This window comes from Halichoerus grypus, chromosome 5 (genome assembly GCF_964656455.1).
Source record: "Halichoerus grypus chromosome 5, mHalGry1.hap1.1, whole genome shotgun sequence".
Classification (NCBI taxonomy): Eukaryota; Metazoa; Chordata; class Mammalia; order Carnivora; family Phocidae; genus Halichoerus; species Halichoerus grypus.
Window position 1 is genome coordinate 59737596 of NC_135716.1, and position 72089 is coordinate 59809684.

The window sequence follows — 72089 nt, forward strand, 5'->3', positions numbered from 1 at the left end:
GCGACGGTTTTTTCTTTTCTAACCTGTATCCACTATATTTCTTTTTCTTGTGTTATTGTACTTGGTTAGGTCTTCCAAATAATATTGAGTAAGAGTGATGAGACATACTTGCCTTTCTTGATCTTAGGGGAAAAATTTGATTTCTCATCATTCAATATGATATAAACAGGTAGATTTGGTTTTTTCGTTTGGGTTTTTTTGTGGTTTTGGTTTTCTTTTGTAGATGCGCTTTATTAGGTCAAGGAAATTCCTTTCTATTCCCAGTTTGCTAAATGTTGTTATCATGAAAGAATGTAGAAATTTATTAGATGCTTTTGTTGCATCTATTGAGATGATCATATGGTATTTCCTATATAGTCTGTGAATGCATTAAATTATATTAACTGGTTATCACATGTTAAACTAGCCTTGCATTCTTGGGATGAACCTCATTTGATCATGATACATTATATTTTTTATATATTGCTGGATGCAATTTTAAAATATCTTATTGAGAAATTCTGGTCTATATTAATGAGATACTGTTCTGTAATTTCTTTCTTTAGCTTTGGTATTAGAGTAATGCTGGCCTTGTAGAATGAATTAGTAGGTGTCCTTCTATTTCCTGGAAGAAATTTTGAGGACTTGGTATTATTTCTTCCTTGAATATTTGGTAGAATTTGCCAGGGAAACTATCTGGGCCTGGAGTTTTCTTTTTTGGAAGGATTTTAACTACAAATTCAATTTCTTTCATAGATATGAGATTATTCAGGTTATCTCTGCTTCTTGAGTGAGTTTTAATAGTTGGTGTCTTCAAGGAATTGGTCAATTACATCTAAATTGTTAAATTTATAAACTTAAAGTTGTTCACATATGATTTATTATATTTTAACGTCTGTGGGACCATTAGTGATCTCTCTCATTTTCTTCCTGATATTGGTAATTTCTGTCTTCTTTTTTTCTTGATCAGCCTGTCTAGAAGGATATCAATTTTAGGATCTCTTCAGTGGATCAGCATTAAGCTCCATTGATTTTCTTTATCTTTTTCTGTTTCCAACTTAATTGATTTCTCCTCTTATTTTTAATATTTCCTTAGCTTGTGGGCTTAATTTGTCTTTCTCTAGTTTCCTAAGCCAGAAACTCAGGTTGTTAATTAGTGATATTTCTTCCATTCCAAACTAAGTATTTAATGCTATAAAATTCCCTCTAAGCACTGCTTTAGGGGGCATCCCACAACTTTTGTTATGTTACATTTTCATTATCATTCAGTTCCAAATACATTTTTAAAATAAAGTATTTTAGACTTGTTTTAAGTTTCTAGAAAATGATAAAAATAATGCAAACAGTTTTCATATACCCCACACCCAGTTTCCCATATTATTAATATCTTATGTTAGTGTGGTACATTTGTTATAATTAATGAACCAATATTGATACATAATTATTAACTAGAGTCCATACTTCATTCAGATTTTCTTAGTTCCTACCCAATGTTCTTTTTTTGTTCTAGAATCCCAGTAATATACCATATTACACTTAGTAGCAAGAGCACCTTAGATTCTTTTTGGCTGTGACAGTTCCTTAGAGTCTGTGTTTTTGATGACCTTGACAGTTTTAAGGATTGCTAATCAGGTATTTTATAGAATGCCCCTTAGTTGGTATTTGTCTGATGTTTTTCTCTGCCATTATATGTTTTGGGGAGGAAGACCACAGGCTAAAGTAAAATTTTCATCCTATCTTATAAAGGGTTTATAGTATCAACATGACTTATCCCTGTTGATATTAATCTTGATCACCTGGTTGAGGTAGTGTTTGTCATGTGTCTCCACAGGAAAATTACACCTTTCTCTCCTCTCCATACTGTACATTTTGGAAGAAAGTCACTATGTTTATAAAGCCCTCGCTTAGGGAGTGGAAAGTTATGCATCATCTCCTTGAGAGTGGAATACCTACATAAATTATTTGGAATTCTTCTGAATGAGGCTTTGTCTATTCTTCTCTATTTATTTATTCATTTATTCACTCATTCATTTATTTATCAGTGTGACTCATGAATATTTATTTTATGTTTTGAGTTATAATCCAATATAATTTATTCTGTTGGCTAAATTGCTTTGGCCATTTGGAGCTCTTTCGTTTGACTTTTGGGTCTCTTTCACATATACCATCATTACTGGCTTTATATTTTTTATTTTATGCCACTATAAGATGCTCCAGACTCATCTTCTATATTTCCTGCCCAATCCTAGAATCAGCCATTTCTCTAAGGAGCCCTGTTCCTTTTAATGGAGAATGATTTTACAGACCCAGATCTGGAGAGTAGGTGTATTTATTGCTACCTGGGTTTTCATTGCATTAGGCCCTCAGCTAACAGAGAAAGAAAATATATGTGTGTATCCTAACCTGTGTGTGTATTTCTATATGTAATCATCTGTATGTATACTAAGCTAACATAAGATCATGCTGATGTCTCCAACTCTAATCTATACCCCATGGATCACTTCAGCCTATTTCTCTAAACTTCCTTGTCAGCAGTGAAAAACCTATCTCCCACCACTACCATCCATTTACTTAGTTGTTCAATTCCAGTATACATTATGATGGTATCAGAATTATTAAACCATATCCCCATGGTCAACAACTTTATCAACTAGAGTACAATCTGACAGATACCACTCATTTCCAAAATTATGTAGTTCAGTATCTTTTCCCCCTACACACTTTTCCCCCTTCATACATTTGTCATACAGTTGGATTGTCTTGTCACATTCTGCATCCCATCCTGGGTTCCCACAACCTCCTATAAGATTTTTTTTTATAACTTTGCATACATTCAACTTCACTTTTTGTGCTGTAAAGTTCTATGCACTTGATGGATACATAATGTCTTGTATCTACCACAAGATCCACAGTGGAATGAAGAATAATTTTGCTGCCCTAAAAATGCTTCACCCATTCATCCCTGAACTCCTGGCAAACACTATTTTATTGTTCCTATAGTTTTGACTTTTCCAGAATGTCGTATAACTGCAATCATATAATATATAGCCTTTTCAAGCTGACTTCTTTCACTTACCAATATCCATTTAAGCTTTTTTTTTTTTTGTGGCTTGATAGTTCACTTATTTTTATTGCTGAATAATATTCAATTTCATGGATGTACCAAAACTTGTTTATCTACTTACCTAATATAGGACATTTTGGTTGATTCCAGTTTGGGGCAATTATAAGTAAAGCTGTTACAAACATTCATGTGAAAGCTTTTATGTGGACATGTTTTAAAATCAGCTGGATAAATACCTAGGAGTATGATTTGGGAATTCTATGATAAGGCTTGTTTAGCTTTGTAAGAAATCTCCAAACTGTCTTCTAAAGTAGCTGTATCATTTTTCATTTCTACAAGCAATGAGAGTTCCTGTTGTTATACGTTCTTGCCAGAAATTAGCATTGTCAGGTTTTATTTTATTATTATTTTTATTTTAGCCACTCAAATAGGTGTGTAGTGGCATCTCAATGTTGCTTTAATGTGAAATTTTCCAGTGACAAATGATGTTGAGCATCTTTTTGTATGCTTATTTGCATCTGGATATTTCTTTGGTGAGGTTTCTGTTAAGATCATTTGTCCTGTTTTAATTGGGTTGCTTACTTTCCTATTGTTGGTAGTTCAAAATATTTTAAAATTCCCCTGAGACTTCCTTTCAGCTTCATGGGTTATTTAGAAATACATTGTTTAATTTCCAAATATCTGGAGATCTTCCAGCTATCTTTCTTTTATTGATTTCTGATTAATTCTGTAAGGATCTGAGAACATATTTGGGATCATGTCTGTTCTTTTAAATTTGATCAAGTTTGTTTTATGGCCCAGAATATTGTCTATGTTGGTGAATGTTCCATGTGCACATAACAAAAACGTGTATTCTGAAGTTCTTTGGTGAAGTGATAAATGTCAATTAGGTCAACTTGATGATAGTGTTGTTCAGATTATTTATATTTACTGTTTTTTTTTTTGACGATTTGTTCTAACCATAAGTATAAAAGAGTGTTGGACTCACCAATGATGATTGTGGATTTGTCTATTTGTCCTCTCAGATTCATCAGATTTTGCCTCAGGTACTGGGAAGCACTGCTTAGGTAGGTACACCTTTAGGACTGTTAGGTCCTTGGAGAACTTACCCCTTTATCATTATGTAATGTTCTACTTTATGTCTGATAATATTTCTTGTTCTGAAGTCTGCTTTGACTGAATTTAATATAGCTACTCCAGCTTTGTTTTTTTTGTCAGAGAGACGGGTGACACTGTGCATGGTATATGCTTTTCTTTTTAACCTATCTATGTCTGTATTTAAAGTGAGTCTCCTATAGGCAGCATATAACTGAGTCTTGTTTCTGAATCCAATTTAACAATCCTTGCCTTTTAACTGGTATATTAAAGTGATTATTATGATGATTGGATTAAAATCTATTATCTTGCTAGCTGTTTCCTATTTGCTCTATTTTTTCTTGTTTTTTTTTTTTTTTGGTTCACTTTCTGCCTTAAATTATTAGGCATTTTTATTATTCCGTTTTATCTCTTACTTATTTATACCTCTTTTTAAACAATGGATAATTAATTTATGAAAATAGTTAATTTAGGCATCTGCAACAATGACTTCCATCTCTACTCCTGGCTCAATGCTGACAGAAGTAATGCGATTAACAATTCCCGAAGGGCTGTACAAGTCAATGATTTTCATCTAGAAATGCTGCTGTGTCTTAGATCCCTCGCCACAGGTTTTTCTCACAGTGATTCTCAGTCTTAGTAGGCAGCCGAACCAGTCCTTTCACTTTAAGGTTCTTTTCCTTTGCACCTCTGGTCAAGTCAGCACACATCTTCTCCAGGGATTTTATATCGCGGATGGTTAGGGTGATTCTAACTCAGTGAACCACCACCTCTGGTTCCACAGGTCTTTCCAGTATCCTTAAAACCATGACTGCTGGGCGATAAGCTCTGGTCGTCATCCTAGCGTGCTGTGATCGAGCCCTGCATCGGGCCCCCTGCTCGGAGAGCCCGCTTCTCCCTCTGTCTCCCCCAACACCTTTGCTCATGCTCTCTCTCTCTCTCTCACTCGCTCTCTTGCTGTTGCTCTATCTCAAATAAATAAAAAAACAAGAAAAACCAAAACCATGACTGCCCTGTGGCTGCAGCACGATTTCTTGACCACCCTGTTCCTCTGCAAGAAGGAATAATGGTGAGCAAGGAGCTGGCCTCAGTGTTTTCTGCACAGAGGACAGATACCTCCTCTTTAACATTTAACTTTTTTTCTTTTATCCCTTTTTTTAGAGGAGTGGGAGAGGCAGAAGGGAAGGGGGGAGAGAGAGGATCTTCAACAAGCTCCATGCCCAGCGCAGAGCCCAATGTGGGGCTCAATCTCACGATCCTGAGATCATGACCTGAGCCAAAATCAAGAGTCAGATGCTTAACCGACTGAGCCACCCAAGTGCCCCTTTAACATTTGTTTTAATGGTTAATGAGTCTATCTTTGAATAATATACCACTTCATACACCACAATGTAACTGTATATTCCCAAATCCTCCCATTCCTTGTACCACTTTTATCACGCATTTCACTTTTATTAATAGCATAAACACAGAATTATAATTTTTGCTTTAAATAGTTAGCTTTTAGAGCAATTAAAAATAAGAAAAATATATTCCACTTTGCCTTCATTCTTCATTCTTTACATAAATCCAAGTTTTTGATCATGTCTCTTCTACCCAAGAACTTCCTTTACCATTTCTTATAGAGCACATCTGTGGCAATGAGTTACCTTAATTTTTGTTTGTCTGAGACTTTTTTTCATTTGAAAGGTTTATTTGAAATTTTGTCCCAGAAATGTATCTACACTTCACCTTTGAAATATATTTTTAAGTCAGTTTTTTTTCCTTTTCAGCACTTTACAGATACCTTTCCACTGTCTTTTTGTTTGCCTGATTTCTACTGAGAAGTCCACTGTAAATATTATCCTTGTTACACTTATGCAATACCATTTTTTTTCCTCCAGCTGCCTTTCAGTTTTGCTGTCTGTCTTTGGCTTTCTTCATGAAGTTTGAATATGATGTTCACAGGTGCTGGGTTTTTGGAAAAGTCTTCATTTCTTCAAATATTTTTTCTGCCCTCTTCTTTCTTTGTTCTCTTGAATTCCATTTGTGCATATGCTATATCATTTGATATTGTCCAACAGCTTTTGGATTCTCTGTTCTGTTTTTCGGCATTCTGTTTTTTTCTCTTTGTGTTTCACTTTGGGCAGTCTCTATTCATCTACATTTTCAAGCTCACTGGCTCTTTCCTCAGCCATGTCTAATCTACTTTGTTGATCTGTTGAAGGTATTCTTCATCTCTATTACTGAATTGTTCTTTTTAGTTTCCATGTCTCTGCTCAAAATATCTACCTGACTACTCATGTTGTCTACCTTTTCCACTAGAGCCTTTAACATACTAACCATAGCTATTCTAAATTCCACATCTGATGGTTCTCAACATGTAGGTCATATCTCAGTCTGGTTCTGTTAACTCCTTTGTCATTTTAAACTGTGTTTTGTCCTCCTTTTTTGTATGCCTTGTAAGTCTTTTGTTACAAGTTGGACATATCATACAAGACAATAGATATTGAGATAAACAGTTATTATGCTTGGAGATGAGCACACCTTTCCTTCCACTGAGCTGTTAGTGCAGGAGTTCATTTTAATCTAGTCGGGAGTTGGCCTGGGTTTGAAGCTTGCTTCCTAATTGGCTTTGGGTCTGCGCACTGGCTTAGGCATTTTCCTTTGTGCAACAGACAGAGAATTTGTCTCTTGCAGCTCTCCTAGCTGTATTCACTCTTACTTGTGTTTGACACTTGATAGGGTGATTAGAGGTAGAGGATTGGGGGAAGGAGGTGTTGTCCGATATTCTTAGTAAGCCTCAGATTTAGGCAGACATTGTGAAGCTGGGTCTTGCAGCTGTGACATTCTCAAGCTGTGACATTCTTGCTCCTTCTCCAGAGGTTCTGCTGGGCCTACATAGAGTCCCATCCCTCTCCCAAGAACCTCTGTCTCCACTTTTGTTCCCTTTTCCCTACGTATGAAGGCTCTCGCTCCTCTGAGATGATACTGATAATGAGTCCGGCAGTATGTCGGCAGCGGCTTCTATGCTTTCCCTGCTTCAGCCAGTATCACGGGGGAACTTCTCGTGGGCTCTTCCCCAACTTTCCCTGTGAATTCCTAGAGGACAATCCTTTGAGAGAGTGGGACTTCCTACACACACATGTCTTCAGCCCCCAGGAACTTCACATGCCCACTCAGCCTTGAGCAATTCATTAAAAATATCTGTCTGGGGTCTTCTGTTTAACTTAAAAGGAGTTTGACAATATCTTTCTTTGAAAGCACTTGTCTCTCCCTATGTTTCAGGATAGTTGTGTTTGCCCTGCAATCTCAATTCTCTCATGGGTTCAAGAAGAGTCATTAATTCCCAGCTTCTCAGCTTTTTTTTTTCTTTCTCCTTTGGTTGGGTAGAAGTGATAGTCTGTTCAACACTTTTCATCTTCCAGCTGAATTAAGAAGTCTTTTTCTACACAGACGAAACTTGACCCATCTCACATATTTCACATAAAAGAGTTAGTAAGTATATGGTAAAGAGACTACAAGTTAAAAAAAAAACAAAAAAACTAGTTTCCCGTTCCTGCCATGGAATTGATTAACCAGGAGTACGACTTCAAATAAGAAAAATAGACTGATAAGACTTCTTAGGTCCACCACCCCAAAAGGATCAAATGATATAACTATGTGAAAGTGATCTGAAAAGCAAAAAAAAAAAGTGATCTGAAAAGCAAAAAAAAAAAAAAAAAGAGATATGGGATAAATGCAAAGTTTGAGCTTATGTTTTATTCTTTAGTTGTAGATTATATATTTAAAAATAAAATAGGTGTTTTACATCTGGCCACATAAAGATTCATTCAGATCAGTTCAGCAACATTATTGAGCACCTTCTATCTGCCAAACACTGTCCTAGTCCTTAGTTCATCTGAGGAATGAACAGGACACAGTCTGTGCCTTCGAGGAGTTTTTAGTCCAGCAGAGAAGACAAATACGTGTTTAACTTGACTTGATTCAGTAATTTAAATATAAATATCTGAAACAAGTATCTGTCTACTTCATTTTTAGAAGAAAACTGAGTAACACAATATATGCATATAAAAATAATTTTTTACAATTAGATTATTCCACATTGGGATACTGTTTTAAATTAGAGGAAAATGACAACTAATTTTCAAAATATCACCTTGATTACAACTTCATTAAATGGACAAAAACTCTTCTTACAATGACAGGAATATTTTACTCTTTAAACAATTAATTTGTATCTCAGACATTGTAGTAAAATGCTTTACAGAGTTAAAACTTGTCATTACCAGAAAATAATTTTAATAATACTTTAAACAGAAACATTTTAATGTATTACTTAGGAAGCTCCTTAAATGACTTACTCTCTTTTTCAGTAGGTCATTTATAATGAGGGGTTCCCAAAGCTGAACAGTTAGATGCAAAAACATGTGTTCAGAGTTGAGACAGAAATGGCAAATGGCCACATTCTTAAGATCATGTAATTGAGTCAAATAGGGAATTCAATACCTCAGCAGATGACAAGTTCAAGGATGACCCTGTTTTAGCAAAAGCTAAGTTGGAACACATGAAACCATCTGATTTTGAGTTTTCATGTGAATCGTTTTGGAGCACAAGGATTAATGAATGTATGAGAATGTGTCCTTGGATTAGAATGCATTCCTTCAGAATGAGAATAAGAAATATGAGAAATATTAAAAAGAAAACAAATACAGCATTGTTAATTTCTTACTATGTGACCAAAAGACTTGAAGCAAAGGATTTGTGTGACTTCAGTGGTGGGTTACATTCCCACAATGCACCTGCATGCAAAAGACAACTGTAAATAGTATATGTTACTGTTCAGAGTCAGAAATATTCACAAGCTACCACCAAACTTAGTTCAGTCTTCTTCATACACTGCTAGATTTGTCCTCTAGAACTAACAAGATTAAAAAATTCAAATCTGCTTATGCTTTGGACTAAAAGTAGAATTATCTAAAAACAGATATCTATGCATATAGATATATTAAAAATATGAACTGCACATTTTGGGAGCATTTTGGGTTCTTAACAAATGTCTGAGATTAACTTAACTGTGTAATTTAAAACTCAGTTGGTACATGGAAAACTCTACCTTCAGTTCATATGGATTATGTCATCAAATGTAATAATAGATTATGAGCTAAATAAATAATACAAGTAATTCAGACCCTTCTCTGTTTATAACAAAGGCAAGTAAAAATCTGCAAAAATTGTGAACTTTTCTATGGTTCTGGGTCAATCTGAACAAGAGTACCAGCTGTTCTATTAGATAATGTCTTGGATCAAGTCACTCTTGAATGAAATTTTTCACACTTTGTAGTAATAATGCATCACTATTGAAATGAAAAAAAAAATGATGGCAAATATCTGAGATAGTCCGGAAATGAATTCTTTTCCATGACTGAATTTATCTTCTCAGCCAGAAAAGATTTAATTAGCATTTTGCCAAACTCCATGATTTTGCAACAGTTTACAAATTAACAATACGGTATTGGTACAATGAGAACACGTATCCAAAGCGTGAGACGAATTTATCTCCTGTGATCTTACCTCCCACTTTAAGGAGAAATAAAAATAAATGAACAGCTACTTTTAAGTTTCAGAATTATTTGACAATAAATTAGAAAAATTAGGGAGGTCACGCAAAACACAGACTGATACGGGAATTGTTTCTTGTCCCTTCTTCTAAAAGTGTCATTCTTTCATCTTCCAAACACTTACCAATTGGTAGTGAGAAGAAAAGAAGACTACTCTTCACCATGATGAAAACACAGGTGAGAATGTTAATAAATTTATTCTGATGGCAGATGCTCTTACGGTGGTAATGAGATTTTTAAATATATATTTTACTTGTGCAGCCAAAACATGCTTACCAGTTGAAATGGTGAGATACATAAATGAGAGGTTATTTTTAGATTTTCTTTTTATATTGCAGATTTTCTCTTTAGATGGCGCAAAATCACAAAATAGTTTGCTAAATATCCTTCAGCCAAGTCATAATGATTGCTGGGATCTAAGTAGCAGCGTTGAAGTTTTGCTAATAGTAAATCATGTTCTTTATTCGAACTATGGCTTTACAATGATTTGAATTATGCCAGAATTCTGTTCTAGGCCATTTGAAATCAAACACGAAAATATTAATTTCTTGCAACCAAGACATCTCATACCACAATATGATACGCATGGCTGCTCTACAGTAATAGCCGAGCAATATTTTTTAAGCAGAGAGCAGTTAGTGTTCTTGTCCAAGGCAGATGTTTTCCAGATTTGCTATTGTCACTCATTAAGAAAGTAAGAAGTCTGTGAGTTATGATAATGTGAGGTACGATATTGTATATGCCATCTCATCCATAAAACACCACAGATTTTCTCGGCTAATTCTTTCCTTTGCTTGCTTTAATTGGTTCAGTATGACTGTTTTTCCATGAATGTAGAAACACTTATTTTGTCTGTGTGATAAAATGTACTCAAACAGAGAAAATAGGTAGGCAGTGGGAATGGTGATAAAATGGAAGGGAAGTAGATATTTTAGTTAACATGACTCATTATATACTTAAAAATTGTGTTGTTTTAAAGTAATTATAAAGGGAAATAATTCTGTGTATTTTATGAGACATTTAGCACATTTGATTTGGGGAACAATGTGCATATTTTGAGGAATTCAAAGCACTGTACAAATATTATCCAATGAACACTTCCATTTAAGAGGCTAAAGGAGGTCTTACTGTGTCCATAATTTACTGGAGTAAACACAGTTCACATGGCTTGATAGTGACAATGAAGTACTAAAAATGAGGTAGAACAAAACTTAGATTTTTTTCCCTCCTCGAAATTGAGTTTAATGCCTGAATTATCAGAAAAATAATGTGGTAATATATACCATTGGCTGACTGTAATTTTCAACCCAATATATACCCTCTTAAAGTGATATCCTTACCTAAATTGATCTTAAAATTTAAAGTAGGTTAAATAAGAGTATAATACCTTGTTTAATAATCTACTGTTGACCTGATTGACATACCATCAATTTTAAAAATTATAATAATTTATCATCTTTCTTTCTTTCATTCCTTCCAAATATTTGAGTTGAAATATCCTTACTAAAAAATAAATAACTACTATTAAAAATATACCTTTTAAAAAATTTATTGAATCTATAGGGGTCATTAAGTGGTGGGAGAGGTTTCTGTTTTCCCACAGCAGTGGAGCATGATATCTGTGTAGGGCTCCCAGCTGGCTGGCTGCTCAGAACAGAAATTGCAAACCCACATTCCAGATCGCCTCAAGATTGCAACATGAGATGACTGAAAGGAGTAAAAACACAAATATCTTAAGAGACAATCAATGAAAATAAAACAATGACTATTTCACAAAACTTTAAATGGGAAGCCTTTAAAAGGCACTCTCTTTCTCAACCAGCTGAAAAATGATGTCAAGACCCATGTACTACTCATAGCACTTCAGTAATTGTATGCAAAACACTGAACACAGTATTAAGCTTTATCATACAGAAGACTCATAATTCATTAACAACACCCCCTACACATAACTTTCAGCAGCAGCAGCACTTAGAAATTTATATACCAAATGCAAACCCACAGACTTGGCTGAAGGTATAAATAAAAATGGCTCACAGAGTTTAGTAATTCCAAGTATGAGTATTATGCACGTCTCTCCTTTTTTCCCATTATACTAGAACCATAAAATTTATTTCCATCCCAGACAGCCAGCGTGTACAGCCAATTTGTTATGATTATAACGACATAAAGAGAGGAGGGGGGCTGTGGCTCAAGAAGAAGGGACTTCGCAAATGTAGAACAACCCCTTTGCACTGACGTCAATACCAGGGGAATTCTGAGGCTGACTGGAGATCCCAGATGTCACGGACGAGATTTCTATGCAGATGAATGGTTGAGCTCTCAACTGGCTTTTCTAATGCCCTTTAAGACAACCTATGCTGAACTGTACTCAGCCATGCTCTGAGTCTAGTTTGTGGCAAGGGCTATGGTGAACTGAGAAAGCCCGTGCTGAAAAAGAACGGTAGCCCTGCACAAAGATGCTGAATTTGTTACCTTTTGGTGAAACTGTTCCTCTACAACATAAATGATTCTGGCCCCAGGCAGATTGATATTTTCTGTAACAATCTACAATAATGTTAGCTCTGGAACCAAGAAGAGGCAGTTAGGGTTCATGAATTAACTTGTGACCACCCAAAATGCCTCCACACAGTGAGAGTTAACAGATGGAGACAAAATCTCAGCACACTTAATTGTCTGTCACAATTGAGAGAGATTCCACTCCTGGCAGAAAGAAAATATATAATCAAAAGATAAATCCAACCACAACTTATTGAATGACTACTAAGTACCAGGCATTGTCCTAGGGCACTTCACACAAATTATTTCACTTGATTCCCAACGTCTTTGAGAAATGTTTTTTTATTCCTTATTTTACAAGTAATCTAAGTAATCACATCTAGGAAACAATGAAGCTCCTCTTAGACAGGTTTGTCCAACCCCAAAACTCGACTCGAGCTCTTCCCACTGCTGTCCCACCTTGTGGTAGACGAAAGATGGCCACAAATACCTTCTTACTCTTGTCATTGAAAAATGGAGTCTAATTGTCTAATTCCTTTTCCTCTGGAAGCTGGGTTGACCTCAGTAACTTAATAGAATGAGGTGAAAATGATATCCTTTGACTTCTGAGTCTAAGTTATAAGAAGTCTTGCAGCTTACGTCCAAGACCTCTTGGGGCAATCCCTCATGAAGTCCCTAGCCACCGTGAAAGAATATGTAAAGAAACCCTGAGACTAAATGGGAAGGGGTCACAGTTGAACCCAGGCTTCCAGCCATCCCCACCAAGGTGTCAGGCATAAGCCATCTTGACCTGCCCCAACCAGGACAGCCATCAGTTGGACATCTCCAAGTGACCCCCATTGATGCCCTGTGGAGAAGAAAAATCATCCAGCTGATCCCCAAATTCCTGACAGACAACATCATCCAATATGATAAAATGATTGTTGCTATATAAGCACAGAGTTTTGAGGTCATTAGTTATGCAGCAACAGATAACTGCAAAAAGCTTTCTTCTCTGATATTACCATGCTGTGAACCTAATGACAGTCTTGGGTAAAAAACATAACCAGAATATGATTCTTTGTTTTCTTATTCAGGTTGGGATATACCTGGGTGGATAAAGAGGAAAAAGGAAAAAGAGGAGAAAAGAAACATGTTACCCATATGTTTCAGAGGTACCAAAGAGAAAGTATATTAAGATTCTTTTGACTTAAAAGTGATGGAAATCTTAATTAAACTGCTTTAAACAAAAACAAAGGAAAGTACAGAATGTATTCGCCCATGTAACTGAAAATTGTAGTAGAATGTTGACCTTGGCTATGTCTGATTAAAATGCTCAAAAATATAATAAAAAATAGGTTTCTCCCTCTTTCAGCCTCTGGGCTGCCTTTATTCTCAAGCCAACTCCTTCCTCATGGTGACAAGATGGTCAACAGTAGCTCTAGGTTTATATTATACCATCTCAGCTGCGAACTCTCCAGCAAAGAGAATTTTCATTTGTAAGAGGTCCAGGAAAGGGTTGCCATTTGCCTAGAGTGGATCACATGCCCTTCCCTGAACCAGTTCCTGTGGTGAGGGAAATGAAATGTTCTGTCTGGTCAGGTCTTAGGAGACTATCCATTAGCATTGGGGGTAGGTCAACTCCATCTTTACCAGGTGGACTCAGAGTTTTGCTTCCCAAAGGATCCCTGTGTTTTATTTCTATCATAAGGACTGGAGAGTAAATACTACAGAGAAGAAAATGCACCTTCCAAAGGGCAGTGAGAAGGAAAAACCTATTCCATTTTCACATAATTAAAATCATGTTAATGACTTGATTTTATCTTGATTATCTAAATCATAACTATAATTTAATATTTGAATAAAATAGCTTTAAACAAAATTATGATCTTCATCTCTGCCACATACATTTTGCTCTTCCCTCTCTTGCATATGAACACATTCTCCTGTTCCCCAGAGTACTCAGTGGTCTTATGCTGCTCTCTGGCAGCCCATGGCCCCTCACCCTGCCTGGTGAGTGCCCTGTTTTCTGAACCTAATCTTTCTGAGAACTAGGCAACTGCCATCAACTAGCTGAGCCAGTCACCAACCTGTTCTTGGCTCCTTCATACTGTAAAATGAAGGGACTGGGTAAGTAGCCTTTAATGTATCTTAGATAAACACTTTTCTCAGACTTTTCAATGAGACAAACCCTATAAAAGCAATCCCTAATCCATTTGCATATCTCATTGCCCTCATTGGATGAGAGGAGGGGACTCTTGTTCTCTCTCATAAACCTATAGAGTGGCTAACTTCCAGTCTCTTCCTCACTCTGGAGAGAAATGATGTCAACACTCCCAATCTCTTTCTCTCTTTTCTCGTCCCTCCCCGTCAGGTGGGAGAGGTGCTAATCTGTTTTGTGGGAGCCTGTTTCCATGCTTGATGAGATCACAGATCACCGCTCACCTGTGACATGGCATCTAGTTCTCCTTGACGGATCTGTACTCATGCAGTGAGATCCCTCTCCTACTCTGGTGCAAGCCATAGCACTTCTTGGCTCTGAGTACTAACCCACTTTGGGAGAGCTTGCTCCACTCAGAAGGGATACTAGCCATTCTCTCTGCATTCCAGTCCCTCCTGCTCTCCAGAAGCAGTCTTTGAACTTTCAGTAAGTTGACTGGAAGACAGTGCAGCAGATTCAGCTCTCTTTGCAAATACAGAGGTTTTTATTTGGGTTGGGTGGGAGGGGACCCGATCTTGGCCTCAGGTCTAGCCGCATTCTCCAATCTAGATTTCCCAGAGCTGTGAATTTTATTCACTTCTTCTCTGCCTAAAATGATGATACTTTGGACTGCCATTTTGCTAGTGATTCTTCTTTCCATAGGTGAGAACCTGACAGGGAGGAGAGGTAATTTTTAGCTCTTATCTACCTCTAATAGCCATTTCCAAATTACTTTCACATGCATTCTTATCATTTCATTCTCAAACTGCCTTGTGGTGCTGCCAGGCAGGGGTTGTTAATTTCAGTTTACAGCCAAAAAAAAAAAAATAGAGATTTAGAAAGTTAAGTGACTCATCCATTGTCTAGTGAGTTAGTGGCCGAGTGGGACTAAGTTGAGGTGATGAGACACTGAGAAAAGAATCTCAGAGTCAGAGGCACACTAACATTCTACCAGAAGAATAACTCAATCAGCAGTTACTACCTATCCCTTGTACTACTCTGGCAAGAAACTGTTATGAAAGCTTAAGAATTCCAATCCTTATGTACTATACAGCATATAGGCAAAAAGAAAATCATGCAGATAACAAAGTATCGTAATGTCAGGTGCATGATTTAATTTCTAAGCTACTGTGACACTGTGACCATGCAGATCACAAAAATAACACATTGCAGATGGTTTATCCGTGTAGATCTGAGCGAACCTTATGGAACTCTATGCCCTGGTGAATATGTGTAAGTGTGTTGCTTCTGTAGTTTTTAAGGACCTTATTGGGTAGGATATTGGATCTCACTAGAGATTATGCAAGCCTGAAAGCCTGTCAAATTGAGGCAGTATATGCACCTGCATCCAGCCGTCCACCACCACAGCCGTTCTGGCAGCTGTGTTCCCACCCTCCCCCACATAACTGGGGATATCAAGCCACATACAACTATGTCTGCTTATGCACAAAGAGGAAACAAGGTGACAGAGTGTAAATAGCAAAACCTTAGCGATCTCACTACTTCTAATACTAAACCAGGATATTCTGAACTCTACAAAGCAAAGTAATGAAATATTTTTGGAAATGATACCCTGAACATATTTGGTATAGGGGTGGAATCTTTCAAGGGAAAAATTTTCTCACAATCTCATTGTCTCAAATTAATATCTAAGTATATCTCTGAATGTTAAGCAAAACCAGTGGAGAAAGAACTGATGACCATTCTCTAGCATTCCTTATCTCATACTAGGAAGTGGTATGAGGTTAAAAATACCTATTTCCACTTAACATTCCTTGGTTTTATAGGTAGTTTTTCTATTTCACTTTGTGTGTGTGTGCATGCATGTGTGTGTGTGTGAGAGAGAGAGAAAGAGAGAGAGAACAATCTTGAATATTTTGTGTGACATCTGGATCACTTTGTTCTGGGTTTATAATAAAGCAAGGGGCAATAAAAATAAAGTCAATTCCATAGTCCATGGTTTGCAATCAGGTTATAGAAGGAATAGGAGAATTCTGGAATTCTGGGAGAATGATGACCAAATTAATCACATGCCTAGTCCACAGTAGGTGCTCACCATGCTTTTGCTCAAAAAATGAACTTAAATTCACTGGGTTCATCACAGAATTTATTGATTGAATATATGCTAAATGACTAATGTTACTTGACAGCAGTGGTAGTCTTGTGCTTGTATGTGAAAGTATTTGGGAGATAAAAATAAAAGAAGCTAAATACTTTGTTTGCTTTTATACACCTATGAATTGTTTTATAAAAGTGTTAGAGAATATCAAGTTGTCATCATCGTAGATGCAAATAGTTAAGCCCACCTTTTCCTCTAAGTAGCTTTCCCTCTTGGATAGGGAGGGAAAGCCTTTCAATCACAGCTGTTCCTACACCAGATTCTCTCAAGAGAATGATTCAGTCCTTGCCATGGAAAGTCTCACCACAGAGAAGCTACTGAGGAAGATGCAGAGGCAAAAACGCAAATTCACAGGAGTGTATTTACATATGAGGCTGTGTTAAACAAGCAATGTGAAGAAAATATTTTGAATCCCAATAGCTAGCTGTTCCTTGGTTCCACTGCTCTGCCTGATTCTTGCACCAAGGGGAGTTGAAAACTTCAGAAAAGACTGAATGTGAATTCCTCAACGTATGTGGGACCTCTTAACATTCTCCTTCTTACATGTGAACAGAAGAATTGGCAGTTAATTTATTGCACTTATAATTGGATCTAATGATATACATAATATATATCAAGATTCAGTGGGAAAGGGATGATGTCAGCAAAAATGGCAGATTAAGGACCTCCAAAAATTCTCTCCTCCAAAAAAGCAATGAGAAAACTCACCAAAATTGTCAGAATCAATATTTTCAGAATACTAGAAATTAACCAAAGGCTCCCAGCAACCTTGGTAGTAGTTTTTAAAGAAAAACAGCTGAATCTTGGTAAGAATAGTGTGATTTGTGGCATTTTAACTTGTCCTATTCCCATACCTCCTCTCTAGCTCCACAGTAGCCTTGAAAATGGAGAGCTCACTACCACAGTGAAAACCAGTAGCCTTGTAGCCACTGGAAGGAGAAAAATGGGGTGGGGCTCCTTTAAAGCTTCATTCCAAGAGAACTGCCATTATTTGACCTTTTAGTTCCTGGAAGACCCCATTTGTAAAGAAATCTTTATTTAACCTGACTCAGAGGTCACTCGGTGCAAAAAGTCTCTTCTCCAGGCACATTGTCAAAAACACTTATAGGCAATTGTTTAACTCTGAACCTAAAGTGGTAAATAACAGTTGGGGGAAATAATAGGCTAACCAAAAATTTAAAAGGGAAAATCTGGGAATGAGAATCCCATAGGGGCTTTGAAAAGCTCTGAGCTGCTCCTGGGAATTAAGAAAGTCACAAACACAGGTAGGTGTGTGCACGTTCCCAAAATTGTGCACATGATTAGGAAAGATCTGAAAAGGCCCTAAACTCTCACCTCTAGCTGATCTAGAGGTTCTATGCAAGCAGGAAGTGAAGGCTAAGGCAAAATTGTAAATTATCTGGCTAAGCATTGAAATAGTGCCCCAACACACAGAGAAAGCCCCTCAGCAAAGACCGGGAGATTTAATAGTTGAGGCATTTAAGGAAATCTCTGTCCAACTATTAGTGGATCACTCTGCTAACCAAGTAGAAACTTAGGTGGTCACACATGACTTCACAGAATTGACGCAGAAAAGTCACTAAATAAACAAAAATAACAACACATGACAACACTGAACCCTGGGAAGGAGGAAGAATTTGATTTCCAGAATTGCCACATTATATTATTTTAAACATTCAGTTATCTACAAAAAATTATGAGGCAGCACCAGTTTGCATTCCCACCAACAGTGTAAGAGGGTTCCCTTTTCTCCACATCCTTGCCAACATCTGTTGTTTCCTGAGTTGTCAATTTTAGCCATTCTAACTGGTGTGAGGTGGTATCTCATTGTGGTTTTGATTTGTATTTCCCTGATGATAATGAGTAATGAGCATTTTTTCATGTGTCTGTTAGCCAATTGTATGTCTTCTTTGGAGAAATATCTGTTCATGTCTTCTGCCCATTTCTTGACTAGACTTTTTGTTTTTTGGGTGTTGAGTTTGATAAGTTCTTTATCAAGATTTTGGATACTAGCCCTTTAACTGATATTTGCAATTATCTTCTCCCATTCTGTAGGTTGCCTTTTAGTTTTGTTGATCGTTTCCTTTGATGTGCAGAAGCTTTTTATCTTGATGAAGTTCCAATAGTTCATTTTTGCTTTTATTTCCCTTGCCTCTGGCAATTTGTCTAGTAAGAAGTTGCTCTGGCCGAGGTCAAAGAGGTTGCTGCCTGTGTTCTCTTCTAGGATTTTGATGGATTCCTGTCTCACATTTAGGTCTTGCATCCATTTTGAATTTATTTTTGTGAATGGTGTTAGAAAGTGGTCCAGCTTCATTCTTTGCATGTTGCTGTCCAGTTTTCCCAACACCATTTGTTGAAGAGACTGTCTTTTTTCCATTGGGTATTCCTGCTTTGTCAAAGATTAGTTGACCATAGAGTTGAGGGCCCATTTCTGGGTTCTCTATTCTGTTCCATTGATCTATGTGTCTGTTTTTGTGCCAGTACCATACTACGTTGATGACTACGGCTTTGTAATAACAGCTTGAAGTCTGGAATTGTGATGACTCCAGCTTTGGTTTTCTTTTTCAAGACTGCTTTGGCTATTTGGGGTCTTTTCTGTTTTCATACAAATAAGATTAAAAATAGAACTACCCTATGACCGAGCAATTGCATTAGTAGGTATTTATCCAAAAGATACAAAAATAGTGATTTGAGGGGCACATGAACTCCAATGTTTATAGCAGCAATGTCCACAATAACCAAAACATGGAAAGAGCCCAAATGTTCATCAACTGATGAATGGATAAAGAATACGTGGCATATATATATAATGGAATATTACTCAGCCACCAAAAAGAATGAAATCTTGCCATTTGCAATAACATGGACAGAGCTAGAGTGTATTATGCCAAGTGAAATAAGTCAGAGAAAGACAAATACCATATGATTTCACTCATATGTGGAATTTAAGAAATGAAACTGATGAACATAGAGGAAGGGAAGAAAAAATAAGATAAAAACACAGAGTGAGACAAACCATAACAGACTCTTAACTATAGGGAACAAACTGAGGATTGCTGGAGGGGAGGTCGGTGGGAGGATGGGGTAATTGGGTGATAGACATTAAGGAGGGCACTTGATGTAATGAGCACTGAATGTTATATGCAACTGATGATCACTAAATACCACCCCTGAAACTAATCATCATCATCATCATCATCATAATTATGAGGCATGCAGAGAAACAATGAAGTATGGCCCATACAAGGGGAGGAAAAAAGCTACCAATAGGAAGCTATCCCTAAGGAAGCCCAGACATTGGATTTACTAGACATATTCTTTACATTAACTATTTTAAATATGTGCAAAGAACTTTAGTCTAAAGACTAAAGAAAATATGAGAATGATGTCTCATCAAATAAAGAATGTCAATAGAGACAGAAATTATAAAAAGAAAGCAAAAGAAATTCTGGAATTGAAAAATACATAAATTAAAATGAAAAATTCACTACAGGAATTTCAACAGGAGATTTGAGCATCCAGAAGAAAGAATCTAATAACAGGGTCCCAAAATACATGAAGCAGAAACTCTAAGAATTAAAGAAATAATTAGCAAATTCAACAATAATAGTTGGAACTTCAATATCTCATTTCCAATAATGGATAGGACTAGAAAGAAAATCAAGAACAAAAAATAGAATACTTGAACAATACTATAAACCATGTAGATCTCACAGACATCTATAGAACTCTGCACACAACAATAGTAGAATACACAGTCTTCTCAAGTGCACATGGAACATTCTCCAGGATAGAACATAGGTTACATCATAAAAGAAGTTTCAATAAATTTAAAAGGATTGAAATAATAGAAATTATTTCTCCAGTAATAAAAGGACATTTGAGAATTCAAAAATATTTAGAAATTAAGCAACACACACCTTTAAAAAGAGTAAAAGAAGAAATCACAAAGGAAATTAGAAAATGTTATACTTAGGTACAGTGTGATACACATAACACATAATAAATATTTATGAAAAAACTGAAGACACAACAAACCCAAACTTAAGGAATACAACTAAAACAGTGCTTGAGGGAAATTTATATCCATTGTATTAACCAGGTTCTCCAGAGAAACAAAACCAATAGGATATATATAAGAGGAGATTTATTACAGGAATTGGCTCACAGGATTAGGGAGGCTGAAAAGTCCCCAAATCTGCCATTTGAAAGATGGAGAATTAGAAAAGCTGGTGTTATAATTCAGCCTGAGTCTGAAGGCCTAAGATAGAGGCCAGCTAATGTACTAAGGCAGGAGAGGATGGATACCTCAACTCAAGCAGAGAAAGTGAATTTGCCCTTACTCTGCCTTTTTGTTCTATTCGCTCAAAGGATTGGGTGATACCTGTCCATGTTGGTGAAGGCAATATTTTTTATGCAGTTTACTGATTCAAATACTAATCTGGAGATACCTTCCCAGACATGTCCAGAAAAAATGTTTTCCCAGCTATCTGTGAATCCTCTAGTTCAAACTGATACATAAAATTATCCACCATGCCTACAAATGCCTATATTACAAAGGAAAAAAACAAACAAACTTCAAACCGATAACCTAACCTTTACCTTAAGGAACTATGAAAGAATAAACTATACTAAATACAAGCAGAAGGAAGAAAACAATGATTATTGTGGAAATAAATAAAACAGAGAATAAAAAAAATAGTCAACAAAATCAAAAGTTGGTGCTTTGAAAAGATCTACAAAATTAAAAATTTACCTGGAATAACTGAAAAGAAGAGACAGCATTCAAGTTACTCAATCAGGAATTAAAGAGGGAATATTACTACTTACTTTACAACAATGACAACAAAGGAATTAAAAGGGAATGCTATGGACAACTACGTGCCAACAAATTAGGTAATCTAGATAAAATAAACAAATTCAGATAAAGACAGAAACTATCAAAACTGACTCAAGAAGAAATAAAATTTTTGAATAGACCTTTAACAAGAGATTGAATTAGTAATCAAAATATTTTCCACAGAGAAAAGCCAATGAATTCACTGGTGAATTCTACTAAACATTTAAAGAATAATTAACAATAATCCTTCACAAACTCTTTCAAAACACAGAAGAGAAGGGAATACTTCCTAACTCATTCTATGATGCCAGTATTATCCTGATACCAAAAACAGAGAAAGATATAACAAGGAAAAAAATCTCTTACGAATACACAAATATCCTCAGTAAAATACAGCAAACCAAATCCAGCAACATATAAAAAGGATAATGCATCACGACCAATTGGGATTTATTCCAAGAATGCAAGGTTGGCTTAATATCCCAAGGTCAGTTAATGTAATATATCAATTGTCAATAGAATAAAGTATAAAAACCACCTGATCATCTCAATAGATGCAGAAAAAGCATTTTGCAAAATCCAACACCACTTAAACAAAAGCATTAAACAAACTAGGAGTAGAAAGATACTTCCTTTTTTCCCCGTTTTTATTTAAATTTCTTTTACTTAACATACAGTGTAATATTAGTTTCAGGTGTAGAATCCAGTGATTCATCACTTACACACACCATCCAGTGCTCATCACAAGTGCCTCCTTAATACCCATCACCCATTTAACCCATCCCTTTGCATACCTCCCCTCCAGCAACCCTAAGTTTGTTCTGTATATTTAAGAGTCTGTTTTCTGGTTTGCCTCTCTCTCTCTCTTTTTTTCCCCTATGCTCATTTGTTTTGTTTCTTAAATTCTGCATATGAATTCAATGGGGGAAAGAACTGCTTTTTCAACAAATGGTGCTGGGATAAGTGGATATCCACATGCCAAAAAAAAAAAAAAACGTTACCTTACCTCACACCATACACAAAAAATAACTGAAAATCAACCACATAAAAGCTAAAACTATTTACCCCTGGGTTTTCTTCTAAGAAGAAATCTTTGTGACCACAGATTAGACAAACATTTCTTAGACATGATACCCAAAGCCCAAACAACCAAAGAAAAAACAGATAATTAGACGTTGTCAAAATTAAAAACTCTTGTGCTTTAAAGGACACTATCACATGAAAAGACAACCCACAGAATGGGAGAAAATATTTGCAAATCATATATTTATCCAGAATAAATAAAGTACACTTATAACTCAATAAGAAGACCAACAATCCAATTTAAAAATGGACAAAGAACTTTAATAGATATTTCTCCAAAGAAGATACACAGATGGCCAACAAGTACATAAGAAGATGCTGAACATCACTAGTCATTAGGGAAATGCAAATCAAAACCACAATGAGACATCACTTCACACCCACTAGGATGAATATAATCAAAACAAAAACCAGTAAAATGTATTGGTGAGGTTGTAGAGAAATTGGAAACTTTCTATATTGCTTCTGTAAATATAAAATGGTAGAGCTGCTTTGGAATACAAGGTGATAGATTCTCAAATAGTTAAATATAGACTTACTATATGACTCAGCATTTCCACTTCTCAATATATACCCAAGAAACTTGAAAACATACGTTCATACAAAGCCTTCTTCAAAAATATTCGTAGCATCATTATTCCATTATTCCTAGCCAAAAAATGGAAACAAACAAAATGTCCATCAATTGATGAATGTACAAACAAAATTTGGTATGTAAAAACAGTGGAACATTGTCTATCCATATAAAAATAAAGTACTATTATATGCTAAAACATGGATAAACCTTGAAAAACATCGTACTTAGTGAAATAAACCAGGCACAAATACGTGTGGCTTATAATATAGATGACTTATAAATGCAATTACATCCAGAATAGGCAAATACACAGAGACAGAAAGATTAGTGATTTCCAGGATGTAGGGAGTGACTGATAGTTGTTATGGGATTTCATTTTGGGATGATAAAAATGTTTGGGAAATACATAATGGTAATGTTTGCAAAACCTTGTGAATTTACTAAAAATCACTGAATTGCATATTTGTAAAGAGTGAATTTTGTGGTATGAGAATTATAATTCTATTAAAAGAAAAGATTCAGTGGTTATATCCATCCAAGCAATGTGAAGAAAAATTTCTAATTAAAATTTATATTTTTCAACCAAGTTGCATAATAATATTAAAAGAAAATATGAAGTCAATGTGTTGATATTTTACAGTTACTTTGAACATTTTCCTCCCCGGCTAGACTAATTTTTCCATGACATCTAAAATAAGGACTAAATTTCAGGAACTATGAGATTCACTATCCCTTCATAATTTATTCCAAATTTAAGCACAGAATGCCTAGCATATTATCCAGCTTACTAAATTTTCTAGGATTAGCATTCTTTGTCCAAGAGCAGTATATGCAAAGTAGGCCAGTAGGCTAGAGATGGAGGGAAGAAGTGGAGTTCAAGTCTGAAGGCAGTCTCCTGGCAAAACTCACTCTTCTTCTGGGGAGGTCAGTCTTTTTCTATTAATACAGTCAACTGATTGGATAAGGCCCACTCACATTACAGAGAATAATCTGTTTTAGTCAAAATCTACTGATTTAAATGCTAAGCTCATCTAAAAAAAAAAAAACCTTCATAAAAACATCTAGAATAATGTTTGACCAAATATCTGCATATTGTGGCATAGCCAAACTGACACATAAAATTTAACCATCATGGGCATGATATGATAACAAGAGTGCTAGACTCTTATTCTGGAATTCTGAGTTCCCCTTCAACTATCTCTGTTATTCTCAGCAAGGGACTTTGCCTCTCTAAACCTCAATACCTTTATTGTAAAATGTGAGGAGATACTGAAATTTAGTATGCAGAATAAGAAAATAAGGGTTGTGGGGGGCCAATCTGACCTACCTCAGCTTTTCCCCCCTTAAACTGTACATCACATGCCAGTGAGTGCCCTAAGGCTAATATAGAGAAATCAGAGACGGTATTGATTTAAAATACCCAATATTTGCTGTGATCTACATGGCTGTGGGATATATTGAAAGAAATCTACTAATACTTTCAGGTAACCTAAATTCTGAATAATAGTTTGTGTTTGTATATGTATGTATGTGGGCATTTATATATTTTTGCCTTTTACATAGACAACGCACAATGGAAAAATATAAGAAATATATAGATTATTTCACATTGTACTCTGTCAATGACACCCTCAAAACTTGTGCAACAGAGTGTTACTGCATCTTTGAAAATCCTTCCCTCTTCACTTAACCCCAAAGAAAAAGAAATTATAAGTATGTCTTCATTTTGTCTCTCTCTTGCATATCATGCATCCCCAACTATAGACGCTTCATCTAAATGTCTGTGAGTGTCTCCCCTAAAAACCATGTTCCTAAATTGCCTCTCTACCTCATCAAAACCTAATGAACCTATTAATGGTTCATTCTTGCAAGTTCTTGCTACCAAGGATGTGAACAGGCAATCTTGTTATCAAGATTCAATTATTTCTAAGTGAAAACCACCATGTACCAACCACTATGCTGGATTACTTCAGTTGTTAATGGGTATAAATGCTCATCAGTCAACCTCATCAGGGCTCTTAACACTCCCTTGAAATAATTTTCCTTACACCTAGTCAGACCCTTCTTGTAGTCTCTAAAATGGTTACTTCTCACATTACTCACTTTTGTTCATCTGGATACCTCATGCCTACTCACCTATTTGAAGTTAATAACCTGAATTTATACTCTACTGAGAAGACAGAGACCATCAGGAACTAACCTCTTAAACTTCCCATTACAAACTTCTACTGATCTACAGTAGCATCCCACATTATTTTTTTAAAGATTTGTTTATTTATTTGAGAGAGAGAGAGAGCGTGTGCATGGGGTGGTAAGACAGAGGGAGAGGGGGAGCGAGTCCCAAGTAGACTCTGCACTGAGCATGGAGCCACAGGTGGGGCTGGATCCCACGACCCCAAGATCATGACCTGAGACGAAACCAAGAGTCTGAAGCCAACTGACTGCACCGCCCAGGCGTCCCAATCCCACATTATTTTCATCTCATTTTAGGCAGAGAGGCGTATTTCTTGTTTTTCAAAGCCAACCCCTGCCCCCATTCTTTCTACCTCCTCTGGGAACTTGGCCCATCACCATTCCCTTCTGTTTCTCATATTTTTTTTTAGTATCTTTAATCTCTTCCTCAAAATACAACCATACTTAAGCAACTCTTATCCTTAAAAACAAAAGGTGGGGGGTGAGAGGGATGGGGTGGCTGGGTGATAGACACTGGGGAGGGTATGTGCTATGGTGAGCGCTGTGAATTGTGTAAGACTATTGAATCATAGACCTGTACCTCTGAAACAAATAATACATTATATGTTAAAAAAAAAAAAAAGGAAAAGATAGCAGGAGGGGAAGAATGAAGGGAGGGAAATTGGAGGGGGAGATGAACCATGAGAGACTATGGACTCTGAAAAACAAACAGGGTTCTAGAGGGGAGGGGGGTGGGGGGATGGGTTAGCCTGGTGATGGGTATTAAAGAGGGCACGTACTGCATGGAGCACTGCGTGTTATATGCAAACAATGAATCATGGAATGCTACATCAAAAACTAATGATGTAATGTATGGTGATTAACATAACATAATAATAAAATAAATAAATATGTAATGTAAGTAAAAAAAAAAAACAAAAGGAAAATAGTTTCACCTAAGATGTAACTCCAAAAGCTTCCACTTGCAGCCAAAACAGTTAAGACTTACCCTTCCACCTGAAACAACCACAAAACAAACAAAAAATAAGAAACAGACATTCTCGGGCGCCTGGGTGGCTCAGTCGTTCAGCGTCTGCCTTCGGCTCAGGTCATGATCTCAGGGTCCTGGGATCGAGTCCCACGTGGGGCTCTCTGCTCAGCGGGGAGCCTGCTCTCCCTCACCCTCTCCCTCTGTCTGCCGCTCTGTCTACTTGTGCCCTCTCTCTCTCTGTCAAAGAAATAAATAAAATCTTAAAAAAAAAAAAAGAAACAGACATTCTCAAAACATTGGTATGAGGTAGTGAAGGTCAGTGGACCCTAAGAGATGGGAAACAAATAAAGCAAGCCCTAAAATTGTGATGGTTGCCCTAGCTACCGCCATGACAGAGGACTGGAGGCTGAGGAGCAGAAAGGGAGAACCCACGCAGAGTCCCTGAATGAAGACAGCTGGGACTGCAGAGAACAAGGCAGCTAGAATTCACAGAACAGAGTACGAGGAAGAAGGGTGCCTGGGTGGCTCAGTCAGTTAAGCGTCTGCCTTCGGCTCAGGTCATGATCCCAGGGTCCTGGGATCGGGTCCCACATCAATCTCCCTGCTCAGAGGGGAGTCTACTTCTCCCTCTACCTTTCCCCCCTGCTCGTGATCGCTCTCTCTCTCTCTCAAGTAAATAAGTAAAATCTTAAAAAAAAAAGAGAGAGAAAGAAGGGGCCACCCAGGGAGAGAACGTAGAGACCTGCAGAGGGTCCCCCTGGAAGAGTCAGCTGATCGGCAAGAGCGTATGAGGAAACAACCAGAGGCTGAAGGAAGAACCACCAAAAAAGATTAAAGGGAGCAGTGCCAGGTCCTCACCCAGGGCCAGGAACAAGACCTGCTCCAGCCAGACAGGAAAATCTCAGAGTTCACAGGGCATTGGGTTGAGTGCTCATAAGACTCCTGCCCCAGTAAGGGGAATGATTAGCCCTAGAATGAACACTGCTCTGATTCCTCTACCAATCTCAAAAGGAAGACCAAAAAGGAGTACACCATTTCCAAGTAACTTAACTGAATCCCAGAACAAAGACGGACAGTATTTAATAGGAATACAAAGATATCCAGCACCCAACAGGCAAAATTTACCATGTCTGGCATCCAAACCAAAGTTACCAGGCATGTGAAGAAGCAGAAAAATGTGACCCATAATTAAGAAACAAAAACAGGTGAAAACGAGCCAGTCACAGAGCCAACATGCTGGCTGCGCCTGCTTCCCCTTGCCTCCTTAGAGGCTGCATCCACCAAGATGGAGACCTGCTCCAGCATCCAAATTTCAGTAGAGACCCAGGATAGTCATCCTCCTCACATGGGACGGTTATGTTCTTCTTAATCTGCAGAGGTACTCAACTCTGGGATACTCCTGCCTGGAGGAGACTCTGAAGAACTGCCGGGAGCTTCAACCCTACTCAATATTCAGTCTCTTTTCCAGTCCTGGCCCACACAGGTATTTGTCTTGCTTGTGAACACGGCTACGTTTTTCTAGTCTTCTATTTTTGCATCTTACCTCTTATGACCACATGTTTGGAGCACAAAGGAAACTTCAAAATGGGATCTTACCAAACCATCTCAACTGGAAGTCCTCACCCATTCTGTCCTGAAACGCCTCCCCTGCTTTCAGTGATGCTACTCTCTTTTGGTTTTCCTCTCACCCCTCCGATTACTGTCTTTCGTTCTCGGAATCCTCCTTCTCTGCTCACCCATTAAACTTTAAAGGGCTCCATTCTCTCCTTAGTCTACGATAAAAAGTTTAATCTGAGGTTTTGAAGGTCTGTGATCCCCTGAAAGTTTATAAAAATTCTCATTTTTTTTTCAATCAGGAATAAAAGTTACAAATGGTATTTAAAGCTAGATGTCATTTTTATAAGAAGAAATCCTGTTGCTGGGATGTTTATAACAAATGTAATTCTTCAGTTATTTAGAATTAGCCCTGGGGTTGTGGCAAGTATAGTATATGAAAAGTAGACAGATACATAAGCTACATTTGAAAACAGGAAATATTCCTTAGAAGTTCACTCAGTTAATGAGAAATGTAATTGTGTCTCTGTAAGTGTTGATAGCAGGGTAGAGTACATAGGAATAAACTGAGCTGGTTAAATGAAGGGCAAATTATGGGTTGAGTGTGCACCTCCCATTAATTATGGGTGAAAGTTGAACTGTGTTCATGTGTTTGTGAAGGTTTTCAACCATCACATATTTAAGTAGTGCCCTTCAGAAGCTGCTCAACACTGGGGATGCCCAGATGAACAAGACAGTCTCTGCCTCCACTGAGTTTACAGTTTGGTCTTTCATTCTCTTTTTAATTCTGTCTTCCCTAAAGGAAGTTGCCTGAATGTGGCAGTCTAAGAAGGAATGGGGGCAGGGTGATGAAACAAGGCAGGAGGGTACCTTACATTGTTCTGTTTCCAACATCTTCAGGGAGTTCTGCTTGAGAATCAAACCTAAAGAAGAATGTAGCAGGGTGGGTTTTTCCCCAGCAAGCTAATTGGCTCATTATCCTTGCTAATTGGGCAGAGCAGCACAAATAAGCCAAGGGGGGTAAAAATCAAGAAAAAGTGGTCCCATTTCCTAAAACCTTCCTGTTTTCTGATCATTTATGAGAGCTCATTTTAGAATTGGAAGTCAGAGGGGCTTGGGGCTTAGGGAAACAAAGTTTGTATGTAAATAAGCCAGGTCCCTCTTTTACAGAAGAATTGATTAAGGGACTGGTTGACAAAATGTACAGAATCCCCACTCTCTGACACCACAAAGTATCTATTACATGAGAACTTCCTTCTGGCGCCAGGAGGCATTTAGTTTTCACTTGGGTGTTCTATAGGGGATGAGGCACTAGGGGTGGGGGCGGGAGTGGAAGGTGGGAGGGTTACGAAAATGAAAGCAACTCTGAGTAGGGGGATAAGTCTATTGGGAGAGGGGCTGTGAAAAAAAGAAAATGGGACGCTAGGAGAGAGGATGGGGACGATATATGTGCTGCCAAAGAGAGAACGAAGATGGGGAAAATAACATTATAACTAACCTTGAACAATGGTCTACAGTTTCCAGGGGTGCCTGAACACTGGGCAGTCTCTGGGAAGTGGGCTATACATAGAGAAACAACTCCGAGAAGGTGAGCAAGCAAGCAGCCCAAGGCCACTCAGCTGATGGATGCAGAAATCTAATGTCCACGGCAAAGGGGGGCTCTTTCTAGTACAAGCCACATGGCAGGATGTTATTCTCCCCTCGGCTAACTCCACAATTAACAAGGCTTGGGACCACATACTGGAGACCAGAGCTGTGTGCTACATTTCAAGTGATGTTTTGGTAATGGAATATTTTCACACTTCCAAAGTACTGCCGATAAACACAAAAAGAAAAATCTGGCACACAAGTTTCTTAGCTTCTGCCCAAAAGTGAAAGGCCGTCTCAAGGTTTTTTTTTTTTTTTTTTAAATAAGATTGCTCTCAGACTAGTTCATCCCTCAGCATGCTCCAAATCAGTGAGGCCCAGGGACTCTGCAAACAGAACTCATTCTTTGGAGGACTTCACCACAGGGCTTTTTCTCCGAGGCTGGTGTGGCTTTACTCTGCTAATGGGGCAAAGTCATTAGCAGGAGATACACAGCGTTCCGTTGGCGGAGGAGTTTACCCTTTGATGTTGGCTACCTAGCATCCACAGATACTGCTTTCAAAAAAAAAATCTTTTCCCAAAGCCACGTGCATTTTTATCTGTCAAAACAATCAATGAGGATTTTTTTTCTTCCCTCCTGAATGGCAGAGAAAATCGGCTCTCTGAATCTTATCACCTTCCTCCTCCCCTTTTTCATTCTTAACCCCGACTTTTCTACCATGAGCGTCCGCAAACCTGAGGTGTCCAGGCAGTGGCCTCTCTACACGCTAAGGCCTCTTGGGGTTCCAAGGAGGCAAAACTCTTGCCGCAACTTTTGGATAAATAAACCAGCAGCGGAGGACTGATCGTGACGAGGCTAACAGAGAACTTCTGCCGCCCATTCCGAGTGTTCCCACAGGCGCCTGACCACGTGGCTGGCGGCGTCCAAGTGCGAGGCGCTCCTTTCCTTCCGGGGTTGGGAGTGTGGGGACATCCCGGACGACCCGGGACAGAGGCTGCAGAGGACCTGCAGCTGGGCCCACGGCTTCGTGTAGTCGAAGAAAGAAAAGCCAGGGCCTGCCGTGAGTGAGGGTGACCTGACCTGCCTCCAATTGACCGGCCTCCCCCACGTGACCCGCCCCATGTGACCTGCATGCCACGTGACCTGCACACCACGTGACTCGCGCGCCATATTCCGAGCTCTTTCAGCTCCCTGGTCTAGGTGTTCTGTTCTTTAAGTACTGCTGCTCAGAAAGGCTAATGAACTAGGCCATGGTGCTCGGGGTGATGTCTCCAGGGTGTCCATTCCGCCTGAGGAATCAAGCCCAACCCTTCTCCAGGGCTAAGGCTTCCGTTACAAAGTGGGGCAGAAATCCCAACCAGAAGTTTCTCAGCGTGTTCTAGGGCTGGCTGGATGAGATGAGGTTGAGTACACGCGGTGAGGCGCCGGGAAGATGAGAGGGATGGGGGGGGGGGGGGCATACCTAACGTCACGTGTGCTCCCCGCATTACCATGTTTTTTTCCCATGTGTTTTCTGAGTGGGCAGGAGTTGGTCTCACCAACACCTGCCACGGTGAACAGTAGACACTCAATGTATAGTTACATAGTTAATCCCTGACATTTTCCAAAAGAAAATAATGTGAGCTACATATGTAATCCTAAATTTTTAGTAGCTGCATTATAAAAATAAAAAGAAGTGGCTGAAACTAATTTTAATAACATTTCTTTTAACCCAGTATATCCAAAATGTTATCATCGTTTGACATAATTTTTAAAACATACTAATGAGATATTTTACATTCTCTTATTCATGTTGTCTCCAGTATCTGGTGCATAGTAAACACTACTGTAGATGACTAGCCACACTTCAAGTTATTGATAGCCTTATGTGGCTAGTGGCTTCCAGAGTGGCCAGTTGGAGACTCTTTGTTTTTCTAGATCAAATGTATGGGCAATTTCTTCAGCCAACCAGATAGCTCAGAATATCAGGAGATTTTAGGAAGATACCACCCAGAAAGTCACATGGGGAGGGCTCTATCCATTCAAATGCATTCCCACAACAATCATTTCTTAAGCATTTACTTAGTAATGTTTTGGCTTGGTGTTCACAGAAGGTGGTTGCAACCCCTGCTCTCCCTAAACCCTAAACCCACCTGACCTGCCCAGCTTCAGACTTCCTCACCTAGTATTTACCGAAGAGTCCGAAGGGGCAGTAGCCATAAATGGCCTATTTTCTATGGTCTGTAATTATTAACCCACCTCATCCTACCTTTTTAGAAAACCTGTTTTAGATATTTTTAATATTATAAAATATTTCAAATATTTAAATATTGCATTTTAAAATATTTTAATATATTAAGTGCCTTTTCTGTGTTACATCTGAGTGTGCTTTCACATACACTGCAATCTCATTTAATCCTTTCAATAACTCTGATTTTGGAATTTTATACCAGTTTTCAAATAGGGAAAGTGAGGATTGGAGAAGTGCTGTGACTTTATGGTAAGAGAACTTGGAGAAAGAAAAGGTTTCTAATGCAGGCTGATCCATTTTCCCTCAGTGAGGTCTCTTACAAGATCTATGGGAAATGTCAGGTGATGGGATTATGTACTTCAAACCGTAGAATTTTTCAGTTAAAGCAAAATGAAACATCCTGGTGCCATCTAAAACCCAGAACAAGTCCTGGGGTACAACTCCTGACCTGATACTTATTAGATGTGTGATTTTGGGCAAAAAAAATTCATAGTAATAAAAATAACTAGCATTTATTGATCTTCTTCCATGTATGGGGCTGTGGCCCAGGTAATTACTCATATACATCCTCTTCCTTATGAGACAGATAGCTCATTTTATAGATCAGGAATCTGGGCCTCAGAAAAAGTAAATTGCCAAAGGTCATACAGCCAATAAGCAGGAAGACCAGGATTATAAGACATTATTAAATGTACTAATGTTTATTTTATAATATAACTTTAAGCCAACCCACTCCCTATTGCATACTTAAAAAGCACATCTAAAAGAGCTTCAAGACCATTAATGGATACCATAAACAACTACAAATCTAAAAGCATGGACAGATAGGAACTGTTTTCAATATGCTTTTTAAAAAAAATACAAAAATAAAGCCTTTATCATTCATTTGCAATGTATGCTAACTTGCCAAAACAATTAAAACAGCCGAGCTCTCAGAAGAGATAATTATACTTGCACAGTTCAGCTCATGGGGCTGTTGTATTGAGAGAGAAGGAAAAGTAAAAGCATGTTCAAAGTGTAAAGAGGTGACAAATGTCAGATACTGCAAACATGTTTAAAGCAAACTGCAGTTATATATCTAATATAAAATGTATTTGATGATACACTCTAATCTTTATTGGGAGTCTGCAACTTGAAAAAGAATAGTAAAAGAATAAAAATATAACTAGAAAGAAATGGAGGGAAAGGAAAGATGAAAGAAAGATAAAAGAAAATAGTGAAGAGAGCTGTCTTTCTTGAAAGAGAACAGAGGGAGGGAAGAAGGAAGAGAGATACTGAGGAAGGAAAAAATGGAAAGAAGGAAAAATAGAGCATTAAAAGAAAGAACATAAAAGAAAAAGGGAAGGAAAAAGCTATGAAAAAAAATAAGCATGAGCTGTTGCGGTCAGTCAGTTCCTTCAAGAAAAAGAAACTGGCCATGACCTGCTTAGTGTTGAGGCTGGGTACGGTTTTTTTGTGACTGTTTAGAGAAAATCTAGCACTTTCCCCACCATTAATCTTTTCTAAAGAACGACTTTGTTCTGCACCTGTATAAACAATCCGGATTTTTAAAACCTGTATGCCTGCCTCTAATGTGTGAGACTATGTATTTATACTGATAGATTCAAGTCATCAATAGGTGATGCAGAAAGCTAGCCTGAAATCTCCTTTTTACATCTTTCTGCTCCCCCTTCTCACTTTTTTCTCCTCCTTCGCCAGCCTGGTACACCTAAAGTCAAGTTCGAGTTCAAGCACTCCTATAAAGAACTCTACATTCTGCCCAATACTCCCTGCATTTTCCCAACCCAGAGAGAACTGAAAGTGAGCAATATTTTTACTCAACTGATCCCAAAAGGAGCCCCTCCCCCATCCCTCAACAAAAGGACAAAATATACAGGGAGAAAACCTCTGCAAATGAGGGTGACCAGGAAGGGTTGTGTGAAACATCCCCCATGAGGGTGGCCTGGCCTGGGAGATGAAGGTGGAACCGCTGCCTGAGTGATGAAGTCAGCCCGGGCCAGCCACCTGTTGCGGCACTTCAGGCACGAAGCCGGGAGTATCTGTTCTGCTGAGGAGCTGGTGGAAGGGAGCCGGCCCAGTGGCTTCTGCCCACTCTGTCCTGGGCTGACTGCAGATTTGTTTCCTTGCACTTTTGCTCGGTTTGGGAACCTACGCACTTTTAGGGAAAGGACGAGTAAACACTTAAGCCGGGTGTGAAGATTCAGTTTCCTCATTGTAAAACGGAAGGATCACACCCCAACCTCATGGTGATTATTTTGTTGTTTTCTTTTAATTCCTCGGTGGGCAGTCATATGGTGCCTAGCCCAGTGACTGGCCCATAACAGCCGCTCAGTAGCTGGCCATTGGTGTCTGCCTCCAAAGTGAAGTACCCATCCCCAGACCACATAATTGCAAAGATCCTTTGAGTTAGAAAATGAGACTGCAGTTTGGTTTTGTTTCCTTTGCGGGGGGGGGGGGGGGGTCACAGAGGGTTTGTATTTGGTTGGCATAGGACACCGTAATTCTGGATGCTGTTTTGTCGTTTTTATTTTGGAAGACTGTGCTGAGTTAGCATTCTGCATTCAGGAGTGTGCTCTTCAATACACAATCTAAAATAGTAATCCATTCCCTAGACTATAACTCAAAGAATTGGGGCAAGATCCTCTATCTAATGCATTGTGGTATTAAGAACAAAATCGAGCACGAAATTCTCAAGACAGTGGTAAATAGCAAATATAACAGCTTGTGGTGTGTGGCGCGGGAGGCGTGTAGCGACTGGAATATCGAGGGGCCAGGGATGCTAAACACGGATTTCCACTCCATATTCTACTTACCAGCCTGGTGATTTGGGATCCTTAAGTATCTATCCCTGCGGCTTAGCTTGAAGTTCTGCAAAGTGGAGATAACATTTAAGTCACAGATGTTGTTTGAAAATGGAACGAACCAAGGTAGTAAAAGTGTTTTGTAAATCATAAAGCCATGTTATAGGAAAAGGAAGAAGAGGAAAATAGGAGGTTAGTTAACTGTTGCGGATTGCTCGGAGTTGTTTGCTTGTTTTGCTTTTACGCTTTTGTCAGGCAAGCCTGGGGTAGGCAGTCATACATTATGCGTTATGAACTTGGGAAATAGAGTTCCGCTGAAAAGACTGAGAGAGAAGCAGAGGTCGCGATCCTGGGGTTTCTAAGTGTCTGGCAATCTTCGCCCTCGCTAAGACTAGTTGGGGGTGGAAGTAGGGTGGGTACAAGGTCCCCTCCTTCACTCTCTCGACGCACACTTCTCTCTCACTGACGATCTGAGGGTCCGACGGACCTGCGGCCCCAAATCTCAGCGGACAGAGACTTCCCTTTCCCCGCCCCCACCAACAGATCCTGAGTGCAGAAAAACGGTTCCCACCCCTTCCACGCCCCCGCCCCACCTCTTGCCCCCCTTTCCAACCCCCTCTTCTTTGCCCGGGTGGTTTGTTCCGAGGAGTACAAATAAATAGTGCTGTCAAAAGGCGCAGCTCGCGGTAGTGCGCGCGGAGCCTGGGCGGGGGAGCCCACTTCTCGGCCGCGCTCTCCCGGGTCAGCGGCAGGGCTCGCTCCCGCGGCCCCGCGCTTCCTGCCCAGGTCTCGAGTCTTCCTCGGAGTTCTGCCCGGCCCCCGCCTCCGCCAGAGGGAGCGGAAGGCCGAGACCGCTAGGCTGGCCTGCGGGAGGAAGGCGGGCGCGCGTGGGCGTGGGGGACGTAGTGATGTCCACCGGCTCGGTGAGCGACCCCGAGGAGATGGAGCTGCGGGGGCTGCAGCGGGGGTACTCGGTCCCTGCTTCTAAGAGGCCGCCCCTCCGCGGCGCCGAGGGCAGCTACATCTCGCCCAGTGACAACTCGTCGGCCGACGAGGAAGACCCCGATGGCGAGGAAGAGCGGTGTGCGCTGGGCTCGGCCGGCGGCGCGGAAGGCTGCAAGAGGAAGCGGCCGCGAGTGGCTGGGGGCGGCGGCGGCAAGAAGCCCCTCCCGCCCAAGGGCTCGGCCGCCGACTGCAAGCAGTCGCAGCGCAACGCCGCCAACGCCCGCGAGCGCGCCCGGATGCGCGTGCTGAGCAAAGCCTTCTCCAGGCTCAAGACCAGCCTGCCTTGGGTGCCCCCCGACACTAAGCTTTCGAAGCTGGATACGCTCCGGCTGGCTTCCAGTTACATCGCGCACCTGCGGCAGCTGCTACAGGAGGACCGCTACGAGAACAGCTACGTCCACCCGGTGAACTTGGTAGGGGCACCGCACGGGGGGCCCGGGGCTAGCGGCTGGGAAATGCTCAGAGAGCTCCCGAGCACCAGGCAGAGTCAGGCCGCGGGGAAGAACCTGAAAGGGGGGTTCTGGAATGGGTGGTGAGGAGTCCAGTTTACTTTCTCCCAACCAGGGGAGGGGCCAAGCCACGTTCTTGGAGAAGAACCTTCCACCCTTCGGTGTTTCTTCATTCTGATCATTGTACCTGGTACTTCGCCCCGTGGCAGCTCTTCGGCTAACATCCTACGTCCGGGGTGAATCTGGGTTCCATCTGCATCCACTGCCCGGTTGCAGATTGAATGGCAAAATCTCTCTTGCCCAAATTTTCCAACTAAGAGTCTGACCTGTTCGATTTAACAAGCCCTACTTTCTAAAAGGAAAGAGGGAAGGCCGAGCTCTATTTAAAAGCCTTTGGATTTTTAAAAAAGTTCTTGCAGAATATGAGAGGTTTCCCCAAAAGGGATTTGTCTGGAAAGTCCCTCTCCGACCTGCCAACTTTCCCGACTTGAGAAAGAACCTATTCCAGTTCCTACTCAGAGTGGAGGGCTGAGTGTCTGTGTGTGCGTGTGTGTGCGCGTGTTGGGGGAAGGGAATTAAACAGACAAAATCCCAAACTTAAGCAAGTTTCACCGAATCATCCTGAGGGCAAAGACCACGAGGAAGCATGGACAGACGTCTCATGTCTCACGCAATCAAATCCAGTAAAATTAAAAACCTAATTTAGAGAGAAGACACCCAAATTCCCAGAACACTGATAAAATCTGAGCTACTAAAAGCCAGGGATATTCCAGGGATATTCACTTAGGAGAACGGTTTCTGTTTGAGACAGTACTTTCTCCTCCAGTATCTGACGCTCTTTTTGATTTTACAGACATGGCCATTCGTGGTCTCAGGACGACCCGACTCGGACACCAAAGAAGTTTCCGCAGCCAACAGATTATGTGGGACCACCGCTTAGATCGAACTCACTTGCTGGGATTATTGTTGAAGCGCCTGTGTTTGGGGGCCACGGAGAGAAAGGAGCGTGAGAACCCCCAGAGAATGGAGGGAAGTTCCATCGGATTCTCCTAAATTCTCCTAGGCAGCCCCCCACCCGAACTGTGAACACGACAGGTGGCGGGTGTTGGGGACAGAGCCCGAAGGGTTGGCCGCCTGGCTGTCATCGCAGGACGCCTAGGGCTGCCGGCTGCTGCGGATCCCAGCGACGACAATTTGCTTCTCCAAAAAGAGTTTCCTTCTGTCTCTGCAGCGCGGAACCAGATTCAACCTCGGACTTTAGCAGTGTAGACTAACCCAGCGCCAAACCGCCTAGGAGTTAGTTTCCCGACTGAGCCAGATCTCTGTATATGATGGCACGGCTCTGCACCGCACAGGCAGGTTAGGGTTAGGCAATGGTTAGAACGTGCTCTGGATGATTGGCTTTAAAGACAGCAGTCTTCACGCGAGACCAACATCGGGGCATGTTTTTAAGTTGCAAAGAGAGCAGAGTGGCATACCTGGGCCAGGTTTGTACCCCACAGGGCAGCAGCCTCCTAAAGGAAGGGGCATGTCCTCTCGGCACAGGGAGAGATGGAGGCACGCTTTCCCAGACCACCGGGCCCGGGGTTTGCCCGGAGCGCTCCAGGCGGTTCTGTCTCGTGGCGGCAGTCAAGCCCTTCACTCCTCCCAGGCTCCCGCCTCTTCCGAGCCTGGCTTCTGTCTACCCTCCTACCCACCTCCCGGTCTAGACAAGAGCCTCCCACCCCCGCAGCCCCCACCCAACCAGGCTCGGGTCTTCTTCGGGCCTCCCTCTACTCCTTCCTCCCACACCTCCTTGCAACACCCCTCCTCCGGCTCCTGGCCATCCCCAGCTGGCCTCGGCATCCAAGCTCGGGTCGCCCGCTCCTCCAGTACAGCCTCCCAGCGCCCACGTTCTTCCTTGCTGGAGGAGTGCGCTGGGTGGTCCGCTAAGGCGGCTGGGTACCTAGGGACCCCGCTCAGGGGAAATGCGCCGCTGTCTCTAGGCTGCACTACCACAGTAACTAGCAAATGTAAATAAATTTATTTTTGTATGAATAATAAAACGCATTGTGAAACCTGAGTGGCCCTGGGCGCTGTCAGAATGTGGTCTTTGTTGCCCTTTACCTAGTTTGGACGGAAGTTCTTTTAAAGGTGCCTTCTTAGCCTGGGACTGGGATTGGTTCTTTCTCGGCAGAATGGAGCTGATCCCATTTGGATCACTGCACTTAAAAGTGTAACTCTCATTACTTTCTATTATTCTGATTCTTCTGGAGGCCAGGGTTACTGGAAGGCAAGAACCCGAGGCTTAGGGGCTCCTGGGTGGCTCAGTCCTTAAGCGTCTGCTCAGGTCATGATCCTAGGGTCCTGGAATCGAGCCCCGCATCGGGCTCTCTGCTCGGCGGGAAGCCTGCTTCTCCCTCTCACACTCCCACTGCTTGTGTTCCCTCTCTCGCTGTGTGTCTCTCTGTCAAATAAATAAATAAAATCTAAAAAAAAAAAAAAAAAAAAAAAGAACCCGAGGCTTAGTGCGCCTGAAGAGTGTTTTGGGGCTAGGGCCAGGTTGAAAGGTGTACGCTCTACAAAGTAATATAGGTGCACATCTTATTTTACACACACACACACACGCATACACACACGGTGCTTTCTCTGGCTTAAAGCACACTCCAGTCCTTAACAATTGCAAGTCATTCAGGAACCCCTACAGCCCACACACGGGAGTGGGGGGTGGGTCTCAGGTCCAAATGGCAGAATAAAATCATAATACAAGGCACCAAGTTGTGTTTCAGTTGAGCTTTTCTTTTTTTCAAATAATGTTTATATAGGGTTTTTAACGTACACCATCTCATTTTCCTTGTTATTTTTTTCCATTTTCACTAAAATTTTCTCTGGAAGTAATAACCTGGGCAACCATTATATGGTTTTTTAAATGCCTGTCTTTTTTAAAAGCTGCATTCTCTTTGTAGAACATTTAGAAAATTAGGAAAAGTGTGAAAGATCAAACTACCTAAACAACTGCCCAATTTGGGGTGTGTTCGTTATTTTATAAAATTGAAAGGCAGTTTTCTTGACCAGAAAGAGAAAATACAGCTGGAGTTTAGGAGGTGAGAGGGAGGTGTGTGTGTGTGTCTGGGGGGAGCATGATTTCCTGTTTTGAACTAAACTAAACCAAAACTCTGGAGAACTGCTTCCTGAGACCATTTTCTTGGGCTTTCTTCATAGGAGGAGGGATCTGGCCCTCAGGATGGAATCTTCAGCAGCAGAAGTGGGCTCAGGGATATGCTAGTTGGTTTCTGTGGCATCAGGGGCTCCCTGGTAAAAGCAAACTCAGGAGTAACTAGTGACAGGAAACCCTAGTGTGGTGGTTTAAAGGCACTTAGGCCCCTTGGTAAGTTCTGGGTGGCGGCTTCTAGGGGGTGGGGAAGTCTCCTGGAGACCAGCTCTCAATGTCTTTTCCAAAGCTTCCATCAAATGCGACCCTTTTCAAGGGAAGGACACAGTGTAGTATGTTGTTAAGGTGAACCTGAATGTCTACAGAACCCCACCTGAAATTCAAGCTCTGCCACCCACAGACTAGTGGCCACGTGCAACCTCTTTCAGCCACAGTTTCAGTATCTACAAAATGGGAATAATAATAGTGCCTCCTGGGGGAAAATTGTCATCAGGAATAAATGTGATAATATTTAAGAGACCCTTCTCGTAGGCAGTAAGCAGCATCCTAAATGTTGATTCCTAAAAAAAGTGGGGAGGCATGCTTTGACAAGGGGGGCACTTTATAAACAGGTGAGGCATTTCAGGAATCCAGTCTTTAAGATTTCGGGCCCAGCTTTAAAATGCCTGGGTTACAACTGTAAAACACAAGTGTCCCACAAAAGCAGACCAGAAAAAGGGGGGGGAGGCTATATTTGTAGTAAGTACAGATAAGAAGAAGCATTTGAAGAAACAAGAAAATATTTGGGCAAATTTTCATAAATAAAAATATATAAATACTTCTTTCTATAAATATATCCTTTTAGGGCACTTCAGGGGTAAACTTTCCTGCCCCTACTCTGTCCCCACTCCCCACACTGCAGTGATCCTCTTCACTGATTTACATGTGCAGAGCGTTGTATCCTGCAAACTCATTTTTACTGCCACTTTATAATCCTATAATTTATAGAGAAAAAAAACATTCTTAAGAATTATTTTCACTCCCCAGTTTCTGTAAAAAGTCCAATGCCAAGAATTATGTGATTAAAAAAGAAGAAGAAAGAAAATCAATTTCTAGTAAGTCTCAGTGGATCCGGGTAAATTGCTCAAGCTTCTGGACAAAGGTAGCTGTTGGGAGAGGGTGAAAGAACCCCGAACCAAACTTTTCTTGATTTACCACGACCATTGTGCACACTGAGTGGTAGAAAGGCATCCCATTCCTTAATTTCTTTTTCCTTCATTTTCCTGTAGGAATTTGGGTTGAAGAAATAGGAGTTGGGGTTGGGAACAGAGGAGGCTAAGAAAAAAAGAACAAAGTTTCTCTTTTGAGTTATTTCAATTTGATTATACTGCTGTATAAGAGAAGTTGAGCAGAAAAAAGTCTAAGAAATATAATGTAAAAGGTCTTGAATAGCAAATAAAAATGAGTAAATTGAAAAATACTCTTCAGGGGGCTTTTTGAGAGACCAAAGCATTATTATTAGTGATACTGACTCAATCAAAGAGAACAAAAAATCCCCTTTCACAGGCTCTTCCTAAGATGAATATTTTAAAAGAAATGCTTTCGGCACTGTAATCTTGAAACACTTAGGCGTTTCTCTTGGTTGTGGATGATGAATTGATTTTGTGCATATTCTTTTGCACTGGGCTTCAAGTTACAACTTCGCTTGAGTCCGATGGCTCCTTCAACAATTAGTGACATTGACCATCACAATTTACAAAGGAGATTTTTTTTATAGGTACAGTTTTTCCGCCGGTGATAAATGCTTCATAAGTTAAAAAAAAACCAAAACACTCCCCTCCATAAAAAGAACTGAGTGATACACATCCTATTTTAATAGGCGATAGGTAAATAGCTTGGCTACTAATTTTGAAAAAAATATTAAAGCAATAACTGAGAAAGTCATTTTAGCAGTGTTTGGAAGAGCAAAAACAGATAAATTAATAATTGACTTCTCACGGCCAAGCATCTGACTTCTGGGAAAAGTCACTAGAAAGTATGGACTGGGACTCCCTTTGTAATTGAGAACCTGGCTACTTTCTTTTCACTGGGCACTTACCCACTGAGGGCGCCCTTGCTTACATTTTTGCGCTCACCACCCACCATTCATCTCCTTTTCTATTCTGTTCTGCCCTGTGTATTATTTTTCTTCTCTCTCCCACAACAGTGGTAGGTGAATCTATGATGCTGAAAAGGTCTAGAAAGTCTCCAGAACCTGAAATCCACCTGTACGTGTAAACACTAGCACTAAGGTAGGAATTATGGCCGATGATCTCCGCCCTTGTTAGTTCTATTATCACCAATATAGGTTATGGACCAACTTTGGGATCCTTCATTGCTTGTGGTAAAGAGGTTCATGGAGCAGTTAAAAGCGGTGGCTTTCTGTTTGGTGAAAATATGATATCTGTATTGACTGATACTGATAATACTGATTAACTTACAACGTATAACTTATTACTCTTAGCAGTAGAAATGGGGAGGGGTAGGGGGCAAGGAGCAAGAGGCTTTTGTCTTTTACTTTTCCTTGTGTGCTAAAAGAGTTTATATATTATTTTTGGAATTTAAAAAAACTTGTATTTTTAAAGATTGCAAACCACTGGGTCAGATGTAGCTGGTTGCAGTCTAGTCCCACAATTTTGTAACTCCGCAACCTTGGGCACTTTACCGCTCTTCTATGAGACAAGAATAATATACCTTACCCCAGCGAAAACGGATTAAATGAGATAGTTCTATTAGGCACTTGAGAAATGCTCCATAAATGCTAATTTTTAAAAGTTGTATTCCCAGTTTTCCTTCTTTCCTGTAACAGTAGTTCAGGTGTCCTTACTCCTCATCCGCAAATTTGTCCCATCATTCCCCTTTGCCACTGCTGTCACCTTGCTTTTTTATGCCACATGTAATTTTCCTAAAAGATCTTCCTTTTTTTGCCACTAAGGAGACATTTTCTTTAGTTTCCTCTTGAAAAATAGAGATCACAACACTCAGCATCAAAAATCATCTATGGGATAAAAAATAAATTCAGGTAGTGCAAGATAGACTAATGGATTTTGATGTAATAGAATACAAAAAGTTCATTGATGGGCGCCTGGGTGGCTCAGTTGGTTAAATGACCTGTGGCTCAGGTCATGATCCTGGAGCCCGCATCGGGCTCCCTGCTCAGCTGGGAGTCTGCTTCTCCCTCTGACCCTCTCCCCTCTCATGCTCTCTCTCTCTCTCTCATTCTTTCTCAAATAAATAAATAAATAAAAATCTTTAAAAAAATTCATTAATATGATTTCAGATTCCGCATTTCAGCCCACCTTTCAGAAACTATACTTGTGGAGTCTTGGCATAATATCAACAAATATCCGCATTAACTGAAACGGCCATTAATAGGCTTCTTCTCTTCACAACTCCACATCTGTGTGAGGCTGGATTTTCTTCATATACTTTAACCAAAATAACATATCACAAGAGATTAATGTAGAAGGCAGGAATGAGAATACAGCTATCTTCTATTAAGTCAGACATTAAAGACATTTGCAAACATACAAAACATCACCATTAAAATGTGTTGGAGGACACAGTTATTTTTCATTAGAAATATGTTTGTTACATTCACATGTAATTAGTTTATTATTGTTTTTTAAATGAATTAAAAAAATGTTTTCTCTCGGTTTTGATTTCGAATCCAGTAAATATCAACAGATATAAACCACTTAAACAAAAGCTTTTCAGGGTCTTTAATAACTTTTAAAAGTGTAAAGCAGCCAGAGACAAGAAAAAAATTGGGAACCACTGGCCTGGGTAATTCCTAAGGTCCTTTTCATTGATAGGATTCCATGTGTTCTTGATCATGTGGCAGTCCAGCAGGACAGGAGCAAGTAAATCATGTCAAGCTTGGATATAGGAGCAAACATTTGATCAGAAAGATTTGCTAGAGAGGTTAGGATGGTAGTGACTTAGATGGGGCAGACATTCCCCATGCAATATCACTGGAGTCTAGCCAGGCAAATCAGCAGGGCCAATGCTTGAGCTGGTGTCATATAGACTACTCCCAGGATTTCTAACTGTTTCCTGCTCTTTCTGCCCCATTCTCAACTCTTTTAGGCCCTTGTGTTTTAAGCCTTTGTAGCCTCAGGGCTGTATCTGGCTTTCAACTGAAAGGGAAAATGGTGCCCGAAATTTGTAACTGCAAAATCCCATTTCTTTTGTCCCTATATTCATATTCTCTGAGGGCGAGGTTAGAATCTTAGCTAGATCCTTAGCTAGATTAGAATCATTGTCCTAATGAAGAAATTTATTTAAGGAAACATGGGAATCATTTCCACTGATCCTCAATAAAGAATTTTTTATTTGTAAGTTTGCCAAGTGGCAGACAAATATATTCCTGATAATACTGATTAACTTATACGGGCACAGCACTGAAGTAACTAAATGCCTTGATGCACAAAATCTGAGTACAAAAGAAAGAAAAACAAACAAACAACAAAAACTCTGGGAATCCTCAAATTCTTTGGAAGCAAACATCTTCAAATGCAAAGAAAGGATCCCATAAAATAAACAGTTCAGCCACATGAGGTCCAAGGGATTTGGATGATCCGTAAGGAAACTGTTCCAAGAGCTAGGGAGTAGGGAGGGAGTATCCTTATGCAAAAATGACAGAAACTTTTCTGGCTAAATTCAATTAAGGAACATCTAAATCACAAAGGGCAGTGCTCTAAGAGGTGGCAGCCAAGGCCTCAGGGGCCTGAGGGGACAAGGTGGCTAAACCACGGATAGGGAGAAAAGGAGAGAGCCAAAAAGGAAAGACCACCCTTATATATAATACATATATGAAACCTGCATGTTGCTAGATGTAGGCTGTATGTTTTATCCTAAACATTTTAGGTGTTTCTTACCTGGCACTGTCCCACTGGCTGTTTCTGTGCACAGAACTCTCTGGAAATCTCTTTTATGTGCTTTCATTATAGGTTTTCCCTCAACTTGTGGTGACAGAATAGGATGAGGCATTCTCTTTCTCCGGTTCAGTCATCCTCAAGCAATACCATTACTTTGGAGACTTGGGCAGGAATGTAGTTGACTCTGTTAGTATAGAGGGACCCAGGCACCAAAGATGGTCCCCAGTGAACCAGGCCTCTATTATCCATGTTTTTGTGTAGTGCTGGTCCTGTGATTTGCTCTAACCAATGGTAGGTGGCAGAATTGACTGGCAGATCCAGGTCTAAGCCTTAAGGACTAGAAGCTTCTGTTTTTCCTTATTTGGGATTCTGAACTTCCATGTAAGAAGTCTAACAATCCTGAAGAGACCACATGAAAGAAAAGCCCTGAGACGACACACAGGAGAACTGGGGAGCCCAGCTGACAGTGAGGACTGAGGCCCCAGATGGATGATCCCAGTGGAGCCATTACGGCCAGCTGTGGCCATGTCTTAGTGGAGAGTGAAGAAGGTATTGAGAACAGCCAGCAAGGGTGAGCCATCCCCTTTAGCCCTGTCTTAATTCCTGACCCTCAGAATCTTGAGAGATGATAATATTTTTATCATTTTAAGCCACTAAATTTGGGATCGTTTTTTCCCTCAGCAATAGATGACCAAAACATCTTGTCAAGTAAAATTTCACCTCAGATATTTATCCAAGGAACTTGCTGATCATCTGCTATGAGCCAGGACAGTGGTGGATAAAACAAAGTTGCCTTGCCTCAAAGTGCTCTGAAGGAGGACATGGACAAATGCACCAAAAATTGAAATACAGTATGCCAAGCGCCATGAGAGAAGGCGGCGCTCTGGGAGGAGGGCCACAGAACACACATCCTTGGAGAGTTGCAGAAGGATTCCCTGAGGGCTGACAGGCGAGGTGAGTCCTGGAAGAGCACCGGGCAAACCAAGAGTAGGGCTTACCAAAAAGAACGATAAATACTAGCCTGGTGACTGGGTTAATGTCTAGTATGGTGGTTAGGAGCATGGACTTTTACCACGAGTTTTGGACCAATGTGGGGAAGGGGAAGAGCATGGACTTTTATAAGTGACTTAAAATGACTCAGCCTGCATTTGCTCATTTGTAGAATGAGGATATAATAGAATGTACTTGATAGGGTTGTGGAGATGAAAGGTGATGGTGGATGTCGATTACTTAGCCCAGTGTCTGGCATGGTAAGTAGTCAACAAATGTTGCTCCATTAGTATCCGCATCCACATCAGCATCGCATTGAGATGATCAGCTTTTTCCCTTGGCATGCTTTGAGACAGTGCTAAGGAACACATCCCTGACGATTTAGAGTCCCTTACTTTTCCTTAAATCTGAGCCTTGAACTGCGATTCTGTCTCCGCTCTCCTCTCAAGTGCTTGGCATGTTCAGAATTTTTAAATCTTCAAGGTACCGACTGAAATGACAAGCCACACATCAAGCTCGTATTGGAGTGTGAGAAGAGATTGTTAAAGTCTATTTGCATCGTCAGGACAGCTGGATAGAAAATGTGTAGATTGATTCTATGGCCACAGTAAGATAGAGGGGTTAAAAGCGACACCGAGGAGATGCCCTGATTCAGATGTGCCCGCAGGATGCACTCATGCTTTTCATTCCCTGTGATCTGTCCCAGAACTTGTGCTCTGGAGGGAAATTTAAGACCCTGTGACCAGAACTGTCCAGGATTAGAATTCATAGACTCTGAGTTTCCCCTTGGCATTCAGCCCACCCAATCTGAAGGACACCAGCAGATAAGAATTTGGCACCATGACAGCTATTTTGTGTAGCTGCTTTCGATGTGCACCGCCAAGTACTTGGGAGCCTGCCGGGGTGACAAGCAGACCGTTCTGAGGATCTGACTTGTTGGGTGGCCCTGGCTAATCACTTGCTGTTCCAACTTTGGTTTCTCACCTAAAATGAGCCACCCAAGCTAGATGAAGCCTTAAGTCCTTTACATTTCTAAAATGCTCCAGTTTCTTAATGTGTCTTCCGACCAGCATCAATTATCACTCCTGCCGTTGTTGTAAGTTACAAATAGGGAGGCTTAAAGCCAGAGCAGAAGGACAAAGTCAGCCTGCTTTTAAATGTTTTGGATGAGCTCAAATCCCCTAGGTGTCCTTGGACTTATTATACGGCATTGCTATTTCTATGTGATTTTAGTGTTGACCATACACTTCACTACAGACTCTTCATTTCTATTATAAGTCCTCGGTCTTACCAGGGTACAAAAAAGGCCTCTTTAGGACGCTAAAAAATCAAATAAGCAAAGCCATTGTGGTATTTAAGCTCTTTCCTTCTAAAGGCAGATATTCATTAGCATTAAACACTGATAGAACAAGATTTGTCAGAACTTTTAATAAGCATTCTATGATTGTGTTTGGTTTGACCCAGAATAAAAATTAAGATTGGAAAACATCATATCCAAATAAAAGAATCCCTCAGCATGCATGCATGCATAAATAAATAAATAAATAAATAAATAAATAAGATGGCTTTTTTTTTTAAACTCTAGAAGCGTGGGTGAGAAATATCAAAATTTGGTCTATTGTTTCCAGAACCTAGCGAATTTTTTCCCCCTTTTAGGTAGGATATTTCCCCACTGCTTTCCTGCAACACTTTTTACCTTTTTCCATGATTTCTCAAAATGTACTGTTGGTGCTTTAGAATCGCCACCTTTAAGCCTTTTGCATATCTTGAGATGTGATTCATCTGAGCCTAGGTTTTTAGGGGGCTCCCTGGCTGGTGGTGGGCAGGATGGATTGAAGGCGGGAAGACCTGGGCAGGCCAGGCAAGAGAGACGGAGAGCCCAGGTTGAGAGTGGTGGTGGGGATACAAGGGATGCATTCAAGAGACATGTTACTGCTAGCATCAGACTGACTGTGTTATACACTGGACGTGGGTGATGAAAGGCAGGAAGAAATTCACATTGACTACAGGGTTTCTAACTTGGGCCAGACAGTGAACAGCAGACTCATCATGAGTCATCATTTATCACTAAAGTTTAAAAGGGCAAGTTTAAAAGAGTACAGATTTTAGAAATGATGCCATTCATTTAGGAACTCCACTGTCCTTTGGCTTAAGGGGATTCTTATCAAATTTTGTCTTGTTGTAGGGGGTTCAGATTTGAAGGGGGGACACTAATAACTAAAAGCTCAAAGAGAGACAAGGACTATTTGACTCAGAGATGCAAAGCTTGGAAACAGTGTCCTTGCCTGGGTCTTGCATGAGTATGCCTTTTTTTTCTGTCGCTGGAGTGTGAATGTCTTCAGAATGGGAATCATGGGTTTTCATTTTTTATCTTTATGAAAGCATCACCTCCATATGTCTGGTACAAAGCAAGTACTCAGTAAATATTTAATAAATTGTTCTTTTTTTTTCTTTAAAGATTTTATTTATTCATTTGAGACACAGAGATACACAGAGAGAGAGAGCATGAGCAGTGGGAGAGGCAGAGGGAGAGGGAGAAGCAGACTCCCGGCTGAGCCAGGAGCCCGATGTGGGGCTCGATCCCAGGACCCTGGGATCATGACCTGAGCTGAAGGCAGACGCTTAACCATCTGAGCCACCCAGGCGCCCCTTAATAAATTATTCTTAACAGAAAATAGCCATTGCTCCTCTTTGGCTTAAATTATCTTTCTGTTGTGAAATGATGGTGATTTGGCCAAGTCCATTCTCTGGAACCACCTGAGATACATAGTCATCACAGACAACCAGGATGCTGGTATAATTAGTCACTACGGCTTTACAAACTATGTTAATTCCTACTGCACAGAGAGTGCATCAGTTCTGCACAGAATCTGGTGGTTCTCAGGATCTCTCAGACTGAAAAGAAACTTGAATGAGTACAGTAAAGGACAAAAGCTTTAAAATCGGAAGAGACAAATTAATACTGTAACCATGCTAAGTCTCATGCTATACACTTTACAGATAATATTCTTTGAAATCTCTCATTAGACCATTAGTAAGTCTGTTATTCTTTTAATTTACAGATAGAAACCCAGGCTCATAAAGCTTTCGTGACTTTCCGAGGGCCACACAGGACCCTAGTTGGTAGAGTCAGAGTTCAAACCTGGTTCTCGAAAAGACAAATATCATATGATTTCACTCATATGTGGAATTTAAGAAACAAAGCAGGTGAACATAGGGGAAGGGAAGGAAAAATAAAATAAGATGAAAACAGAGGGAGGCAAACCATGAGACTCAACTATAGGAAACAAACTGAGGGTTGCTGGAGGGGAGGTGGGTGGGGAAATGAGGTAATTGGGTGATGGGCATTAAGGAGGGCACTTGAAGTAATGAGCACCAGGTGTTATATGAAACTGATGAATCACCAAATTCTACTTCTGAAACTAATAATACACTATATGTTAAATTAAATTTAAATAAAAAATTTAAAACACACACACACACACGTACACACACACCTGGTTCTCTCTAGCTGGTGGAGCCAGGATTTAAACCTGGTTCTCTCCAGCTCAGTCTGAACCCTTAACCAATCCTAATCTAGTGCCTCCCCAAAGACTTCTCCCAGGTGGAAAGGAAGCTGGTGGGAGAATGGTGCTCCCCAGCAAGGATACTTTAGCCTGGGATGTTAACTTGGGACAGTAGATGAGCCACAGAATTATATCTGGTTCTGAGTGCTTAAAATGGTATGGAAGTGAAGAAAGGAGCCAGGGTCTGTCTGCTTGGCTGGCACTACCAGCTGAAATAACCCAGAGAAAGGCACTTGTCATCTATAAAGAGATCTTTTCTTTTTGGTCTTGCTTTTCTCTTTAGCCCCTAAGGAAGATGACTGGACAAAGGCTGAATGTGTATGTGCTGAGCTAAAAAGATAGCTCTATTCTCACCTGGGATTTTTAGTTCACAGGATTACATACCCCTGGAGAGCCCTGCAATGGAGGCAGGAAGTGGCCAAGAGAAAAAAGCTGGAGGGGAAAAATGAGGCGAGGAGGGCCAGAAAAAGCAGTGACTGTGGGCCGTTCTCACCACAAGTGTTCTCCCATGGTTTCCCTACTCTGACTAGAATAGCCTATCAGTTTGAGATGTGTGTAACGGATACTTGTTTAAGCGAGTTGAGAGACAACCTTCCACTAGGAACAGGTATTTCGCTATTTTCCATCTTCACAAGGACAGGGCAAGAGATAGTATATCTGAATTCAGACATAGGAGAATTAAGGTAGACTTAATGAAACTGCCTGATAGTTTTTCTGACGACCTGGGATTAGGGGTTAGGACTTTGTAGAATTAGGGAGGAACCAGTGGTATAGATTTCATAGACTCAGAAAGCCATAACACTTTAGATCCAAAAGGTGTCTCATAAATAATCTACTTTGTGTTCATCCTAGTATGCTAATAATAATGAAAAAGAAAGATGAATCTAAATGCTTACTGTGATTACCTGTCTATGGGTTGCTAATTACAAATTATAGTCTGCAAACTGCATAACTTCATTGGAAAGGTTTATGATATGAGCATGAGAACAAATTACAATTATAATAATGATAGTCAAAACCAAAATAATCTATTCATTTTACAGATAAGGAAAGTGAAGCTGGATCTTTGGAAATTGGATATGGCTTCTCATCTATCTGGGATTAGAAAAAGACTCTGCTTGAAAGTTTGGCTTTCATCCTTATCATTCAAGGTCATTTCCAATCTGTCTTTTACAGGCTGGCTTGTCTTTCCCTCCCTTTCACCCTTTCTATGACTTCTTCCCTGACCCGCAGAATCAATTCTATTTCATTTATATTCCTACAACACTTTATATATGTCTTCATTTAAAAAAAAAGTTTTAAAAATAGATGCTCAGGAATACAAAGGTGGTTTTAACGAAGCAAATCAATCCATGTAATATGCTACATTATAACAATGAAGGAAAAAATCCACATGATCATCTCAGCTGACACAGAAAAAGCCATTGACAAAATCCAACAGCCTCTCATGATAAAAACATTCTGAAAACTAGAAAAAAAAGGGAACTCCCTCAACATCATAAAGGGTATTTGTGAAGAACCCACGGCTAACATCAAACACAGTGGTGAAAGACTGAGCTTTCCCCCTGAGATCAGAAACTAGACAAAGATGACACTTTTACCTCTGCTATTCACCATTGTACTGAAAGTTTCAGCCAGAGAAATTAGATAAGAAAAACAAATAAGAGGCATTAAATTAGCATGGAAGACTTAAAACTATCTCCACTTGCAGATGACATGATTCTATATATCCATGAAAGAATCTACAAGAATCCACAAAAAGCTACAAGAGCTAATAAGCAAATTCAGCAAAGTTGCAAAGTACAAGATGAACGTAAAAGTCAGTTGTGTTTCTATACACCAGCAATGAATAATCTGAAAAGAGAATTAAGAAAACTATTTTTCCATTTTCTACTTACAGTCTCATCCAAAAGTATAAAGCACCCAGGAATAAAGTCAACCAAGAAGGAGAAAGACTGGTAAGCTGAAAACTATAAAAACACTGCATAAGGTAATTAAAAAACAACTAAACAAATGGAAAGACATCCCGCGTTCATGAATTAGAAGACAATATTGTTAAGATGTCAGTACAACATAAAGTAATTTACACATTCAATGCAATCTCTATAAAAATTCCAGTGGACTTTTGTGCAGTAATGGAAAAGCCAATCCTTAAATTCACATGAATTTGCAAGGGACCTGGACTGGCCAAACAATCTTCAAAAGAAGAACAAAGTGGGAGGATTTACATTTTCCAATATCAAAACTTACCACAAAGCTACAGCAATCAAAACAGTGTAGTACTGGCATGAGGACATACTTACAGACCCCTGGATTAGAATTGAAAATCCAGAAATAAACCTATACATCTATGGCCAATTGATTTTGACAAGGATGCCAAGACCATTCAATGGGGAAGAGTGATATTGGGACAACCGGATATCCACATGCAAAAGAATGAAGTTGGACCCCTACTCCACACCATATACAAAAATTAACTCAAAATGCATGAATGAATTAAGTATAAGAGCAAAAACCATTAAACTTTTAGAAGAAAACATGAGTAAATCTTTATGACATTGGATTTGACAGTGGATGTAACATCTAAAGCAAGGGCAACAAAAGAAAAAATAGATCTATTTGGCTTCATCAAAATTAAAAACTTTTGTACATCAAATGATATAATTAAGAAAGTGAAAAGATAACCTAAAGAAGATATTTTTAAGAATGGGCAAAAGACTTGAAAAGATATTTCTACAAAGAAGATATACAAATTGACCAACAAGCATATGAACAGATGCTGAACATCATTAGTTATTAGGGAAATCCAAACCAAAACCACAATGAGGTACCTCTTCACACCCACCAGGATGGTAATAATAATAATAATAATGATAATGACAATAACAAGTGTTGGTGAGAATGTGAAGAAATTGCAACTCTCCTACACTGCTTGTGGAACTGTGAAATCATTCAGCTTCTGTGGAAAAGTTTTGCAGTTTCTTAAAAAAACAAACCAAAAAAACCCAACAACATAGAATTACCATATGACCCACCAATTCCATTTTAGGATTGCAAACAGGTACTCAAACAAGTTCCTGCACACAGATGTTTATAGCACCACTGGTCACAATAGCCCAAAGGTGGAAACAACCCAAATGTCCTCAGTGGATAAACTAATTGTGGTATATCCATACAGTAGAATATTATTCAACCATAAAAAGGAATGAATGCCACAATGTGGATGAACCTTAAAAACATTCTGCTAAGTGAAAGATACCAGGCACAAAAGACCACATATTGTATGATTCAGTTTATACGAAATATCCAGGAGAGATCAATCCATCAGGACAAAATGTACATTGGTTGGTTGCCAGGGGCTGAGGAGAGGAGAAATGGGAGAAACTGCTTAAAATGGATTTTCCTTTAGAATGATGGAAATGTTTTGGAACTAGGTAGAGATGGTGGTTACAAAACATTGTCAATGTACTAAATGCCACTAAATTATTCACTTTAAAATGGTTCATTTTATGTCATCTGTATTTCACCTCAAAAAAAAATGATTTAAAACAGACAGTAATATATGTTACCCAGTATAAGAAAATAAGAGTGATTTGAAACCCGCCTTCAAGGGCAGTAAATACATTTGTCAATGGACGTTTCCACACTATATTATTTGCTTACATAACCACTGTTTCTGCTATTTGGGGAACTCTCTGCAGCTCCAGTTCTTACCACAAGATTCAATCGTAAAAATAATTGATTAGAAGGAGGCCAAACGTCTGAACTCCAGGCAACCAGTCCCAGCCCTGAAAGGACGTGGTTACCGCGCCATCTGGTGGTCGGTATCTGAGTGGCAGCAAGCCCTTAGCCGGTACATATTAACCCCTGAGGTTAATTTCTGCCTTTTCTTTAAGCTCAAGGGCTTTGGTCACTGGTCATGAATACAAGGATCAGGGTTAACGCCTTTTTGAAGACCTCAAGTTCTAAAATAACAAATACTCTGTCTTATCCTGGGTGCCCTAGGAGAAGCAGAAAGCTTGAGGACTAACACCTTATTAAGAGAAGCAATCCCAGGACAGCAACCCTGGAGGGAAAGGAGGAGTAAGGCTGAGAAGGAGGCAGAGCAAACATTAGGGGGTGCGTATCCACGCTGGCCACAGTTTTAAGACCAGCAGGACGTCCTCAAAAAGGCCGCAGGAGTTACAGGGTTCCCACGTAGTGGTGCCGCCGGTGGGGGTCCTGTGGAGGGCTGGAGGGAATTTCCTGCTTCCTGTATCATCTCCCTTTCCTCAGAGTCGGCCCCCCAGAGCGTCTCCTCTACGCATGCGCTGGACGCCACGTGGGAGCTACCCCGCCCTCTTCCGCCGTGCCAGTCCGCCGTGATGACATCCTCCCCTCTCCAACGCTGTGATTCCCTCCTGGCCTCTGGTCCCCGCCATGAAGACAGCTGTGGAGTGCAATACATTTACTTCCTTGGAGATGAAGCATTTTCCTTTGCAGCCTTCAAAAAAAGCAGCTGGTGAAAGAGGTCTTTCTAGAGACATAACCTTGCTAGAAAGAATCCGAAGCTTACCTGTGCACAAGTCGACATCAGGCACCCCCCCCCCCCCCCCGCCCACCAAGGCCACCATTTCTTCTGTCTGTGGGCCATCTATGGATTCTCAGATCCGTTGTAGCAATTCTGCAACACTGTCACCACTACACCTCTTCTAGAAAGAAACTCTAGGAAGTTACCTACAACTGTTTTATTTATTAATGAGACACAAATGTATAGCTAGCCCTGGTGCCTCGTCATTGTCTCATATTTGCAAGCAGTGTTGTAATTCTTAGAGGACGTTTTGGGGGAAGTGGTTAGTTCAAGGAAGGCCCAAATATGATAATTTCATTTGAACTTCCAACTGTCCTGTGTGAGGTAAATGGGAAAAATTATAATTACCTCCATTTTTCTGTGTTTTAAGAGAACACAGATTCTAGTGCATTTTGGTGTTCTGTTTGCTTTTTCCAACTTGGCTCTTCACTCCAGCCAATAATAATATTATGGATGAAAAAAAGCACAGAAAAAAATTTAATGTATATTATTACACCTTGAACTTTAAAAAAAATTTTTTTATTGTTATGTTAATCACCATACATTACATCATTAGTTTTTGATGTAGTGTTCCATGATTCATTGTTTGTGCATAACACCCAGTGCTCCATGCAGAACGTGCCCTCTTTAATACCCATCACCAGGCTAACCCATCCTCCCACCCTCCTCCCCTCTAGAACCCTCAGTTTGTTTTTCAGAGTCCATCGTCTCTCATGGTTCGTCTCCCCCTCCGATTTCCCCCCTTCATTCTTCCCCTCCTGCTATCTTCTTTTTTTTTTCTTAACATATATTGCATTATTTGTTTCAGAGGTACAGATCTGAGATTCAACAGTCTTGCACAATTCACAGCACCTTGAACTGTTTTAATTAATATGGGGATAGGTGAAATTGTGGTCACCGAAAATGAACACCCATTCAAATCTGAGTCTCTACTTCCCCCTTGTGGTCAATGGTAGTATCACAGGAATGTGGGCCAGCCAGTGAGAAAGAAATGCAGTTTTTCTGGGAATCTGCTTGTGCTGTGGTTGTTACAGGCACAGAATTTAATTCTTTCATTATGGCTTCACTTCTCTGAACTTTCAGATTCCACCCCAGGAAAATGGAACGAATGTGAGAGTCTCCTTGAGAGAGTAGCTGTGAGCAGATAAAGCATGAAAAGAGCTCTGTGCCTGGCTGGAGGTAAGCACAAAGGGGAGTTCATGCCCTCATCTGCTAAACTAGAAGAACCTCAACTAACACACGAAACATAAAAGCTTGTAACTGAATTAGTCCAAATCTTATTCTAATTTATTTGATTCTCTGTTAAAAATGCACACATCCTGTGGATTTTAAAACCTTTTCAAATTAGAAGTAACACATCTAAACACTGTGGTTTTTATTGCTAATTTCTTAGGAAAAAGAGCTCTTCAATAATAATTTTGAGGTTTCTGTCTTTGAATGTAAAAACATTAATTTTATTTTTCCTTCTATTGTAATCTGGAGTCCTGGCTCCCAGATTTTTTGGATTTCCCAGAAGAAGAAATTAACAAAACAGAACAAAACAAAACCCAAATGGGGTTGTCAATTTTAATTTCACCAGATCAGACATTTTAAAAAGTCAGTTTCTAACTATCATCATGATTTAAAACAGCAAGAGCATTTTAACACTTAGGGGAAAAAAAGTAGGAAGGATGCTATTTCAAAAGGAAGGGTAGTGTTTTCAGTTGGGAAACTTACTGCCCTGACTTTTTTTTCTCTCACTCCGATGGCCATAAGGAACTTTCCTCACAGGTGGTCGGCAGTCGTAGGTGACCATTTAGAAACCACTGAGTGAAGGCAGAAGCCAGGTGAATTGGGTTATTTTCCACGCTCACCAAAATTAAGGTCATCTGGATATGTGACAGGATACAGAGTGTAAATGTGGGAGTATTCAAAGATTTCTCCCCCCTCCTTGGCCACTTTCTGTTAATCTGTTTTGCAGGCTCACCCTCTTCTACCTGTTTCTGCCCACTGGTACCCAGAGCCCAATTTAATTCCTAGGATGATCATTTGAAGGCATGAAGAGTTCATCACATTCATTCTAAAGGTTTTTCTTTAAGTTAAGAACCAGTAAGCTTTCATTTGCCGCTCATTTGCCATCACACCCACACTCTGGTGTCATAGTTGCCCTCCCTTGGATAGGTTCAAGTTGGCAGATGTCACTCTCAGCATGCAGTGGGTTCCAGGAATGACATCAGGCAGAGTAGCCCCAAGCCTGCTGCCTTCTTTGCTCTGTTCATGAAATTAGCTCAGGATTGTTTCTGTTGACAAGCACATCGCTTTCAATTCTTATTGATTTAGCTTCATTGTTTTTCACATGTTCCACTGATAACCTGTTTAATCTCTACTTGTACAGTTGTATCTTCTTATTCCTGATTCATAGCTTTGCATGTGTATCCATTTAACATTAAGCTAGCAAAATTAAAATTAGGTTGTAAGTTTTTCAGTTGTGGGCCCTAAGTAGATTAATGTTGGGGTATCCAGCTGTTGGGGTGAGATTCTATTGATTTCTTTTTTTATTATGTTATGTTAGTCACCATACAGTACATCATTAGTTTTTGATTTCTTGAATTTGTTTCCCTATTTGGGAGACTGAAAGAGAATGTTCCCATGTAAGACTCAGATAGCTCAGCAGCTCCAAAGATTAACAGAGAACAGAAGAGGCCAAGTATATAATATCATATACAAGTATATAATACTTTAAATATTTGAAATGGCAAAAAAAAAAAAGAAAATATTTGAAATGGCCTACTCAAAAAAAAAAAATCCTAGGCAATGAGAGTATAGTTGGCTTTTTGATAAAATATGAGTATATTAGTTTCCTAGGAATGTCACAGATTATTACAAACTTAGTGACTTCAAAAAACAGAAATTTATTTATCTCTCACATTTCTACAGGCTAGAATTCAAACTCAAGCTAGCTGAAATATTTTCTTTTTTTTTTTCTTTTTTTTGCCATTTCAAAGCCTTCCTCCAAAGGCTTTATGGGAGGATACTTCCTTGCCTCTTTGAGTTTCTGGTGGCTCATATGGTTCCAGTCTCTCTGCTGGATTATGGGATAATGGGATCACTCCATTAACACATACATGCCTTCTCCCCTTCTGTGCCTTCTCAGGGCACTTAGGGCACTTCTCTGGCACTTAGAATTGGATTTAGGGCCCACCTGGATAACTCAGGATGATCTCATCTTGACATCTTTAATAACATGTGCAAAGACCCTTCTCTCACATAAGGTCACATTTGCAGGTTCCGGGGAGTAGAATTTGGATATATCTTAGGGGACACCATTCAACCCATTGCACTGGGCCCTCCTCTGGCCTAAAGTTCCATGATACCAAGGAACCTGGTTGTTACTTCAGTTGCCTTTTTAGTCTTACTTTTAAGCTTCCTTTATAAGCCCTTCAGTCATCAGAAATTACCCCACAGCTTGTTATACTTTTCTTTTGTACCCGCCAGTTTGCCTAATTTGGCTGGGGTTGGAGATGTCAGATTTCTTGGCACGGACAACACATTTTCTGGGTGGTCTCCAAACAAACTGTCTGAACTTGATCCTAGTGTCTGATCTGTTCACATTACTGAGCAACTGTATTGTGACAGGCGAGCAGTCCAGATCCCGTGCTCATGACGTCATTGTTTAGAGCATCATAGGCGGCATTTATACAGAGGCCTGAAAAGTGAATGCTGTGGATTCAAGTTTTAATCTGACATAAATTGTGAGCTTAGTTCCAGATGATGATCCTTTATTAGTTATGAGTTTTACAAATATCTTCTCCTCATCTGAGGATTGCTCTTTCCGCTTTAAGGATTGATGTCTTTTGATGATCAGAAGTTTTGAATTTTAACATAAGCAAACTTATAAATTATGCAGTAATTTCTGTAAGGCACAAATGCCAAATTTGAGCTGATTTTATTCTTGTTTTTTAAAATACCTTTCCTCCTTACCTTTATTACCGAGTAGCCAATGCCAACTCTTCTAGTAGGATAGTCGGAGAGTTGTCAAGTGCAGTCAGGTGCTTACCCAATGGCTACTGAGTGACCTGCAGTGTTTCCACTTTGAGGAGGGTGGGATTCCAAAGTATGACACGATCTCTAGAAATTCTACACAGTAGCCTTTTCTCTTCAGATGTGGGTTAATTGTTCATTGAGCAAATCATACTCAGCTTTAACTTGGTCAAGCAGCTTCAACCTGGGAATAATGAGGTGGAGTTTCCCATTGGTTATAACCAAAGTGGAAGATACCCTAAGATGAAAAATGCACCATGACCTGAAACATCAGTACAGCTTTTATGATTCCTTCGAGTAGCAAAATGAGTTTGGGAATGGATGGATGATGAATGGACTTTCTCCATTTTGGAGAATGTCCAAATAGACATTCTGTTGAACTTTTAAGATCAAGACCTGAGGTGGGATCAAGAGTTGGATGCTTAACTGACTGAGCCTCCCAGGCACCCCTGTTGAGCATTTTAAATAGATATATTATCGTAGGGCATTGACAATATACTACAAATGTAATTTTGGTTAATTACAAATATATATATTTTTAAGATTTTAATTATTTACTTGTGAAAGAGAGAGAGAGAACACCAGAGAGAGAGAGAGAGCACAAGCAAGGGGAGGGAGGGAGAGCAGAGGGAGAGGGAGAAGCAGACTCCCCGCTAAGCCCTAGGCAGGGCTTGATCCCAGAACCCTGAGATCATGACCTGAGCTGAAGGCAGATGCTTAACTGGCTGAGCCAACTAGGTACCCCTGTTTTGTTAAACATATACATACATATATAATGATTAAAATTATAATGGTTAGCAAATATTGTGTGGTAGCACTGTGCTAAGTGTGTTTCGTAAGTATTTTCATTGAATCCTTGCAATAATTTTCTGAAGTAGAATTAGTTATCCACATTATTACAGTGAAAAACCCAAGATTCAGAGAAGTTAAATAAAGTGTCCAGGGTCACGTAACTGTTGAGTGACCCAGTTGGGATTTAAACCCAGAGCTACCTGACTTTCAAGCTCATGCTTTGACTACCACATTCTACTGATTTCTCCAAAGATTTTCTCCCCAAGGAGAAGTTTTTGTGTATAGCCTTTAGTTCAAAGGAACACTAGGGAAAAGAAAATGTTACATTTTCTTGTCAAAGAAGTTGGGAAATCTATGGACAAAGGGGTAAAGGAAGTACATGTATCACTAGGAAAAGAAGCAAGTCTGCCAGGCAATGTTATCTTCCTAATTGTCTCCCCATGGATCCCTGCTCCTTGTTGGAGCCTGCTTCCTCTCCCCCTCCCACCCTGCTCCTTCTTTGCACCGCTGAAGAAACCATCATTAATTTTCTTTGAGACTCAACACTTGTTAAGTATCCCTGCCTTGCAATTAATAATTTCTATGAACATCAGTCACTGGAGGCCTGACAAGCTTCAGTTCAAAGACTACATCTGTCATGTTTATGAGCTATTTCCAAAAAACAGGAAATAGCTTGTTTTCTCTGAACAGTTGCCCTTGAATCAATCTCCTTGCCAAAAATCACAGGGTGTAGTTGTTATGTGGTTTAATGGATAGAGCACTGTAGTTTTTGCTTCCTGATCCCAAATTTCAATGTGTTTTCACTGGACGATTCACAGACAATGGCTACAGCCATTGATTTTGAGGAAGTGGCCATTAAACGGCTCTGTTAGACCAAAGTACAGGGACAGGGAAATCAGGGAAGTAAATGGGAGGGGAGGCTATAAGGGCTGGAGCAAGAGCAGTCATGTTGACTCCTGAGGACCTCTTTTCTCAGTGTTTGAGAAAACAAAAAAGTTTTGTAGTGAATCATGAATTTCATTCATCATGCATTTTGACACAATAGTTTGATATAGGGTACCATGCTTGACATTAGGAATGCCAAAAGAAACTGACCATGTGCCTGGCATGAAGGAACTCTTCATCTAGTGGGGATGGTGGATGGAATGGAAGCATGAGACAGATGGTATGGCATGGACTGAAAGGAAATGGATTTATATCTGAGCTCCACACACACAAGCTGTGTCATCACAGGCAACCACTTATTTCCTCTAACCCTCACTTCCCACATCTCTACGATTTCATGGTTAATAGGAGGAGTAGAAATAACACATGTAAAGTATGCAACAGAATGCCTATCATGTTATATGTACTCAAAAAAATGTCAGCTATTATTATTACGTGAAGAAATAGTTGCCTTTCATTCTAAGAGGTGCGATACTAAAGGTATGTTTTAGGAAAGTGAATTCTGTTAAGATCATGAAGACTTCCTGTGTCGGAAAATTTGATCTAAAACATAAATGATTACAAGTTTGACAGGCAAACAAGATGGGGTTGGAGATGCATTCCGGAAAGAAGCAACTGCTTAAACAAAGGCATGGAGATTGAAGAGAATTGCATGTCAAAATGCTGATGGGAATAATTTTGGGTTGACAAAGAAGATTTTTAAAACCACAAAGATTATTGTTTTCCAAAAGGGAAGTGCTCTCTGGCAATAAGATTTGACTACTTGTCAAAGGATGGAATATTTTCCACAGTAAGGGAAGGAGGAGGTGGAAGTCCAGACACTCATTGTTCTAAATCTGTAGATTCATTGTATTATTCTCTTTATGATTTGTTCTCTTTCCCTATTTGACTTCTTACCCCCAAAATACAAGAAAAATGTAAAGGTCAAACAAGCAAAGTAGGAATGATGCTGATGTGTTGTCCCGTTTTCCTGAATTATTTCTTGAAAAGAGATGTAGTGGTGAGCTTGGTGAAAGTTGATATTCTGGCGAAAGCACTCATAATTTTTAATTTATTTTTTATTTTTATTATTATTATTTTTTCCTAAACCCATGAAGATTTTAGAACTTGCAATATTTCTTCTGTAGTTACTGCTTCATACCAAACAGTGTCTTGGATCTTAAATGACTTGCAAATGAAATAGCAATTTGGGAGGTTTAGAAAATAGTCCCGTGAGCACAACATAACATCGATTCCCTGCACAAAGTGACCTCCCACTAAGGACTAAGAGTCACTGATTCTCCTGGAGTATTGGCATCAACAAGGACAGACTAACTGCTCTTCTTGTTTATCAGCACTAGAATCTGTTCTGGCTTTAAGATATGAGATGAAATCACTGAAAAATAAAAGAATGAAGCTTCCTTTAATGAGATGGCTTTGAGGACAGGGTTTTCTTGTTAAATTTTCAGCTTAAATTAAGGTTTATGGAACTCCCATTTTTTCGTTTTGTTTTTCGTTGTTGTTTTGTTTTCTGTTTTTTAGAGAGAGAGAGAGAGAGAGTGTGAGCAGGGGTGAGGGGAGGGGCAGAGGGCAGGGTGGGGGGAGAGAATCTCAAGCACACTTCCCACTGAGCATAGAGCTCTATGCAGGGCTCCATCTCATGAACCTGAGATCATGACCTGAACTGAAATCAAGAGTTGGCCACTTACCCTACTGTGCCCCCAGGCACCCCAATCAACTCCTTTTTTGCATTAAATATAAATTATTTTAGCCCTCATTGAAAATCTTCCTGAAATGTGTGAGGCCAGCCTTGTGAATTGCATGTTTGGCGGTACAGGCGAATTGTGTAGTGCTTGAGAATCATTTGATCACACCCGGAAGCTCATTTTATTGAGTTGCAGACCTAAATGGTAGAAGGACAGGCAGTTGGCTTGTCTGTGCATTTCAAGATGTGCCAAGAAATGTTTCTTCTCCTTGTTATGGACTGAAGTTGTCCCCACCCCAAAGTTCACATGTTGAAGCTCTAACCCTCAATGGGACTATACTTGGAGATCAGGCTTTTATGGAGGTAATTGAGGTTACATGAGGTCATAGGGTGAGACCTAATCCAATAGGACTCATGTCTTAATGAGAAGAAGAAGAGACACCAGAGTGCTCTCTCTTCATGCACACATGGAGGAAAGGCCATGTGAGAACATAGCCAGGAGGAGAGGTCTTTCCAGAAACCAACCCTGCTGGCACCTTGTTCATGGACTTCCAGCTTCCAGAACTGTGAGAAAATAGACTCCTGTTGTTGAAGCTGCCTGGTCTGTGGTATTTCGTTGTAGCGGTGCCACCAGACAAGTACACTCCTCTTGATATGGTTATGATGAAGAAAACGATAATAAGGAAAACTATTTGCTGAACAATCACTATGTGCCAGGCTTTGTGCTTTGGCTCTTGACAGATGTCATTTAATCGGGATTATGGTCCTGTGGTGGGCGCTTGTCTTATCAGTTGGCTTTTTCTTCTGACAGGAGAGTTCAAGAAAAATGCTCTGGCTAGTGGCTCTGACCTCCCATTACGTAAGATTTGGGCATTCAAGGAATCATTATCAAATAAAAATGGTTAAATCGTCTTGCTGACTTAACCCACCAGTATGAATCTCCAGGTTCTTCCCAATTAGGCTCAAGGCAATAAGCTTATCACAAAATGAGCATGAATGTTGCCCCTTACAGTCCTTATTTATGCGACACATCTGATGCAAGGGTTGTGTTGTTGAATCAGATGCAAGGCTGTAGAAGCTTATTTTTTACAGCAGAGGGCAGCCCACACCTATGAAAGGAATAGATTTCCCAATAAGATTCCCAGTAAGATTCCCATCCACCCCCACACCCCCTACCCTTCTCAGATCAAAATACTCTGATTCCTTTCTCGCTTCTTTCTGTTACATTTTGTCTGAAAATTCATTACCAAAATGTAAAATTGTGTTGTTAGATGAGTCTCGGTAGAAAATCATCTTGAAGACAAGTATTTTTGATAAAACGAAGCCTGCCAAGGAGCTCTGGACATAGCCCTTCCCTGGAGAATCATTCTCTATTATTACAGAATAATAAATCCTATTTTGTTTTATTTATTTATTTTTTGCCGTAGGCTTTTTTTTTTTTTTTTTAATTATGGAAAGTTTCAAACATGTAGAAAAGCACAGGAGACTTTCGAGCAAATAAAGAAGAGGACCCACCACTTGGCTATATGAAGCAAATTCTGTTAGGTTTTAATTTGCATCTTCAAAGCACCTGCCAACTTGTCCTATTTGCCAGCAAGGTCTGAACGAACACGGTGAATGAAAGAGACATGGAACGGATGCCAGAAGTTTGGAATTATCTCATACCTATCTCGAACTTATTGAAAGATCATGAAGACGTTTACTTACATACATGATAAAGATCACTGTTAGGTCATAAACACAGGGACCGTAACCCTGATTCTGCATTGAAGCTTCAGATTCCCCATCTATGAAATGTGGACTAATAACTGTGCCCACTTCATAGGGTGATGGGGATTCAAGGTGAACTGCATATGAAGCATCTAGCACAGCATCTGGCACATAATAAATGTATAAGGTCATTATTCACTTCCTTGGACTTTGTTCAACTTTTTCATGTTTGAAATGAGGGATTTAAAGGAGATCACTAAGTCCACTATCAATTGAAAAGGCTAAATTGTGTGCCTAACTTTTTATTACTAATCTCCTGATTGGGCTGGAGGTATTGGAGTGGAGAGAATCCTATACTGATTGTGCCAGGCACGAAAGAGACAGTGATAGCACGTGGTATAAATCTGCATTATCTGCCTGGTAGTGAAATATCTCCAGGGCAAAAGGTTGATGACTCTCTTTATCATGTTCTTTCATGTATTTTTCTCCCTGAGTTTTTCAAGAGTAAGGACTATATTGTATTTTTGTCTTCAACTCAATTCAGTTAGAGTCCTTTATTAGGTGCCGAAAATGTATAAGGCACTTGTTAACCACTGTGGGGTAAAGATAAATGAGACACAAATTCTCCCAATAGCGGAAGATAAGATACAGTTACAAATATCCAAAATGTAAGAAAGAGTGTGATGAATGCTCCAAGTAAAATTTGTCCTGAAGGGATAGAGAAAAGCACTAATTGAGATTCTGTACAAATGAGCCTTCAAAGTGGGTAGAATCTGAGTAAGACGAGACGTAGTGGGCATAGCATATAGGTAGGAACAGTCTAGACAGAGAGAAGGGTTCAGAAATTGGCAAGGCCATATTTGTGGTCTGGACTGGTTAAAGCAGGGATTTCAGGGTGGGATGCAGCATGAGATAGAAGTGAAAAGAAATTGGAGCTGGACTGTGGAGGGCTTTGAATGGCAAGGTAAGGACTTTAAGCTTTATGACGAGTTATGAGATCAGAACTTGCTTGAAGAGGCAGTCAGGAAATGGAGTTGGAGAGAAAATAGGAATGGGAGACTGTGTCAGCAAGTGACTTAAGTGGTTTATTCAGAGGGGTTACAGACCTGAATTATAACCATGGTGGCAGAAAGAGGATATGGATGTTAGAGAAACTCTAGGATGAATCACTTATTCATTCATTTCACTAAACACCTGTTCTGACCAGGTACCTGCTTCATATAGGGAACTCAAAGAGAAATCAGAGGATCCCTGATAGGAGGTGAGGGGGAAGATAATTTAGTCACTGCTTTCAATTTTGAAGGTTGCTTGTAATGGTGGTGAGAACCGTGTGGCAAGTGAGGAAACCAGAGAAGTTGAGGATAATAATGCCATTAACAGAGATAGTCAACACTGGAGAAGAGGCCAATTTAAGGGAAGAGGATGAGATAATCTTGGAGTGGAATTCAGCATGTAAATCTCAGTAAGTGAATGAATACATGCCTAAGAATGAAAGAATGCATTAACACATGAAGGAATGGATGGAGGTGTGGGAACTTTGCCACCCTCCATGAGCCAGGTACCTACATACTCTATCATCAGTCATGCTTTATGATTAAATCTCTCTGAGCACAGCAGTCTCTCAGCATTCTAAAACATTTTTGTAATGAAGGGCAAAGGGAGAAGGAAAGCAAGATTAGGAGCTCAGTGTTAACTCTATAGACCTATATCTCAAAATTCAGAATGATAGGATTGGCTGCCAAAATGTCAAAATTTGCAAACAAATATTCACTTTGTGTTTTTATAACATCTTCCAACATTTTTCCAATGTTTAAATCACAGTTCAGTTGCTTTGTTACTTGTTCTTTTTTTCAGTATTTTGGCTTTTTTCAAAAGTCTGATGTTCTGATGTTATGCCAATTCTCTCTACATTTGTGTATGAGTGTGTATGTGAGAGAGAGATAGACTTCATATGGACTGCTTTTTTTAACTGCTTGATTCATTATCAGAGCAAGTTCTGCATTAAATGCTTGTTAAATCATATTTGTCTTATTATGTCAGTCTCTAATTTTCATAATCATCAACGTAGACTTTCCATCAAGAGTCTTAGAGGTGAAGAGTGAAGCTTCCAACCATGTCCTACCACCCTGACCTCTACTGAGTCAAATCGAAGGATTCGAGGATTAAAAAGGATTGAGCTGAACAATGACCACAAACACAGGATGTCATTCACTTTTGGGAGCTCAAGATCCCAGAACAGTACACATTGTCCAATTGTACCCTCAGAAGACTTTTTAGTCAAGGAACAAGCCTGAGCCCTCCACCATCAGTCTTTGAGCATCACATCCTGCCCTCACTGTGGATTTTGAGGCCCTTTCCCATGGAAAGGCTCAGGCCTCGAAGGTGCTGGGAGGCATTGGTGGAACCAGGGTCAGTGCACTGACCAACCTGAGTGGAAGTCAAGCTGAGAAGCTTTGGAGAGTGGCAGAGTATCTGAGAGCATAAAACTCATGTCCAGATGGCCTCGTCCAAAGATTATGGTGTTTCCCCCCATAATTTGGTTTTAAATAGAGGAGCTTTAGAGTTATATCATCTAAACATCTATCCCAGAGAGAAGCTGAAGATGAGGTTTCTGCACTGGATGATAGGTGGCTCTGAGGAGTGATCTTGTCATGGCTTATTCCCCTGGGAACAGGATTCCCTGGCCACCTGCGTGGTAAATAAAGGTGCTTGTCCCAGGAGAAAAGGACAACAGGGCAAGAGACCTCTGTGGACCCTTACTCTCATGGTTGTGAAATTGGAGAGTTATTACCCTGCCCCTACCTGGTTCTGGCTTGGGTCTGTGAGACTGAATTTCAGAGCATTAAGGATCTGGACCTTCTGTTTATGTGGCATTGATTGTGCAGGAATGACGCTGGGGAATCTATAGCTACACAGTCTGTGGCTATGTGGCCAATTGGTGTCCAGTGTCCTTTGAATCTCAGTTCTGACATATTTTGTTGAACACAAAGTTTTGACCTATCATGAACATACAAGGGATTCCCAGAGAACATTCTAGTAGATGAACACCATTACTTTTATAGAGGGGCAGCCTGGCATGAAAATAGAAATTAGAAAAGTCTCTAGCACAGAGTAGGTTTGTGAGTAAGCAATACCTAGATTCTAGCTCCGTCTGCCACCAAATTATCAATGTGTTACAGAATAAGTCATGTGACCTCTCTGGGTTTCCATCTCTACATTCATAAAATGAAATGGTTGGAGGAGTTTTTCAAAGTATGTTTCACAATGCTTGATATAATGCAGATTTCTGGCCTTTACTCTGATAGGCAGATCAGAGCCTCTAGAAGTGGGCTGGGAGACTGAATTTTTACTGGCTCTGCAGGCCTTTCTTGATGCACACAATACATCAAGAACCATTGGACAGGATGATCTCTAAGTTTTCTGTACTAACATAATTATAGGGCAGAATTGACCTGAGACAAAAATAAGAAAGTCACTTTGGACAGATTTTGATTCTCCCCCACTCCCTTTGGGGCATTACCCCATGACAATTCCGGCTTCCTTTATCCTCTACTCTTCCCCTGCAACTCTTCACTCACACTTGCACCATCTAAGCTCAGCCTCTTGGAGCTTGTTCTCCTCTTTTCCCGCCCTCACTGAACCTAATCAGCCTTGGCTACATGTATTTCCTCCAACTCTCTGCATCTGTCAGTGTATGCAGGGATCAGCTTGCTAAAAGCATTTTGGAAAACACTAAATGTTGTGCAGATAAGAGGTGCTCATCCAGTAGCCTTACCCAGGCCAGAAGGCCCATGGGGAGAGGGTGAGCTGAGGGTGCTCTTCAAGCTAGAATCCTAACCCATTACCATCAAAATGCCAGTATTCTAGTGCCAATGGCTCATCCAGGCAAATGAGTCCTCAGGGAAATTTCAGACCCATTTAGAGGTGGGGAAGGCAGCATTGTGGCAGATGCATAAGGCAACTACTTTTTGGAAGACATGACTTTTTGAGGTTTTTAGAATCTCATCAGTAGGCGGGTGCTCCTGCATAAGATCAATTCTCCTTATAAGAAGTGCACATAATTTATCTACATGGCTTTAGAGAGAGGAGATTCAGGTAAAATATCTTAAACCTGCAGAGAAACTCAAAATACTTGGAGACCAATCCAAATTTTCAACCACCCCTCCCAAATGTCTCAGCTTTGATGCATGTAAAAATGTAAGGATTAAGCATCATAACCAAATATAATTTCCACGTATGCAATTCTTATGTGTTGTCTAATTCTTTTCAGGGTCTTTGAGCCTACAAGTACCATGCACTAGAGACTATTTCTCCTTGTTTCGTAAAGATAAGAGACTCGATCATAAGAGAGATGTTCACTCTGGAATTCTCTTATGAGACTCTCAATTAAGTTGCCTGTGGCATTCAGTACAACCCTAATGGTTGAAGAGAACTCAGAGGATCCCGGTGAGATGCCATAGTCTGAATGTTATTTCCTTTTTATTTAATATACAAACATGAGTATATGATTTTCTTAAAGTATGGACCAAGGCAGTTTGGTGAGTGGTGTGGATGGGCTTGGAACTCAGCAGTTGCACCTTTCTTGGAAAGGCCTACTGGGACAACCCCGCCGGTAAGGTCTATGAGCGACAGGCACATGAGCAGGTAATCACAGGTCTGGAAATGCTTCTGTTTCACCAAATAAATATATTGCATCAATAACAATAACAGCTGCAACCTAATAGTACTGTATGAGCAATAGGTAACATTTATTGAGTGCTTCCTGTGAACCAGGATATGAACTAGGCTTTTCATATATCTAACCTCATTTAATTTCATTTAATAGTGGACACTATTATTATTTTCATTTGTGCAAATGGAGAAGCTGAAATTTAGAAAAGTTAATAGCATCTAAAGTCACCCAGTTATCGAGTGGTGGAGGCAGACCTCAAGCCTAGAGTCTGCTCTCTTAAAATAGTAGGAATTACAGGCAATGAACACTTGAAAAACTAACCCAAATCCCACCATTCAGAAAGAACTGTTTGTAACATCACTCTTCATAGCTTTCCAGGTTTTCCCCTGTGAATGTTACGTATAAAATTTATTATGCATACAGATCTCTCCCTCTTCTATAACCTGTTTTCTTTTTTTTTTTTCATTTCCCAATCTATAACCTAGAAATATTGCTCCGCAATCAGAGGTTTCATGACAGACAGTGTAATAGTCTGCTCGCTCCAGGTCCTCCAAGTGTTGGCAGCAGAAAAGTGCTTACCCAGCACGATGCCGACAGAGCATACAAGCCGATGGTTTTATAAAATGCAAAGCTGGGCACCCAAGTAGATATCAAGACCGCAAAGTCCAACAGCTTTGAAACCTACTCCAGCACATTCTCACATTCCTATATTTTACAGACAAGGGTAATGAGCCCAAGAATTACCGCCCTCCAGCTTCAGGGTAGTGAAAAATGAAGGTTTGTTTTCCAAGTAATGTGATGCCAGACAGCTGGCTCACCAGTCAACAGTGCCAGGCCTTCCCTGAAGGCCAGTGTGGGCCCCCGGCTCCTTCTCACCACCAAATGTCACAGCGCACCCCAAACCAGGGAAATCTGTCCTTCTGCAGGATGTATAACTGTAGGAGGAAAGCAGGTTTTACTGGCTTGTGGTTTCCGAAGCTCTGAGAATGTTGAGTACAGCCTGTGCATTGGCCACCGAAGAACCTGAGAGAAACCACGAGGTTGGAATTGATTAGTTCCTGTTGGTCCCCATCTTCCGCCAATATCGGTACCTGTCTCTTGATAAATAGACACATGAACACAGTCCAAACACCAGCTCCTTGACAGCAAGCAATAAAAATGTGCCCTGACCCACTGAAATAAATTGCACCAAATGGAGTTATTGTTTCCATTTATTATTTATTAGTCATGTCCCATGGAGTGACTGATGAAATAATTTTTTTTCCATTGGAAAATGAATGTATGACCTGTGAAGAATAACTTCACAATCAGATGTAATAACAATCACGGAACAACTGTTCTCTCTGGCTTGGACCAAATCTAATGTTCTCTGTCCCAAGCAAAATTTCCTTTGCAGATTAATGTATCTCTTTGGCCACTTGATCTTTTCTCAATTCATATCTCAAGTTGTCTCTCCCTCCTGTTCCTTCCCTTTCTGGCCACCATACCAAGTTCTCCAATAGTCCCTTCCAGATGCCACAGTTAAAGAGATATTACTGAGGCTGAGAGGTTTGAAAGGAGCCCAGTGGTCCACGAATGGATTTTGAATTAATTCAAAAGAATGGTTACTTCAACACAATATTTTATCTGGAATAGGAAGAAATGTGTCACTTACTGACATGAGCAGTTTCTTCAGTCACTGTCACATTAAGATGTCTGAAGATCATTTTGAAAATTTGATTAATTTGTCTCACTCCCAAAGATGACCTAGAAGAAGATGGAATCATTGACATTTATTGTCTTCTAACATATACTTGATAATCTGGTAGATATAAGTAGCAATATTAAAGATTAATCGAGTGGCAAATACTGTTACTAGACTATTCTTTTAGTCATAGAAGGAAGTGCACTGGGGAAGTACTTGTAAGTTTTTCAAGCTTTTTTGCCATTCAGATAACGCATGCAATACCATCTGCCTTGTTATATTTTATAATGATCAGAATCAAGAGTACCTTAGAATTGTAGGTGTTGGTTAAGTGGTGGCCTCCCCCATGAGTGTGGGAGAATGATGCTGAGTTGCCTTCTAAGGTACATAGTGCTTCTATTGACCTCAAACCTCAGTAATACACTGTGTTTAGCCAGAGTGTTAAATGATTGTCAACCCCCTGCTTAATCATGTCAGTGGCTTCCTTTGGCCATGATGATAAAGTACAAATTCGAGCATGGTTAAAGAATTCATCTCAATCTGGCCCAGGTCATCTCTCCTGCTACTTCCCCTCACTCTTTACTCCCCAGCCATACTGTGAACTACCATGGGTTCTCTTCTATCTGTGTTTGTAATTATACCTAGGTCTGAGTGCAGACTAGCCCCTCCACCTGAACCCCCCAGTCTACCTTTCCTTAGGTCTTCATTTAGAAGTCACTTCTTATCAGATAATTTTCCAGACTACACTAGTAGGTAACCATCATGTGGTGCTCCGTTGGCACCCTGAGACTCTGTCAGCTGTAGTTACTAGAGTACCTGTCAGTGGGCCACCTTTCCTCCTTCTCAGGCTACCTCCCTCTATAGCTATTTCTCTATTCCATGCTTAGCTCCACTGCTGTTCATCTCCTGCAACCCTGGACCACTCTTCCCTATGACAGGATGCCTTTCCCTTGCATTGGCACTAGAAGGGAGGGACCACTAGGTAGGGCATAATTCTTTATGCCCCACTAAACTACCATATAAAGGTGTGTGAGTATCTGAATTTACTGAGGATTTGCAGGGGCGTTAGAGATTTACATCATGGGAGTGTCTGGGTGGCTCAGTCGTTAAGCATCTGCCTTCGGCTCAGGTCATGATCCCAGGGTCCTGGGATCGAGCCCCACATCGGGCTCCCTGCTCTGCGGGAAGCCTGCTTCTCCCTCTCCCACTCCCCCTGCTTGTGTTCCCTCTCTTGCTGTGTCTTTCTCTGTCAAATAAATAAGTAAAAATCTTTTAAAAAATATATATATATATATATAAAAGAAATTTACATCATGGCCATAGAAACCACCTGTGGAACCAAACATTAAACATCCCTGGCACCCATCCCCCTGCTGGGAACTTCTCACTTTTCTTGGCAATTCCAGCCTTCTTCCATGGAGTTGTCTGGTTTCTTTCTTTTTTTAAAAAGATTTATTTATTTGTTTGTTTGTCAGAGAGAGAGCGTGAGCACGCAGCACGTACACGAGCAGGGGCAGCAACAGGCAGAGGGAGAGGGAGAAGCAGGCCCCCCACGGAGCAGGGAGCCCGCTGTGGGTCTCGATTCCAGGACCCTGGGATCATGACCTGAGCCAAAGGCAGACGCTTAATCTACTGAGCCACCCAGGCATCCTGGAGTTGTCTGCTTTCTGTCACCCTACCCTCTCCACATTGTCCTTTCCCCTTTGAAATCCCTCTTTTCTTCTTCATTTCCCTTCCCTTTCCCCTTCCTCCCTCCTTCTCCTCTCTTTTCTTCTCTTCTCTCTCCTCTCCTCTCCTCTACTCTCTTCTCTTCTCTTCTCTTCTCCTCTCCTCTCTTTCTACCTTCCTTCCTCCTTCTATCCTTTCCTTTCCTTTCCTTTCCTTTCTTTTCCTTTCCTTTCCTTTCCTTTCCTTTCCTTTCTCTTCTTTTCTTTTCTTTATGACTTGCTAGCCCGTATGATCCTTTCCATACACAAGTCATGGTTCCATCTACTCAAAACTCAACATCTCAGCGGTCAAGTCCTTATTGGCCCCTGATAGGCCTGTAAAAACCTATATGGTCACTTCTCGACCTCACCTTTCACCACTCTCTGAGACGTTCCCTTCACTCTGCTCATCCGGGCCTCCTTGCTGCTCTCAGGAGATACAGGCACGCTCCCATCTTAGGTCTCTGTCCTGACTGCTGCCTCCACCCAGAACACTGTTTCCCAAATGGTCACGTAGCTAATTTCCTCACCTTCTTCCAGCACTTCACCCTCTAAATAATTGTCTATGGTCATCTGTCTCCTCTCACCAGACTGAAAGCTCCATTGGAGCAAGTCTCTTGGGTTTTGTTTACTGATGGATACCAAGAGTCAAGAGAGTCTAGCACATAGTAGGATCTCAGTAAATATTTGTTAAATGAAAAGTCTCCTGCTAACTCATACCCCTTTCCTCTTCTCACCTTCAAGGTATTTTTTCTAAACAAAGATAGTTACCACCCTAAATGATTTAGGAAATAACTTTTGTATTTTTTATATTCCATTCTATTGAATTTGCTTATTTTCTTATTTATAATTACCACTAGACTGCCCTTACATTCTTTGATGGTGGGGACCTACACATCTTACTAATGCTGAGAGCATCTTAATAATGCTTGGTTGGTTTATAACAGATCCTCCTTAAATAATTGTTGAATAAATAAATGACAGTAATGCCTGATAATTGTACATGGCTTTATTTATATACGGAGTACTTTAATTCTTCCATTGGGTGGTATTATCACTCCCATTTTAGAACTAAGCTCAGTGAATTTCAAAAACTAGTCCAAGGCCATGCAGTAAGGAGCAAACTGAAATTGAGCTTTCTACCTCTAACTTCCATGTTTTGTTTCGTTTTTTTTTCCAGTACACTGCATTGCTTCCCCATTCCCAGATCCCTTAAGTTCCTGGGCCTCTAACTATATTTGTTACTATATTCAAATAATGTCAGGAGGAGTGGTTTGTTACGTCCATTAGAGTGAACATCAGAAACCTTTTCTTTCCCCTAGGAACCATAAATGGGCACATCAGACAACCCATGTAACCATGTCTCCTACAGCAGGTGTGCATGAGGCAGCCCCTCAGCTGGGGTGATATGAATTATCCTAGAGCTAATTCCTTCCCCAAGGGTGAAGTTGTGATCCCTAAACTTCCTATCTCATGAACTTTTACTCCTGGCTAGTATCCAGCAACTCCTCATCAAAAGTTCACTGTATGTGGGAGTGATGTGCATCAGCAGGAACTAGCACATTAGCAAAAATTAATTTTATCTAAGCAAAAGTCACCTTACCATATCTTTTGTGTGTGTGTGTGTGTGTGTGTGTGTGTGTGATTTCTCACTTTTCCTACTTTTAAACCATATCTAGTTCTGCAAATGCCTTTCTGTAAACCCATCCATTTTATTCTAATATTTCTTTGGCTTTCACTTTCCCACAGGTACAGGTTAAAAGAAAATTTTCAGATTTTCTCATTTATTTACATTGTGCGGATCAACATATTACTTTTTCATGATATTTTGGTATCCAAATGACATGCCCTAGACTGCATACCAACCCAATGGCAG

The 72089-nt window shown here is 40.2% G+C and overlaps 1 protein-coding gene and 1 pseudogene across 1 annotated transcript; one reads left to right on the plus strand and one right to left on the minus strand.

The window, feature by feature from the left end:
• Window positions 1-4607: 4607 nt before the first annotated feature.
• Window positions 4608-6421, minus strand: LOC118547641 (small ribosomal subunit protein uS10 pseudogene; annotated as a pseudogene).
• A 28653-nt stretch (window positions 6422-35074) lies between these two features.
• MSC (musculin) lies at window positions 35075-37887 on the plus strand. Its single transcript, XM_036111205.2, has 2 exons — window positions 35075-35789; window positions 36679-37887. The coding sequence occupies exons 1-2, from the start codon at window positions 35280-35282 to the stop codon at window positions 36763-36765; spliced, it is 597 nt and encodes a 198-aa protein (XP_035967098.1). The 5' UTR covers window positions 35075-35279; the 3' UTR covers window positions 36766-37887.
• The last annotated feature ends 34202 nt before the right edge of the window (window positions 37888-72089 follow it).

What these genes read in the sequence shown, in the direction of transcription:
- MSC (XM_036111205.2), top strand. Translation starts at nt 35,280, where the DNA reads ATGTCCACCGGCTCGGTGAGCGACCCCGAGGAGATGGAGCTGCGGGGG. An exon ending in ACGTCCACCCGGTGAACTTG is followed by an intron (nt 35,790 to 36,678) that starts GTAGGGGCACCG and finishes TTGATTTTACAG; the next exon opens with ACATGGCCATTCGTGGTCTC.